The 71,298-nt window shown below is 37.3% G+C and overlaps 2 protein-coding genes across 4 annotated transcripts; one reads left to right on the top strand and one right to left on the bottom strand.

The window, feature by feature from the left end:
• Positions 1-12,021: 12,021 nt before the first annotated feature.
• LOC127803485 (homeobox protein HAT3.1) lies at positions 12,022-63,267 on the top strand. Of its 3 annotated transcripts, XM_052339751.1 has the most exons (9): positions 12,022-12,510; positions 30,920-31,898; positions 32,121-32,766; positions 56,590-56,755; positions 56,901-57,024; positions 57,124-57,236; positions 57,320-57,898; positions 59,583-59,888; positions 62,225-63,267. In XM_052339751.1, the coding sequence occupies exons 2-9, from the start codon at positions 31,112-31,114 to the stop codon at positions 62,696-62,698; spliced, it is 3,195 nt and encodes a 1,064-aa protein (XP_052195711.1). In that variant the 5' UTR covers positions 12,022-12,510; positions 30,920-31,111; the 3' UTR covers positions 62,699-63,267. The 3 variants fall into 3 exon arrangements, with proteins under 3 accessions (XP_052195711.1, XP_052195704.1, XP_052195695.1); XM_052339744.1 differs by having other exon boundaries at positions 30,968-32,766; XM_052339735.1 differs by having other exon boundaries at positions 30,920-32,766.
• Positions 63,268-68,270: 5,003 nt separating this feature from the next.
• Positions 68,271-70,595, bottom strand: LOC127791490 (zinc finger protein 4-like). The gene is made up of 2 exons (XM_052321403.1): positions 70,109-70,595; positions 68,271-68,372 (listed from the first exon to the last, which is right to left on the bottom strand). Exons 1-2 carry the CDS (start codon positions 70,593-70,595, stop codon positions 68,347-68,349), a joined length of 513 nt encoding a protein of 170 aa, XP_052177363.1. The 3' UTR covers positions 68,271-68,346.
• Positions 70,596-71,298: the final 703 nt, after the last annotated feature.

The raw sequence follows: 71,298 nt of genomic DNA, 5'->3' as shown, positions 1-71,298 counted from the left end.
TCTTGCCGTTGCTTGCCATCGCCTTACAATAAGTCTTTCCTCCTTGTCGTAAACACCATCGCCTTGTAGTAAATCTCTAATTATTTATCTCTATTTGTTTTTACATCTCCCTCAATGTGTTGGGTTAGTTGTATATATTGTAGATACCTCATTTCTCTCTATTTGTTTCTCTCTCTCTGTTTTGCGTCTCCCTATCTGTGTTGGGTTAGTTGTATACACATAGTTTTTCGATTAGTTATATTTTTTCGGCATGTTCACATAGTTTTGTATTGTATATGATGAGAGGCATGGACTGCTTAAGGGTGTGGGTGGGTGAAACTGGGGGGTGGGGAGGGAAGTTGCTGGGTTGCCGTGGAGAGGGGGGAAGTTGGCGGGACGACCGGCGAGAGTGAGAGATAATGGAGACGAATGAGAGAGTGATAGTGAGAAATAGGGGATGATGGGTGGGTGGGTTTGCACGATATGTAACAGAAACGGATATGGGGAAGGGGTGGCTTTGCGCCGGCGAGAGAGATAGATAGGTAATGGCGCAGATGAGAGTGAGAGTGAGAGAGTGGGGACGGTGGGTGGGTGGGTTTGCTTGAGATATGGGGGGACATGCGTGGGTTTGTGCTCGCAGCAGTTTGAGAAAAAGAGAGATATAATGAAATGTGTGCGTGTATGTCTGCGTATGTATATAAATGTATCTATATATGTGTGTATAAAGGAAGTCAAATGGGTGGAGAATGATCCACTTGGATGCAAAATTAAAATAATTATTTTTCAATCACAGCACACGAGTTAGTTGTTTATGTGAAATATCTTTATCACACACAGAAAATAATTTTAAATAACTTTATCACACACATATACAAATATTGTTCACGTGAAGAACTTTCATGAATTTTAATTTTTTTTTAATATACGGAGTTCCTAATTAAAAGAATAATTTAAGAGACTTGACAATTTAACATTTAATATGACAAGAAAGTTTATGTTTTTTTGTTGTGTGTATATCTGTTGAATTTGGTTTTTTGGCATAAATTTATATTTGGACATTTCAAGTGAACTTCATGCCTATCAAATTGAAGTCAGTTAGGAAATTTAACTCAATTATTCTACTTTGATTTTAATTTTATCATTTTAATGCGATTGTTAAAATACATCTATTCTAAACTTTCGGTTAGCCTTAAAATAACATTTCATTGCCATTGAAATCCATGTTAACTTTTAATATTGCTAATTTTTTGCATATTGATATTTAAAATTATATAATCAAATATTTGTAGGTTGAAGTACAACAGTTATGGATAATATAACTATTTTTTGTCAAATAAGTTTTTTTTTTCTTTATATAAATTTAAGTACATTTCTTATAATATAAGGCCTATTTTTTTTTAAAAAAAAACTTATAATATCTAATTTTCTTCTAATAAAATATTTTTTTGCTTATATTTTATAGGTGGATGGAGACTTACACCGAACCATAATATTAACTCTGTTTACTAATTTTTTTATTTATATGTATAAAGTTTGATTTATCACTCTAAAATGTTTGTATGTATAGGTTCGATTTCTTCAAGAAATAAATATTAATGTTGTTATCCGCGATGAGCGTGACCTTAATACTATTCGCATTCGTGAGGTAAGCCTAAAAGTTACTTGCATTTTCTGATCATTTTAAAATTAATTTCTTAATATATTATTGTAATACCCCGAGAGCCCAGAGAAGTTAGTATATATCGAGGATAGTGTAAGAAATGAAACAACACCAGCTGGATACCTTTTGGACTGAATGTTGGCGAAGAACTCCCAAGTTAAGCGTGCTTGACCTGGGATAATCCAGGGATGGGTGACCCCCTAGGGAAGTTCGTGTAGGCCCATCAGGATAAATTGTTCCGGTCTTCCTATCGCTCAAACGGGATGTTACAAATGGTATGAGAGGCGACCCCCGAACTTCTGAGCGCGATGGTGGGGCAAACCTCAGCGAGGAGGCTGAGTCTCGAGGGGGGTGTGTGTAGGCCCCTATGGGGGGTGCGTGTAGGCACCTTAGGCGAATCCCACATCGGCCATGCAAGAGGGGAGAGATCTGGGACCGATTGTAAGGTCGCATGACGAGGACGTCATGTGCTTAAGGGGGGAGAATGTAATACCCCGAGAGCCCAGAGAAGTTAGTATATATCGAGGATAGTGTAAGAAATGAAAAACACCAACTGGATACTTTTTGGGCTTAAAGTTGGCAAAGAACTCCCAAGTTAAGCGTGCTTGACCTGGAGTAATCCAGGGATGGGTGACCCCCTGAGAAGTTCGCGTAGGCCCATCATGATAAGTTGTTTCGGTCCTTCCTATCGCTCGAACGGGATGTTACAATTATACTTATTTGCATTTTCTGATCATTTTAAAAATAATTTCGTAATATACTATACTTATTTTTTATAGGCAAAGACAAGAGAAAAATACAAAGCAATATCAAAGCCTATCCTTTGTGGCAAATGAAAGAAAAATGCACTTTCGTGGTATAATTTTTCAACAATTTTTAAAACTTTATTTTTTTAGATTATATAGATTTCTTTTTTTATATAGATTATATGACCTTAATACTATTTTCTATGTACATTTTTTAAAAGTTATTTTTATTGAATGTGAATGTTTTCTTGAAGTATGTTAAAGTAAGCATTTATACAACATGTCAATGCATTTGTATATAATAAGAACTTTTGAAGGAAAGAAGAAAAAAACAAAGATAAAATTGAATATAACAAAAAGAATATTAGCGTGTAAAAAACATTACATGCTAATATTCACATTTTACCTACCCAATTCTCTAATAGTTACGTTGAATGCCTTTTCAACGTAATGCATAGTGAGTTTGTAGTTTTGTGTGTTTCATGTTTTTTTTTTAAATTATTTTTCCTCCCTTTTTAAATTTCATTAATGCATGCATTGGTTCTTATATATCTAACAACTCAATCGAGTGAAGAGAAAAAGTTAGTTAAAAGGAAGAAAAAATTCACGATGTAAGCGAAACAAGAGGGGATAATCTTCACATTTTATGCACCTACTTATATAATATTCTCATTTTAGGCACATAATGATAATGTGTTATCAAAAGTTGCATTGGCCGAACGTGCATGACGAGAATATGAAAAGAATCAAAAGTTATGTTCTGCATACCAATTGGAATAACGCCTGCGATGAGAAAAGATGGCTTATTCTGACAAGAGAATGAGAAATGCATGTCAAGTGGTATGAGTGTATAAGGATATAAAATGAATTTGTTGTTTTATGTTATTTTTGTAAAATGATTGTAACTTTCTATCATTTTTCTATAACTTTCTACTATTATTTGTATGTGTTTTTAAAATTTATTTATCTCTATTTTGCATTGATACATGTGCAAAATAAAGATAACACTATTAAATGCATAAAACAAATAAAATATAAAACAAAATTAAGAGAAAGGAAAGAAATAAGAAGATAGTTTAAATTTACACAAATGATCAAATATTTTCATTTTAGGCACAAAATGATAATGTAATATCAAAGGCTACGTTGGCCCAACGTGCACGGCAAGAGCGTGAAAAAAATGAAAAGTCATACTTTGAATTTCAATGCTTGCAACGAGAACAAGAGGGATTCGAAGAATGTGTTCAACTAAGACAACTTTCTTTAACACTAATTCGTCGCGATCGCGCTCGTCTGGAATGGGAGACAATAACTGAAGATTCCGAATCGGCACAAAAACGAACAAGGGTTACCTATCATTCTACATGTTCATTTTCTATGCAAGCACATCTTTAGCTCTACAAATGAATCGGTAAACTACTGTGTCTAATCTTGAAATACATACTTTTACTCGTATCATTTTGTTTTACATATTTTTTCTTTTACACAAAATATTCGTGGGTGTACTCCGATAAATTGATTTCTTCAAGAAGATCTATGTACTGATGATGAATTATAAGATATGTCTATGAGTACATCAATTGACGCTAGAGAACACAGAAATTCTTGCCGCCATTATCTTGGCAAGATGAATGTATTATGTCCTTATTGTTCAGCCTTACATTGGATGGATGAAAAATTGACAAAATCATCTATGAAGCGTCATTTATTTGGAACTTATTGTTTGGAAGGAAAGATTAGGCTACCCTTACTTATTACACCCCCTCCACCACTTCAAGCTTTGTATGATGAGAATAATGATCAATCAAAATCATTTCGAAGTTATACTCGAGTATACAATGCAGCCAATGCTTTTACGAGTCTTGGTGCTACATTGGATCCTAGAGTACTCAGTGGAAAGGGCCCTACATCATTCACAATTCATCGGGAATTATGACATCGAACAGGATCACTATAACCACAATCAGGGTAGAATGCGAGTTATGGTCAACTATATATCTATGACCCTGATTCAGCTTTAAAAATTCGTAATCGTAGAAATCCTAACTTGAGAATGGATGTTCTCAAAACTATTCAAGATAGTTTGTTGCAAGTCAATGCATTTGTAGATAAATTTCGTCAGGCTCGTGCCATATTACATCAATTAGACTCGACAGGACACAATCTACCTGCTCATCTTCATTACAATTCAAAAACTGATCGACGTTGGTATAACCTACCAACTGTAGATGAGATTGCAATTGTAATACCGGATGATGGAATAGATGTTAGTGGAATGAGAGATATTATCTTACATTTTCAAGTAAATGATGAGTTGATGCAAATTGATGAATGTCACCCAGCATACCTGCCATTACATTATGTTCTATTATTTTCATATGGTGAGCTTGGATGGGAACCTGAGATGAAATTATGGAACGTTCAGTATGATCGACCTTCAACTGATCAACTTACTCAAATGGATTTTTATAGTTATCGTTTGTTTGAACGACCCACAGAGTATTCAACAATTTTGAGATGTGAAAAATTATTTCAAGAGTTTTTGGTAGATGCTTGGGCTGCAACCGAGCAAAATCGATTGACATACTACAAGCTTAATCAAAGGAAACTTCGGGCTGAGCTTTACCAAGAGTTATCAGATATGGATCCATATTATGTGTGACTTGGTCAAATTGGTCAAATGTTTGTTTTGTCATCTTCATTTATTGGTAGTCCTAGACATATGTTTGAAATCTTTCAAGATTCAATGGCTATCACGCAATACAACCAACACCCAGATATTTTTCTCACCATGACTACAAATCCCAATTGGTCAGAAATTACTTCAGCATTATTACCACATCAAAAGCCTATTGATCGTCCTGATTTACTTGCCCGTGTTTTTGAGTTGAAGAGAAAATGTTTGATGAAGGAGATAGAAATAAATAAAGTGTTTGGACATAAAGTTGCTCATGTTTTACAATTGAATTTAAAAAACGAGGCCTCAAGTAGACAAATTGGTCTATAGAGAATTTCCAGACCCGAAAGATAATCCTATACTTTTTGAAACTATCAAATGTTATATGGTGCATGGACTATGTGGTGCTCGAAATTCGCAAGCACCATGTATGGAAACTGGTAGATGCACTAAGATACACCCTCGAGCTTTCACAACAACAACAACTATGGATCAAGATGGATGCCCTATCTATCGTCATCGCAATAATAGTCAAGTACATACTGTGAAGGGGCAAGAAGTTGATAACAGGGATGTTGTGCCATAAAATGCATATCTTTCTAAATTTTTCAACTGTCATATAAATGTGGAAGTTTGTGCTGGAATGAGATATTTCAAATATATACATAAGTACATTTATAAGTGTTATGATCATACAACGATGGTGTTAGGAATGATAAATGAGATTTAACAATATCTCGATCCAAGGTACATTGTGTTAGTGTTAATGCCCTAATGCTAGATTTAGATGGCATCTGACATTTATATTTACGGAACTAATGATGTAATATTTGCAATATATAATAAAATATATTTTTATATTTAAGGTCATATCTTCATTCATAGCTCTCAAATTATTAATATGAATGAATCCTTAAATTTCCTATTAAAGGTCTTATTTTTAAGTGTTGAGAATATGTGACAATTGACTTTTGTAATAAAGATATCTTAATGGTTATTCGCAGTCCTTAGACTTATCAGATGAGGACTATGATTAATCGAGTACGACTGACACATGAGATACTATCTTTAATTAGTATGAGATACTAATGATAAAGAATGGCGAGTCGCATGCCATAATCCATGAGATGGATAAAGTATACATGTGGGTAAGTGTTAATGGAACGCTTACTAAATGTAACGCACGTGATAGATCATATGGCTCGGAGGATCTATGATCTATCATAGGCTTCGTTCGTGTTACTGGTCCTTAGACCAGAAGCAACACAGTTGTCTTGTATGTCAGTGTCATAAATTTGCCATTGCTAAATATCATTCAGTTATCGGGTAGGAGATGCACTGCATGGTTCTTGTACAGTGGCGTATAGAGATAGGTGATCGCTAATGGAATTCGTTGACCTCTGGCGTGAGGTGAGCATCCTATGCGATCAGTGGTGGTTATGGTTGTATAAATCTCTGGCCAGGGTACACATGATTGAAAAGGTGTTTCTAATATCGGAAGGTGTTTCGATGTGTCATCTCAATCACACCACACTAGATCTTGGCATAACTATCGAGTTAGTGAGTTTGATCAATCAATGACTCTCACTCGATCGGGTTGTTAATCGATGGAAGGATTATAGTACACAGGAATTGAAAACCCAAATAGGTTCTCAAGAAGTATGACTTCATTACTAGTAGGATCGCCCTGACATAATGCTAGTTGTCACTCATGGTCTTTCGAGTTATATCGGGGAAATTGAGAGATCCTTATTGTAGACTAAAGTGTTTGGTTGACGTCAAAAGGTTTGACGTGTCTTGATTGCTACTTAGTGGTGAACCTAGAATGCCACACGCATATCCAAGTGTAGTGGTTAATTAAATGATGAAAGTTATAATATTCATTAAAGGTTAATGATTTTTACCGGGATATTAATAATGAGAGTGGTTCTCATTGGATAATTAATTCTTATATAATATTTTATGTATAATAGTTATACATATATTATATTATATTGAGATAATTAATTTAAATTAAATATATGGAAATTTCCATTATCTATATAATATATATGATGTATTATATAGATATTAAAAGAGAATTTCCATTATGTATGATATATATGATATATTATATAGATATTAAAAGAGAATTTTCATTCTATATAATATATATGATATATTATATGGAAATAGAAAATAGCATTTTTATTATATACATAATATATATGACATATTATATTAAAAAGAAAAATACACTTTCATTATATTTAATATATGTGATATATTATATTGAAAATAATATAGCCATCTCCTCCTATAAGTAGGTGATCGTAGAGAGAAATGAATGTATGAGAAATTATTTAGCCATAAGCTCTTATGTTTCTCATTCTTGTTGGAATTTTCTTAGCCATTGCTTCCATTTTTTTCTTTTGATTCCATTGTTGCTAGTGTAGCAAGTCCAACCTAATAGAAAGTCAATTAGTTTTTTGAATCTATTTATCTTTCATCTCCTACACTTAGTTTGGCTAGCACATAAGTAAAGTTGTATGATTCATTCCCTACTTGGAACATGGACTAACTAGCCCTCTTGTGCTTTCGAGGGACAGTTCGATCTAACCGATTAACTGTTTGAAAGCTGTTGGTGTGCAACTGATGCCATCTTGGAAAAGTTCCAACCTCTACACCGGACTTTAAACCATCGTAAGGTATATTTGGCATAGTTTAATTTTTGTATTGCATATGGTCATGGGAAACCAAGTCTTGCAAGGTGGTCTTGAATTTATTTCCGTTACGTTATTATTTATGTTTTTGAAAAAGTTTTAAAAACAATAAAACCCTTGCATCGATACACCAAGAGTTGGAGTTTCCCTTCACATTGGACCTCCAGGAGCTGCTTGGCGAATATTTGGTCATCATTTACATGCAGAGGTGCCAACAGTTGTACGATTAGCACTCCATTTACCTGGAATACATCGCGTTGTTTTTAACCCATAAAAGCCATTAGAAACGATTCAATTTAGAGCTGGTCAACAAATATCAACTTTTACCGGCATCTTTGATGTACTCATGGATATATCTTCTAAATCATTATCAGTACATTGATCTTCTTAAAGAAATCGATTTATAAGAGTAGACCTACGAATATTTTGTGTAAAAGAAAAATTATGTAAAACAAAACAGTATGAGTAAAAGTATGTATTTCAATATTAGACATGGTAGTTTACCGATTCATTTGTGGAGCTAAAGATGTGCTTGGCATAGAAAACGAACATGTAAAATGACAGGTAACCATTGTTCCTTTTTGTTCCGATTGAGAATCTTCAGTTATTGTTTCTCATTCCAAGCGAGCGCGATCACGACGAATTGGTGTTAAAGAAAGTTGTCTAAGTTGAACACATTCTTCGAATCCTTCTTGTTCTCATTGCAAGCATTGAAATTCAAAGTATGACTTTTCATTTTTTTCACGCTCTCATGATGCACGTTGGGCCAACGCAACTTTTGATATTACATTATCATTTTATGCCTAAAATGAAAATATTTGATCATTTGTGCAAAATTAAACTATCTTCTTATTTCGTTCCTTTCTCTTAATTTTGTTTTATATTTTATTTGTTTTATGCATTTAATAGTGCTATCTTTATTTTGCACATGTATCAATGCAAAATAGAAATAACTAAATTTAAAAAACGCATACAAATAATAGTAGAAAGTTATAGAAAAATGATAGAAAGTTACAATCATTCTACAAAAATAACATAAAACAACAAATTCATTTTATACCCTTATACACTCATACCACTTGACATACATTTCTTATTCTCTTGTCAGAATAAGCCATCTTTTCTCGTCGCAGACGTTATCCCAATTGGTATGTAGAACATGACTTTTGATTCTTTTCATGTTCTCGTCATGCACGTTGGGCCAATGCAACTTTTGATAACACATTATCATTATGTGTCTAAAATGAGAATATTATATAAGTAGGTACATAAAATGTGAAGATTATCCCTTCTCTTGCTTCGCTTACATCATGAATTTTTTCTTTCATTTGACTAACTTTTTATTTTCACTCGATTGAGTTGTTAGTTATATAAGAACCAATGCATGCATTGATGAAATTTAAAATGGGAGAAAAAAATAATTTAAAAACACATGAAGCGCAAAAAACTGCAAATTCACTATGCACTACGTTGAAAAGGCATTCAATGTAACTATTAGATAATTGGGTAGGTAAAATGTGAATATTAGTGTGTAATGTTTTTTACAAGCTAATATTCTTTTTGTTATATTCAATTTTATCTTTGTCTTTTTCTTCTTTCCTTCAAAAGTTCTTATTATATACAAATGCATTAACATGTTGTATAAATGCTTACTAAAACATACTTCAAGAAAACATTTCACATTCAATAAAAAGTAACTTTTAAAAAATGTACATAGAAAATAGTATTAAGGTCATATAATCTATATAAAAAAAGAAATCTATATAATCTAAAAAAATAAAGTTTTAAAAATTATTGAAAAATCATACCACAAAAAGTGCATTTTTCTTTCATTTACGAGAAGGGATAGGCTTTGATATTGCTTTGTATTTTTCCTTTGTCTTTCTCTATAAAAAATATGTATAATATATTAAGAAATTATTTTTAAAATGATCAGAAAATACAAATATGTATAATATATTAAGAAATTATTTTTAAAATGATTAGAAAATGAAAGTAACTTTTAGGCTTACCTCACGAATGCGAATAGTATTAAGGTCACACTCATCGCAAATAATAACATTAATATTTATTTTTTTAAGAAATCGAACCTATACATACAAACATTTTAGAGTGATAAATCAAACTTTATACACAAATAAAAAAATTAGTAAACGGAATTAATATTACGTTTTGGTGTAAGTCTCCATCCACCTATAAAATATAAGTAAAAAAGCATTTTATTAAAAGAAAATTAGATATGATAATTTTTTTTTTAAAAGAGGCCTTGTATTATAAGAAATGTACTTAAATTTATATGAAGAAAAAAAACTTAGTTGACCAAAAATAGTGATATTATCCATAACTACTGTACTTCAACCTACAAATATTTGATTATATAATTTTAAATACCAAGATGCAAAAAATTAGCAATATTAAAAGTTAACATGAATTTCAATGGCAATGAAATGCTATTTTAAGGCTAACCGAATGTTTAGAATAGATGTATTTTAACAATCACATTAAAATGATAAAATTAAAATCAAAGTAGAATAATTGAGTTAAATTTCCTAATTGACTTCAATTTTATAAGCATGAAGTTCACTTAAAAAGTCCAAACATAAATTTATACAAAAAAAACAAATTCAACAGATATACACACAACAAAAAAACCTAAACTTTCTTGTCATATTAAATGTTAAATTGTCAAGTCTCTTAAATTATTCTTTTAATTAGGAATTCCGTATATTCAAAAAAAAATTAAAATTCATGAAAGTTTTTCACGCGAACAATATTTGTGTATGTGTGTGATAAAGTTATTTAATGTGTGTGATAAAGATATTTCACATAAACAACTAACTCGTGTGCTGTGATTAAAAAATAATTATTTTAATTTTGCATCCAAGTGGATCATTCTCAACCCACTTGCCTTTCTGCATACACACACATATAGATACATCTATATACACACGTACACAGACACGCACATATTTAACTCTTTATTTATTTTTCTCAAATTGTCGCGAGCACAAACCCACCCTTGTCCCCCCACCCCTCGAGCAAACCCACCCACTCTCCACGTTCTCTCACTCTCCCCTACGCCATTACATTTCCATCTTTCTCGCCCGTGCAAACCAACTTCTTCCCCACCCATCGATTTTGCCCACCCACACCTTTAAGCAGTCCATGCCTCTCATCATATGCAATACAAAACTATGTGAACATGCTGAAAAAATATAACTAACCGGAAAACTATGTGTATACAACTAACCCAACACAGGGATGGAGATGCAGAAACATAGAGAAATAAATGAGGTATCTACAATATATACAACTAACCCAACATAGGGAGTGAGATGTAAAAACAAGAGAGAGAAACAGAGTGAGATAAATGATGAGATATTTACTGCAAGGCGATGGCGTTTACTACAAGGAGGAGGGACTTACTGCAAGGCAATGGTGATGGCAAGCGACGGCAAGAGGAAGACGCTAGGGAGAAAGAGAGAGAGCTGAGACTGTGAAAGAGACAAAAATCGGCAGAGGGATGAGGTGTTTGGTTTGCGCGGATATATATTCTTAGTCATTGATTTTTCACTTAAAGTTGATCTTAGCCTTTTAGTTGACATCTATCAAGACATTTTTGAAAACAGTTGTGTCTTATTATATAGATATCATATATTATATTTACATTTAATTAGATTTAGATATATAAAAATATAAAAAAATTAATTGAATTAACTATAAAATTTCTTATCAAATACGTACATATTAATTGCTTTAACAAATATACGGTACCATTAAGTTGATAAAAAAGTTCATATAAAAATAGAGATAAAGTTGCGAAACTCTAGACTTTTTTTCGTTATTTGTAATGTTTCTCATATTCGTTAGTTTTCAAGTCTATATTAGTCTCTGTTAATCTTGTTTATAATATTATCTCATCTTTTTTTTTTATCTTTTATTTGATTTTTATTGGTTAGGATTATATTTAAAGTTTTTTTATTAAATATATTTTTCTAATTATAATCAAAAGAGAATTATTAAGTTTAACTAACTTATTAAAAAGAATATAATATATCAAACTAATTTATTATAATTATTAAATTTATTATATAATTAAAATTTTAAATAAATTATAATTTAAATTATTTATTAATTATCATAATTTTATCATTTATCATAATATTAAATTATTTTATTTGTATTAATTAAATAATTATAAATTATTTATTTTGATTTTACAACGCCCCCAGCACCGCCCCCGCCCCCCCCCCCCCACCCAAAATTCTCATTTCCGATTTCCCTCTTTGCGAAAAGTTGAAAACCCTAAACTCCCCCCCCCCCTCTCTGAACTCCCGCCGTCTGCCCCTCCGCCTTCGTATTGGGCAGTCGTCGCAGCCTCGAGATCTGCCGCCGGTCGCAGCGCCGCATCTAGATCTGCTTCGGCCTCCGCCTCCGCCTTCGGCCGTCGTCAGCCCCTCCGCCTTCGGTCGTCGTCGGCCCCTCCGCCCCATCGCCTCCGCCTCCGTCTTCGGTGGTCGTCACCACCTCGAGATCTTCCCCCGGTCGTCATCGCCGCCTCCAGATCGGCCTCCGGTCGTCGTCCGCCCCTCCGCCTCCATCTTCGGTCGTCGTCGTCGCCGCCGCCTCCAGATCAGCCTCCGGTCGTCGCCTCCTCCAGTTCAGCCTACGGTCGTCGCCTAGGAGTTTTTTGCACCGAATCTGAATACACACTTCACCGAGTCTGAATATTGTTCACACAGACTGGTAAGTTTTTTTTTTCCGACTCTTTTCTTTTCTTGATTCGTATATTTTGTATATATATATTTATTTTGATTCTAATTTTTGTATTTATATAAAAATGTATTTCTCAAAACTCCAAATGCAACCCCAACAGTGTTTTTCAAATCTCTGAACATTGTTTTTTTTTTTCAATGTAATGCTAAAAGATTTTTGGGAATTAATATTTTAAATATACATATGTTAGTTTTATACAAAATTGTGTTAGGACTGCTAGTTATGTGACTATACTGTTCACACAGACTGCTAGTTATGTATAATTTGTCTCTTAATCTAATTTCTATTCCAGCATTGAATAAAGTTATTTTAATGCTTATTTTAGTCCAAATATAAGAAAAGTTATTTAAATTTGAGTTTTATTTTATTATTAGTTTAAACTTGAGCTCATAAACGAGCTTTTGTTGAGTCGAGCTTGGCTCACGAACGGATCTAAACGAACAAGCCGAGCTCGAGCTTGGCTCGCGAACATATCTAAATGAATTTTAAGTGAGCCAAGCTTGAGCTTGGCTCGCGAACGGATCTAAACGAATTTTAACTGAGCCGAGGTGGAGCTTGGGTCGCGAGCAGATCTAAACGAATTTTAAGCGAGTCGAGCTCTAGCTCGAGCTCATGAGGAATAAAATGAACTTGAGCTCGAACAAGATTTCGAGCTCGAGTCGAGCTTGAGCTCCAGTAAAATAGACCGAGCTAAGCCAAAGTTATGCCAAGCTCGACTCAGCTCGGTTCGATTATAGCCCTATCAGAAATCAGTTTGGTCAAACCTTTTTGTATGAGTCGATATATTTGGAGGAAGAATAATATAAGAGCTTTTGGGAATCTAAATAGTTCAATTCTTTGATCAAATTGATTTTGACATGGCATTTAATGTATACATAAAGGCATGTTAGTTACGTGAAATAGTAAAAAATAAGTGCACCAAATGTCTTTGTAACTTCAAGTATTTTTAATTGAGATGATTAAGTTTTGTGGTTATGATTTATGACATTTATCTTTTCTCCATAACAATTTCTACATTATTACTGCGGACATAATTCTTTTTTCTTGTTTTTCATAGAAAAATAAAAAAATAAAAAATAGATGAATAGGGATAGACTAGCGGTTATGACAGGTGAAAATGAAATTCAAGAAAATTAATTAAGAAATGGACTGCAGGGACGAAATTAACACAATATAAGAGGTTATTTCGACATCCATTTAAAGGAATATCAACACTTACATCTTTTACGATGTAAAGTGTATACCTTGTGTGGATCTAACAATGCTACATTAGGTTATTAAGTGTTTTTATTTGCAATTCTTCTGTCATAAAATTAGCATATATCCAATACTGGAATGCAGTCAGTTAGAAAACACGCCTTTCAGCCCTCATCACTTAAATTGAAACTAATCTTAGTTCTTTTCACAAATTTAGGAATTTAGAATAAAATTAACAGAATTTGTGGGCAAAATCGACTCAGACTCCATTCATAAAAGATTACAGACATAAAGTAAGATTGCTTTCCTAGTCCTTGAGAGTCGGTCCCGAATATAGCAGAATCATTGGGCGAGAGTACAAGAATCTAAGACGCCCAACTACACATCATGATATAACCTATCAAGTTGCACGAGCAACCAAGTGAATTAGGAAAAAAAAAAAGGGCCTAATCAGATACATAAAACAATGCAAAATCGATTTAGTAATGTACCTTTTAGGGTTCTGCCCCTCGGATCGTGAAGAATGGTGGTTAGGGTTTTCTGATGAGCAACTCGCCGGGAGACCTATTGAGAGAAGCTTCTTGCTATTTCAGTCGAAAACAACGCCCGACTTTTGTGTTCCCAATGCGTTTGCCCACCACGAAAACCAAAAAGGGAATGGCGTCGCTGAGGGACGCATTTGGTCTAAGAATAGTAGATTTGGTGGGCCGGGCCAATTGGAGCTTGAAATGGGCCGGGGCAACTGGAGCCTACTTTTGGCCCCTTTTGAGGCATGTAATTCCTTTAGCTCGTTCTTATTTAAAAAAAAAAAAAGTTTTTGTAGGAATTATTTTGGGAAACAATATTTGTTGACCGTTTGCGTGTATTATCTAAAGCTATTTTTGGGGGATATGTTTGATTACATATTAGGTGCATGGGTCTCATTCATTGGATGGCTATAATTGTGACACACCAACAAATCATTGTTAATTTGGCCAATTCTTATTTTATTTTATTTTTATACTTATTTTTTTGGTTGATTAAGTTCAATATTGTTCACACCAACAAATCATTCCTCCAAAAACTTTTTTTTTTTTTAAATAAGAACGAGCTAAAGGAATTACATGCCTCAAAAGGGGCCAAAAGCAGGCTCCTGTTGGCCCGGCCCACCAGATCTTTTATTCTTAGACCAATTGTGTCCCTCAGCAGCTCCATTCCCTTCTTGGCGTTGGTGGTGGGCAAACGCCTTGGGAACACAAAAGTCGGGCATTGTTTTCGACCGAAATAGCAAGAAACTTCTCTCAATAGGTCTCCCGGCGAGTTGCTCATCAGAAAACCCTAACCACCATTCTTCACGATCCGAGAGGCGGAACCCGCGTTACTAAATCGATTTGGCATTGTTTTATGCGTCTGATTAGGCCCTTTTTTTTTTCCAATTCGCTTGGTTGCTCGAGCAACTTGATAGGTTATATCATGATGTGTAGTTGGGCGTCTTAGATTCTTGTACTCTTGCCCAACGATTCTGCTATATTTGGGACCGGCTCTCAAGGACTAGGAAAGCAAGCTTACTTTATGTCTGTAATCTTTTATGAATGGAGTCTGAGTCGATTTTGCCCTCAAATTTTGTTAATTTTCTTCTAAATTCCTAAATTTGTGAAAAGAATTAAGATTAGCTTCAATTTAAGTGATGAGAGCTGAAAGTCGTGTTTTCTAACTGACTGCATTCCAGTATTGGATATATGCTAATTTTATGGCAGAAGAATTGCAAATAGAAACACTTAATAACCTAATGCAGCATTGTTAGATCCACACGAGGTATACACTTTACATTGTAAAAGATGTAAGTGTTGATATTTCGTTAAATGGATGTCGGAATAACCTCTCTTGTGTTAATTTCGGTCCTGCAGTCCATTTCTTAGTTAATTTTCTTGAATTTCATTTTCACTTGTTGTGACCGCTAGTCTATCCCTATTCATCTATTTTTAATTTTTTTTATTTTTCTATGAAAAATAGGAAAATAGATTTATGTCCGTAGTAATAATGTAGAAATTGTTAGGGAGAAAAGATAAATGTCATAAGTCATAACCACAAAATTTAATCATCTCAAATAAAAATACTTGAAGTTACAAAGACATTGGGTGCACTTATTTTTTACTATTTCAGGTAACTAACATGTTTTTTTGTATATATTAAATGCCATGTCAAAATCAATTTGATCAAAGAATTGAACTCTTTAGATTCCCAAAAGCTCTTATATTATTCTTCCTCCAAATATATCGCCTCATACAAAAAGGTTTGACCAAACTGATTTCTGACAATTAGTTGGCTAGCTTTGCCCCCCTGAGACACAAAATTCTATTAGTCTTTTGGCATGACCTATTGAGTGCCATAATTTTGCAAAAACTAGTGTCACATTCCAGGGGTATTTTTGGTTTTCTGTTTGTCACATGGCCTGGGGTAGCTAGGTAATTATGTTCCCATATTTTTTTAGGATTTTTTTCCTTTTGTCTTTTTCTCTTTTGTCCTATAGCTAAGGTAGTTACAATGCCTTGTCTTATAGTTAAGGAGGTTGCAGCTGTGAGCTTATATATTAAAGCCACAACCTACATTGGATGGTAAGAATGAGAATGAATTGAATATTGCTGTTTCTCTCCTAATATTTCTGTCTGTCTCTCTCTCTCAGTTATCTTCTCTCCCTTATCCTCATCTTCTTGCTGTTGTTTCTCTCCTCCAATTTCTTCTCTTAATCTTCCCAAGTCCCTTTTCATACCCTAGCTCAACCCTAAGGGTGTGACAATTGGTATTAGAGCTGTTCAATCATCGGCTGGATTTTTGCAAATCCATAGTAGTTAGGTTTAGATTTCTGAAGACCAATTCCGACTGTGATTTACAGTGGCAGTTCATGGTAGCTGCTAGAAATGACTTCAAATTAGAATTGCTGTGTGCTATAGTTTTGATCGAAAGGTGATGTTTTTCGACCCTCCCCAACTATTAATTCCCGACGGTACTAGACATACTCAACCGTTGCTTCCCGACCCTTCTTGACGGTTATTTTCTGATCGGTCCTCGGCTGTGAGTCAAGCGATCTGCAGGTGAGTCACTCTTGAGAAAAATGGGTTCCAATCAAAAAAGGAATCATGGAATAATGCACCGCGACAAGAAAAGAAATCAAGGAAGCACGCAATCAACTCGTAGACCTCAAACACAAGTTGGATGTGGATGACTTATTGACTCTGTTTTCAGAAGTTTCAAGTTAGTATTCAACTGAATGTTTTTCCAAAGAACATTCTAAGTTCTTAAAAAAGAAAAGTTTTGGAAGGCAGTTTGTTTGTTTGGGATTTTTCTACTGCAGCTGAGGAAAGACTTGAATTTGAGTAGACAATCCAAGATGACAAAGAAGGAATGGTAGCTACTGAAGATGTTATTGAGGCTCCACTGGGAAAGGAATGTGTTGAAATGAATTCAGTTATAGTTGTCAATAAACCAGAAGAAGAGCTAATATATCAAGATGTGCCTATTGAGAGGGTACTTGGGAAAAAAAAGAGGAATTATTCGATGAATTGACAGAGGAAGCAAAGGCCATTGCAGTAGCCCAGGTGCATAGTCCAATCTTTGATCCCGAGTAATATGACAGTCTTGTTGTCATTTTAGCTGGAGCAGACTAGTTTCTGGTGTTGGTCCTAACAACGAAAGAGCAAGAGATTAGGAATGTAAAAGAAACGAGGAAAAAGCCTAGAAGGAGAAAGAAAGAAAGAAAGAAGAATAAAACAGATAGACGAAGCTGTGATCGGATGAATAACAATGGTTCAATGGTAATAAGTTTCTTGGGGACAAGAAACATTTCAAGGGGGGGAAATTTATCACATTCCAAAAGTAGTATTTGTAATTTTTGTTTTTTGTTTTTTAATTTCTATTTTTGTTTTTTAACACAAACTCGCCACACACACTCAATCGCACATCGGAATGAAACTTCACCAATTTGGGTTGGAGCTTCTGATCAAAGTGGGCATCTATCAACAACGTATAAGCAGCTAGAACGCTGGCTCTAATACCAATTGTCACACCCTTAGAGATGAGCTAGGGCATGAAGGGAAAATCTAGAATATCAAGAGAATAATTTGGGGGAGAGATCAGTTGGGAGGGAGAGAATAACAACAAGGAGTATGAGAGAGACAGAGAGAACATAAGGGAGAAATTAGAGTGTTGAGTTGTAATTATTGTGTGTGTATATTTCTCCTAGGTTAGCCTTACGCTTATGTCATGACCCATGCATTTGTATATATATAGGTGTAGAACCTATTAGTTAATACGAAAATATACATAATATATTTTTCTCTCTCTAGCTTCACATAGAGAACATTCGTCAATTCATTCCTGCCTTCTTCCTACAACTGAGGGTTAATATATAGCCTCTTAATCTACAACCACCTAAGCTACAAGATAATAATGGAAAAGATAAAATGTAACCACCTAAGCTACAAGACAACAAAGGGAAAAAAACAAAAGAGAAAATGTCCTAACAGAATATAGGAACATAATTACCTAGCTACCCTTGGCCATGTGACAAACAGAAAACCAAAAATACCCCTGGAATGTGACAATTGGTATTAGAGCCATCTTTCTGGCTGCCTGTACGTTGCTGATAGATGCCTATTTTGATTGGAAGTTTCGACCCATATCGGTGAAGTTTCCTTTCAATGTGCGGTTGTGTGTGTGGTCTGTGTTGCCTGCTTTGATCGGAAGTCAATTTCGACTGGGGTGCCATAGAGAGCTGTCCACCCTGATCGGAAGAATACTTCGACCCGTTTTGGAAAGATGATTCTGAGCAAGACAACCAGGAGGCAACGATGGTAGAAGGGATGAGGATGAAGCAGCTTGCTTGATTTCTAAGCGAGAGAGAAGCCCTCGGGTTAGATGCTTGAATTTGGGAGGCGAAGCAGGGTGGAAAGAGCTCCAGTTTCTTGGCTTGTGGCTTGTTCCTCCAGTGAAAGTTCTGGCAAGACTGGCAGTGCGTGCATGAGGCCATCGGAGCCTTAATTGCAAAGGAAGAATGTTGCATTTTTAGTGGGATGTCTTGCTTGTGAAGCCATGGGAAGCAGTGAGGCAATTGGAGCCTCAATGGCAGCATAAGAAGGCTGCATTTTTAGTTGGAAACAACACAAACCATGAGTAGTTTGGCCAGAAGAATTAGGCATGGTGTTAGAATGTTGTCTTGAGAAATCCAGAATATAGGCAGTAAGAATGCATCAAAATTAGAGGGTATAAATAGGTGGGTCCCTACTTGTAATATTAGTTATTAGTGGAGGGGTAAAACTGGTAATATCTAGTTGTTGAAAAGCTAAGTATTGCCGCCCTAAATATTCTATAAATAGAGAAGGAGGGCTAGGCATTAGGCATATAATTTTCAGTTATTTCTCGAGAAAGCTTTGAGAGAGGGAAACGGTGACTATTGTCCAGAAAGATTGAAGTTTGATAAAATAAGATTAAAGGCGGAAGATAGCCACAATAGTTTCAAAGAAACGGTGACTATTGTCCAGGCTTTGATACCATGCCAAAAAAGGTGAAAAATAATTCTTTAATCTTATTCAAGTCAATGGGATACATGCTATTAAATAATAAATCTTCTTGTTCAGTTAGAAAGTTCCTAAAAACTAAACAATGAAGTTTTTAAATCTAAGTTTGGAAACTATACAATTTAGGATACAAATCAAAAGATGGAAAGATACAATAATATTCATAAGATACATTTCTAATCTAGAGAAAGGAATCAATCAATAGAATAGGAAACTTGGGATTGACGTTGATAGTCAATCCCAATCTTGCACAGATTGTTGACAAGTTCCCCCCCCCCCCCCTCCCTTTGTACATCTAAAACCTCCCTTTCCTTCTCCATTTCTGCTTCTGTCTGGTATGTTTTCCCCCTTCAATTCTATTCTTTCTTCTTCAATTTCCTATTCAAACCCTAGGGTTTGTGACAAGTGGTATCAGAGCCAACTGTTCTTGGTTGTGGATCCAATTAATTTCAACAAGTGATTTCGAGACAATTATGACGACAAAATCCAAAAGCAGACCTAGATTTCAACGGGTTCAACGGGGCGATTCTTGGGGCCAATTGTCAAGTAGTAGGGAGGTTCTTGGTGCAATTGAATTCCAGTGCTTCTTGGGAGTCCATTGCGTTTAATACCCAGATAAATTTTGACGAGATTGGGTCAGAATTGAAGGCGAAGCTTGCCAACAAAGCTAATTCTACAGATGATGGCTTGGAATTGAAGTCATAGCAGAGTGAGTGTCTATTTGAACTAAATCAAGTGTCATTGCATGTGACCAAGGCGAGAAGGAAGGCACTGCTTGGAAGTTGAAGGCGAAGTGGAAGTAGGCTGGGTGATCGTATAACACCCACGAAAATTCCGACGAAGCTGGGGTCGGAAGTTGAAGGTGAAGGATTAAGGATCTGTCTTGATTGAAGTTCAAGACTGTTGCGTCTTGGCTGGGAAGTTCGGCCATTTCTGAAGCAAAGTCCGACAATTGGTGATTTTCAATTACTGCTATTCCAATTGAGATTCTCAACTTGGACTTGAAAAGATTGCGGTGGTGATCAAAGGCGGATTTCGGCGAAAGTCAAACAAGGGAATTTTTGTGATTCTAGAAATTGGACAGTGATTGGGTGATTTCGACAATCTTGAAGGCGCGATTTTGAAGCAAGGACGGAGTGCTGTTTGGAGGTGAATTGGCAAGGATTTGAATTGAGAAGATGGATACAGGAATTGCAAATACTTGGGATAATGTTGACAGCAAATTGAAAGGTTTATCAAGTAAGTTTGATGAATATTTGATTAAGTCTCCCAAGAAGAATCATGTTGGAGACGAGAGTTACAACGAGGAGTTCAACAAGCTGAAACACAAGGACTTAGTTATGGAGTATTTGGTCAAGTTTGAGAAACTAAAAGCATGGCGCTTCATTCCCATCCAATCTTGAATGAGTCTTATTTTGTATCAAAATTCACTAATGGTCTTAATGATACGCTAAGGCTTATAGTGAATATATTTTGTCTTATTATGGTGGAACAAGCAGCAGAGAAGGCGAGGCTGCAAGAATTGGCATTGTAAGCCATTTGCAGAAATCATGGGCTGCCACTTAAAAGTTTTCTTAAGAGCAACCAGCAGAATAAAGGTAATTCTATGGCTATTCCCAGTTTTCAACAAGAAGTTGATGAATTTTCTGCAATGGATCAAGAAATTCAAAAAGTAAACGATAATCCTAATAAGGAGATCTCTATGGAAGATGAGGAGGTAAAAGATGTTGTAAATTTGAGAAGGGATATGATCACAACAACTGTGGATGCGGAAGACTAAGTCTGTTTCTCTTGAAAAAAGGGGTACTCCTCTAATAACTGATGACAATACAACGCTATTTTTTGAGGATCTATAAAATAGAGCCAAAGAGGAGGAGGAAAAAGCAGTTAAAGATGATATTGTTGAATTTTTCTTAGCTGCTGAAGATGCAGAGGAGTTGGTGTTGATTTTAGCAAGAGGAAAAGAAATGAGGTACTTCAAGAGAGCTTGAAATACCTACTGAACAACGAGATGTTGTTTCCTCTCTCATTCATCAGATAAAGCTAAGAAGGAGAAAGAAAAAGTGGCCAAGGCAAGTAGGAGAAAAGAACAAGAAAAGACGAAGAAGAATTCAAATTGTAAAGGCTGGAATTGAATGAAGAACACGGTCAACAACTGTCAATTCTTGGGGATAAAAATTGTTTAAAGGGGTGGGGATTGTCACGACCCTAAGGGTAAATCAGTAAAGGGGCCGATAATAGTAGCCGTTAGTTGTTATCTAGCTAGGGGTTAGGAGATTAGTGTAATTTGAATAGAATAGGATGAAGATGAAAATCAGATAGAGAGAGAAAGAGAACGAATCAGGAGACTATTTGAAAATAAATGCCTCGACCAATACTATTAACAATAGGAGAATCACTTATTTATACAGCTGGAACATCTTTCTAATAATTGTATAAACATAGCAAAACTAACATGTACAAGTAGCAGCTATTATTAAATGAAGACAACAAACTAATCAATAACTCAAGACTTCAGCGAGCTTTAATTCCTTCAACATTTCCCCTCAATGTAGACTTCCTGATAGGTGTAGAACTCAACTGCTTAGCCTCTTTTGAACTTGATTCTGCTGGTATAGAAGCATGAACATGAGACCACTGAAGTCCAAGTTTATTGCATAGAAAAGAAAATCTATCTCTCGGCAACCCTTTTGTGAAGATGTCTGCTATTTGATGCATAGTAGGAACATAGCTAATCTCAATATCTCTATTTTCCACCTTTTCTCGAACAAAATGAACATCTATCTCGATATGCTGTGTACGAGAGTGAAATACTGGATTTTCTGCTATGCTCTTGGTTGCTAGATTATCACGCCACAAGATTGGAATATGTGACAAGGAATACCCCAACTCAGTGAAGAGTGATCTTAACCACATAATTTTTGTTACACCTTGTGCCATAGCTCAATACTCAACTTCACCTACTGAGTGAGCAACAACATATTGCTTCCTTGAGCTCCATACCAACAAGTTGGAACCAAGAAACACACAAATACCACTTGTAGACTTCTTTGTTACCTTACAGCTAGCATGGTTTGCATCGGTGTAAATTGTCAAGGCTAAATTATATATATTAGGTGTAAACAACAGCCCCAAGCCAATAGTGCCTTTCAAATACCAAAGTAATCGTTTGCAGGCTGTCTAATGTTGTATTTTAGGAGTAGAAAGAAATTGATTTAGCTTATTCACCACAAATGAAATGTCTGGCCGGGTATTGAAGTGAAACTATGATGGTTCTATATAGAGATGGGTTTGAAAAATCATCACCTTCATCAATAAAGGAAATCCCCAAGTTTACTGGTGTATCACACGGCTTGCAATCCTGCATATCAGCCTTATGCTACAAATCAATTGCATACTTAGATTGAGTAAGATAAATTCCAGTCTTGTCCCGAAATGCTTCAAACCCTAAGAAGTAATTAATTGAACCTAAGGTTTTGAGTGCAAAATATGTGTCCAGATCATGTATACTAGTCTTAAGAGCTGAAGAATCAGAATCGGTAGGGGCGTTCAAAAAAACTGGTAAACCGTGGAAATCGACCGAACCGAACCGCACTGTGCGGTTTTTTGAGGGGGGTGGTTCGACACGATTTGAGAAATCCTTAAACCGTGCGGTTTGAAGTTTGAGGATTTCTCAGTTTGGTTTAAACCGAACCACCAGAGTATAATGTAATAATAATAAAAAAAAAAAAAAATTATTTTGAAAGAATAAATTATTTATATAACCTGTTTGTAACAACAACAACAACAACAACATATCCAGCCTTTATCTCACTATGTGGGGTCGGCTACATGAATTCTAGACTTCCATGTATTTCTGTCTTTTGTCATATCCTCATTTAGATCCATATATTTCATATAACCTGTTTGTAATAACAATATATTTTCAAAATTATGAAACAATTTATATATTCATGATGTTTATATATAAACAATCTGTTTATATACGAACATATTGTTTAAACAAACAATCTGTTTAAACAGATTGCAATGTTTATATACAAACATATTTGTTTAAACAAACAATCTGTTTAAACAGATTGCCATCTATTTAAACAGATTGTTTATATTCAATCTTTTATTTATTTTGGTTCATAGGCTAAATGGTTGATGAAACAATTTATGAAATTGTGGAAATTGCACTATGAAAATAGGTGGATTAATATTTTGGATGTTTTGGGTGAACTGCAGAAATCGCACTGAATCGCACTACATTTTGCGGTGTGGTTTGGTGCGGTTTCTACGCACCAAACCAGACCGTGCGTGATCTGGTTTGACAGAAAAACTGCACAAGCGGTTTGGCATACTAAAAATGTCAAAAACCGACCAAACCGAATCGTGCACCCCCCTAAGAATCGGTGATTAGAATATTGTCCACATACACCAAAAGAAACAACACAGCCTTAGGAGTTCGTTTAATAAACAAGGATGCATCTGAAACCGATCGAATAAAACCCCAACTTTGTAAAGCTTGGCGTAGCTTGGTGTACCAAGCTCTTGGAGTTTACTTTAGCCCATTTAAGTTTGCAAACATAAGATGGAAACTAAGAATCAATAAAACCTTCCGGTTGTGCCATATATACATTTTCAGTTAAATCTCCTTTCAAGAAGGCATTGTTAATATCAACTTGCTATATATCCCAGCCAAATTTTATAGCTAACGAAAAGAGTTGTCGGAGCCTTGACAATAGGGCTAAAAGTCTCTCCATAATCTATACTGGGTGTTTGTAAGAAACCCTTAGCCACCAAACGAGCCTTATGTTTGAGAATAGCCCCATCAAATTTGTACTTGACATGAAACGCCTATTTACACCCAATAAGATTCATATACGAGGAGAAGGGAACCAAATCCCAAGTATGATTAGATTGCAATGCAGAAAATTCCGCCTGCATAATCTCAACCCAATGAGGATCTAAGAGAGCATCATGGATTGAACTAGGTTCTAGGGTAGTTGACAATGCATAAGGGGAAGTAGCCAAAGGCAGTTTAACTTGTGATCGAGTAAGCATAGGATGAATTGATGGTGCGGGTGGCAATTTATACTTAGGTACACAAGATAATGGAGAAGGTGGAGAAGATGAAGAAGAATGATGAGACACTGTTGGATTCTCCAAAGGCATTGGAGAAGTGTTGACTGAGCTATCACTACTAGTGTGTGATAAGGAAGAAACAGACTGTGGTACTCGAGGAACACTTGAAGAAACGGAGGGAAGATAATGAAAAACTTTAGTTGAAGAGGGTTTAGGAGAGTTAGCCACAGAGATTGGATGACCAGAGGATTGAAACAAATTAGGATAGGGATATTCATTGGGGTTAAATTGAACATGTCTTGAAACATACACTCTTCCCGAAGGATGTAAGTATTTATACCCAGCTTGATCATGGCTATACCCAATAAAACAGACTTAGCAGAATGAAAATCAAACTTATGTCGGTTATAAGGTCTAAGATAGGGAAAACAAGTGCATCCAAAAGGTTGAAGAGCAAAATAGTTAGGTTGTTTATGGTAGAGCAGCTCAAATGGGCTTGAGAAATTTAGAACAGATGAAGGTAGAATATTAATGAGATAAATAGTTGTGTGGAAAGCTGCAACCCAAAAGGATAATGGCATTCGAGCATGAGCTAGCAAGGTTAATCCCATTTCAATAATATGCTGCTGTTTTCTCTCAGCTACACCATTTTGTGGGTGTGTATAAAGACATGAAAAACGAGGCTCAATGCCACAAGTATGAAGATAGGGTAAAAACGAGGCTCAATGCCACAAGTATGAAGATAGGGTAAAAGGGCCTTAAACTCACCCCCATTATCAGTTTGTAAGGCTTTCAACTTTGAGTTATACTGTAATTCAACCAGCTTGTGAAAGGTTACAAAGGTTTAGAGGGCATTAGATTTCAGTTTTAAAGGATAAAACCATGAGTAGCGTGTGTAAGCATCAACAAAGACAATATAGTTGCAATAACCCTCAACAGAAGTAACAGGTGTTGGACCCCAAACATCTGAATAAACCAATTCAAGAGGGTTTTTAGTTGTAATTGGACAACTGGAAAATTACAGTTGATGGAATTTTCCAATCTTACAGGAATCACAAAAGGAAAAAGCAGACTTTGGACAAGAAACTTGAATTTTATTCAACACATGTTTTAGTACATGATAAGTAGGGTGCCCTAATTTGGCATGCCACTGCTATCCTATGCAATCTGCTTGAGCCAAATTTACAGTTAAAAACAGATATGGAGTCATCAGATTCTGTTGACATTTATTGAAAGCAAAGGGAACAATGTCTGAGGTTTGGAAACAACGCTCAGCAACAAGTGCTGAGGTCTCAAAAGAATTGTTGGTCGCAGAATCAAAAGCTGACACCAATTGATACAGACCATCTCTAAGGGTTCCTCGGAGTAACACCAGTTCGGCCTTAATCAAACAAGAAGTAGAGTTAAATTTAACAACTACATTGTTATCTCTTGTAAGTTGTGAAACACCGAGAAGACTTTTCTTCATACGAGGAACATGTAAAACATTAGGCAACCAAAGAACAGATTTAGGACAAGACTGTGTATGTAAATGACCAACACAAATATGAGAAATATGTAAGGCCTTACCATCACCGACAGTGACCTTATCAGTGCCTTGATAAGGAGATGATAGAGATAAGTTGTTGAGACTAGTGGTAATATGATTTAACGCACCAGAATCAACGAACCAAGGAGAATCAGCATGAGAGGAAAATTGAGAATAGGTATCCGTTGATTGAGACAGATAATCATAAGGAGAGGTAGAACCTAGATCAGCCATAAACACTTCATTAGACTCACTAGGATTGGCTAAATATGCATGTGATTCTGTTGGAACCTGAAAACCACCTCCTCAGCCAAACTGACCATAACCTTGAATTTGACTAGAACCTTGCCGAAAATTTCTGTCAAAGCAATGGTAACATTTGTCCACAGAGTGACCAGGTTTGCCACATAACTGACAATAGATTCTCCTGCCACCTGATCGGCCTCTACCTTGACCACCTCTATTCACATAGCCTCCTCCACGAGACATATTTCCTTCTCTAGTTCCTCTGTTGTTATTAATTGAATCACTACCAGATCTAGAACCCATAGGTTGCAATATTGGCATTGATAGCAGAATCAAAACTCACAAACGAGGAATCAACTGATTTTTTAGTGGCTAAGCGTTGTTCATGCATAAGAAGAAGATATTGCACCTTTTCTAGATTGATCTCGTCTATCTGATAAGTGATCAAGCTTACTACTGTGTCATATTCATGATCTAGACCGTTCAAAATAGACAACAGTAAATCCTTGTCACCTAGGGGTTGACCAATCACAGCTAATGCATGTGCAATGGTCTTAATACGTAGAATATAGTCATTAACCAACAAAGATTTTTTCTTAACTGACCTCAATTGCTGTTTTAATTGAAACAACTTTGCAACAGTCTGCTGTGAGTACAAAGTTTTTAGTAAAGACCATACCTCTTTTGAAGTTTCACAATGTATAACCTGAGTGAGAACTTCCTTATCCATTGTCGAGAATAACCAGCCAAGTAGTAGTTGGTCAGAACGAATCCATGTCATGTATGCATGATTCAAAAATATCAGATTTGAACCTTCCGCATCATAATTTTGATTCGGAATATACTTTGAAGGAGTCTAAGATTCATTTATGAACAAAAGAAGATCGAAGGCTCGAATGATAGCTAGAACTTGTGCTTTCCAGAACAAGTAGTTATCAGTGTTGAGTTTAATAGGAACGAAACTTAAAGATTTTGCAACAGATGGAAAATCAATTTCCGAATCGGAGGAACAATTTGATCGAGGTAGGGATGAGGCACTAGAATTGCGAGCAGCAGCCATAGACGTTTGTCGTGGCTCTGATACCATGTAATTTGAATAGAATAGGATGAAGATGAAAATCAGACAGAGAGAGAAAGAGAACGAATCAGGAGACTGTCTGAAAATAAATGCCTCGATCAATACTATTAACAATAGGAGAATCACCTATCTATACGGCTGGAACATCTTTCTAGCAACTGTATAAACATAGCAAAACTAACAAGTACAAGTAGCAGCTATTATTAAATGAAGACAACAAACTAATCAGTAACTCAAGACTTCAGCGAGCTTTAATTCCTTCAACAATTAGGGAGTTAGTTAACAGTACTGCCTTGCTGTTATGTTAGTTGGGGGTGTTGTTATATTGTATGAGATGTAGTTCTGAATTGGATGTGTGTGATCTATCCTCCTTTCTCAATGCAATAGGCCAATATAGATCATCATCCATAGACTTATCATTGGAACTACCTTCTCTTACCCCTAGATTCGAGTCAGGTTCTTGATCAATCCCGAGAGATGTTTGTTGCTTAATCTCTTCTTGAATAGGTTTCCTCCTGGAGTAGACCTAAAGTTCAGTGGTTGTTGCTGGTTGTTTAGTGGAAGGTTGTGAAGGATGAACATCATCACGGATTGGGCCCATTGTAGATAGTTTTGCCCGTTCAACTTGTGGCCGGTGATGGTAAAGATGTTGTTATATGCAGCTCCCATGTTGGTGGATGTACCAGGGATGATCTCCAAAGATAGGTTGGTTTTCTTGGCCATGCTATGGTTTACGAGCGTGTCTGGTTTAGTTTAGGGATGGGTCTAATGCCGTGCAGAAATATTTGGGAAGAAGCAATTTCTTCATCATTTTGATAGGTATAAATATACAGAGTACAACCTTGACTTAAGAAACCTACAGCTAATTAGGAAACCTAAAATGGGAAGATACATCTATGCTAATGAGGAAACCCACATCTAAACAGAGAGAGATTTATTCTCTGCTAAAAAATTAGGAAACACATTAACTTTACAGAATTTACCGTGTAAGGAAACTTAGCAAATAGGAAACATATTAATTTAGCAAACTAACAGGGCTAATTAATCAATCACTCGTAATCTCCACGTAATTGATCTCTTTTGTAAACCCATTATTTGCATAATGAATTTTTGCTCCTCAATTCACTTGTGGATGTAGGCACATTGGCAAATCATATTAAATTTGTGTTTCTTTTTTTGTTTTTTATCTTGTGGGAGTGTGATAGAATTTAGTATCTGTGTTTGATTTTCTAAACAAATAGTATCAGAATTGATTACCTCAACAAAAGGTTGGAAAATTATTTTGAAGTAAAAATGTAATTATTTGTCAAAATATTTAGATTTTAATTTTGGTCTAAAAAAAGTGTATCAAAATTTTCTTTATATTTTGATTTAGAACATTTTTATATTATATTTAATTTTATTTTAATATAAATAAGAAGTCAAAATTTGTATTAAAAAATATTTCATGTCATTAGCAAATATATATATTTCATGTCAAAACAAAATTAATATTTTAATTTTTCTGACAATTTAACTTTGAATATTTTATATATATATATATTTTCTGTAAGTAAATATTTTATATATATATTTTTTCTGTAAGTAAATATTTTGATATTTGTACCTTTCTAGGAAATTTTATACTAATTAATTGAGCATTATATTGTTGTATGAATTATGTGTGATTTTATTTATTATTAGGAAATTATCCTATTTTGGTAAAAGAAAAAATTAAAAGTTATTAATGGTATACTTATTACTTCTGTTGTTGGAGAAGAAAGGGAGACACACCCATGATGCGGCTTGCTCTTGCCTTGCTTGGTTAGAAATGAAAAGAGGTAAAGAAAAGAAGAAAGGATAAAAAGGTCATTATTCTTCATCTATCAAATGATTCAGAAGGTCTTATCGGACTGTTAATAAAAATTGTTTATCAAAGTTAGATGCAATTGGAGTTTAAATTTTTTTTTTTTTTCTTGAGACTAAGAAATGGAAACAAGCAGCTGCTTCTCTGGAAAAATTATGCCTTTAAAGCTTGCTAGATTTTTTAAAATCCTACAGAGACAGAAGACAGCAAGTAATCCTCTGGTGGTGTGCAGATCATCATTTAATTCAACAATTCCATCATCCTGAATGATATTAGGAGCTCATGCTAACCATGTCATGCTAATATGATGTTTGGTCAAAGAATCAGCTCAGATTTGGAGTCCACAAACATCGATACCAACATGGCAGGAATATCAAAATCAAGGATGAAGATAGCATTGCAAAGCCAAAAGATATATCTGACGAATAATAATATCTTAGGCATAAGTTTCCATGGCAACACCAAAATATATTAGAATAAATGGGAAGAATTTTGCAAAATTTTTTAATCCCAAGTTTTGAGCTAATTAAAGGCTGTGTCATCTATGCCAATTCCCATCAGATATGGTGGCACAAGCAAGAGAATGAATCAACCATTGTAGTTACCGTTTTAAACAAAAAGAGAAAAGCATGTTGAAGCTTTTGCACAAAGCCTTGGCTATAATTGCAAAGATAATGGACTTCCATATTTAAACATTTCAAACCTTTGAAGTTTATGTTCTCTCTTTTTTTTTTGGAACTATGGAAAAAAAAGACATAGCCCATAAAAGAGCAAGAAAATATAAATTTAAAGTGACAATATGTTGGTAATTGACATGATCACTAGCTGGGTCAATACGCTGGGTCAATATGGTATTGATGACAAATCAACTTTTTTAGCATAATTCACTCTTATGTTTTTGACAATTTAAATGGGCTTTTAACTTTTTTTTTTTTTACTGTATAGGTTAGGGCTATATTGGTAGTTCTGAGAATTTGTTGGATATGTGCCTTTATAGCCCATCAGTTGTCGTGTTGGTCAACTTATATAGAGTTTTTAGTCAGACATCAGATGTCTACATTTTCTTATAAGTCAACATCTTGCTGCAATGAGTTATACCTGTATGACATTATCTAATGCCTCTTCAATAATGGTATACATGTTTCAAATTTTATTAGGTTGTGAAGATCTTGGTTCTGATCCAATTGCACAATCAAATTCTAATCTAGCTATATGATTGTGGGAAATTGGCTCAATTCCAACAAACTTTTGCCTTTGACTGGTTTTCCTTTTTAATTTTCTTGACTTGGACTCTTCAAGCACCCGAACCAGAATCTGTTTTAGGCATTTTCCTGGCCCTAAAACTACTATTTCACAACCGGATTCCTTAACATTGTTGACTACTCTATGATGGTGTCTAAAAGGAGCACGTGGCTGGTTTGGCTGCTCTTCCAAGTGCCTAAGAAGCTATCCTTTCCTTATATCTTAAGCTGGTGAAAGTTTCTTGGAAGAATACGAAACTAAGAATTTTGATGAATGGGAAGTTTCCTGTTTTTTTTTTTGGGGGGGGTGGGGGGTGAGATAAATCTAACCTTAGTTAAGGATGATACTTAAAGGTCACCACCATAAACTTTCTATGTGCGAGAAACATGATTGATTGGCGATTCTGATGGTATGTGCTTGTAAAACATGAACTTTCTAAAATTCCTGTTGCACCAATAAGACACAAAGGAGGATAAGTAAACTGATGAGCACTAATATTAGCTTTTGAACTCATTAAATGAGAAACTCAACCAGATTGTAATTTATATGGTCGCTACTTTCTGAAATGCAACTACCACTGGTGTGTGTGTGACAATGTGCAATGCTGGTTGACTTTACAGATTCTGATGTTGAGTGCTGATCTATAGATTGCCTCTCAACTTTGTCAGATCTAGTCTGTCTTTGGAGTTTGGCTGGTTGATTTCTGGGTGAACATTTCCCAGAATTTGATATTGAATTGTACCTTTGTTTTATTGTGGCATCCTGAATGATAGAGACTGGTGAAATTTGGCATTATAAGCTTTCTCACAAATATGGATGTACCTTCAGCCCAAGAAAAAAGTGAAACTGGACAAGGATCAAATCCCAGGAAAACAGCATCCATACAAGAACTTTTGTTTGATTCCAAAAATCTATCTAGTCAGCCAACTGAAGAAAAAGTGGGAATCGGCACTGAAAACATAAACAAGGACTTAGCAGGACCCAGGACTGCTAATTGTGATTGCACTGGTATTGAACAAATTATCCCACTTCAAGAAGACTCGACCAAAAATTCAAATTGTGAACAATTTGGACAACTAGAAGTTGTTGTCCCGTGCTCTAATCCTGATCAGTTAAGTTTACTATCAGAAGCTGCAGATGGAAAAGAAATTAGTGCTAGACAAGTTATGGAAGAACTGAATGATGAGCTTGGTTATGAAAACCTTAGTGATACAATTGTAGGAAAAAACATACATGGCATTGCAAATATTCATGGTGGACCAGCTGAAGCTGAGATAGTAGAACCCAGCCATTTTGTCCTTGAACAACATAGTCCACCTTTGGCAGATGTGAACAGAAATTCTATGGGGGAGCAATTGACACCACATCCGGAAGATGATAGGAAGTCTGGTCTGGAAGAAGTGGCATCACTGCCTGAAGATGAGACAGCAAGTATTGCTTGTGAACAATTGGAAGCATTACCAGATAATGAGCCCAAGAATGTTGATGAACAGTTGGAACAATTACCAGATAATGAGTCCAATAATGTTGAGGAGCAATTGGGACTCTTACCAGATAGCGAGTCCAAGAAGGTTGATGAACAATTGGAACCATTACCAGGTAATGATGAGTCCAAGAATGTTGACGAACAATTGGAACCCTTAGCACATAACGAGTCCAAGAATGCTGATGAACAATTGGAACTGTTACCAGATAATGAGTCAAAGAGTGTTGACAAGCAATTGGCATCGTTACCAGATAATGGTGAGTCCAAAAATGTTGACAAACAATTGGAACCATTACCAGATAATGAGTTTGGCGAACAATTGGAACCTTTACCAGGTGATGAGTCCAAGAATGTTGATGAACAAATGGAACAATTTCAAGGTGATGAGTCCAAGAATGTTGATAAACATATGGGGCAGGTGCCAGAACATGAGTCCAAGAGTGTTCACAAACAATTGGAACTGTTACCAGATAATGAGTCCAAGAATGTTGATGAGCAGTTGGAACCGTTACCTGATAATGAGTCCAAGAATGTTGACAATCAATTGGAATCATTGCCAGATAACAAGTCCGAGAGTGTTGATGCAAGTGCTAGTCATGAACCATTATCAGGTCAATTAGAACTGCAGCCAGAAGATGCAGCAAGAAATCCTAGAAATCCAGGTGGCAAGTATAGAAGATCTTCTGCAAAATTAACAGAAGGAAAAAGTGCACATAAATCTTCTGTAGACACTACCAGAGTCTTACGTTCAAGGTTACGTGAGAAAACTAAAGCTCTTGAACCAAGTGATAATTTGACAGAGCATGCTGATGGTGCTGATGGAGAAAAGCAGAGGAAGAACAGCAAAAAGAGACAGATGAAGAAGATTTCAGTTAATGAATTCTCAAGAATTAGAACACACCTGAGATACTTATTGCACCGAATGAGCTATGAGCAAAACTTGATTGATGCCTACTCCGGTGAAGGTTGGAAAGGACAAAGGTTTGTCTATTGCTGATTCAGAACCTTGGCGTTTTTGCTTTTTTTTTTTTTTTTTTTTTTCTGGCTATGATGTTTGTCTGTTGCTGATTTGGACCCTTGATTTTTTTTTGCTTTTTTTTTCCTGCCCTGCTAGTAATTTAGTGGCAATGTTGCAGTGTCTGCTTCATCCTTGTATCATTTTGATGGTTGCTTTGACTGACTTCTGGGAAAATGGAATCTAAAGTTCAAGCTATTAGGGATGCAATGGTAGCTTTAAGATAGAAGCTCACCATCTTCTATCATTGGTGGTGCAGCTGAGCTTATGCTTCTTGTTTTATCTTCTATATTTTTTGCTACTATACATGGAAAGATCATAAGACTAGAGGTTCACAATGGGTTTAGTTTTAGTTTTCTTTATACAGTAGTTAAGCTTCTTGTTTTTGTTTCCATCGTCCATCATTTGTATTGTTATTTGCATTATGTAGTTATGTGTAATCAGTTCCTAATCATATCTCTGGTCTGCAGTGTTGCCCTTTATTTTTTTGCCGTATAGAATTGAACTGTCATTTTTTTGTTGTCCCGCCGGGGGGGGGGGGGGGGGGGGGGGCGGCACTGCCACTTAGCAGTACACAGCCATCTACCCACTGCACTTATGTTGATGCCGAGTTCTCTGAAGTTAGGTTTAACCTCGCCAAGTGGCTATGGAGGCTTGAACCTTGGCATTGAGTGAATGTGACTTTTTACGAACTGAACTAACACTTGGTTGTGAATTGTCACAATGTTGCATCAATGTTAATAATCTTATCTAATTTATTGGGCAAGATGCTTTTAAATATTTCTGTGTTAGATCGCCTGTGCATCATAGGATTATGCATAGCCATATATTGTTCTGTGATGATTGTCGGAAATCTTGGACATCTGTTACAAACAACTTGGACATTCTTCTGTTTTTATACCACCTATCAAAACTATAAAGAAAAAAAATTGTTTTTGTGTGAATGTTGTAACTTAGACAAAGGAAATGAGAACTCTCTTGTTAGTGTATTCAAAGTAGGTGACCAAATGCTTGTTGAAATGAATGATTGTTTTTTTGATAGCTATCTTAAATTACTGTCAATGAGAGGATTACACTGCTTCCCAGTTTTGATGTTAGGTTGTGTTTACTGAAATGTTCATGGATTATGTGGACAAAGTTGAAATGGATATTCTACAATACTAATATTGTTGTTGCAAATTTTGAAATTAGAACACAGATGGAACAAGATACTTCAGTAATAGATGTATGCTTTATATATATTATATTTGTGGAGACATTGTATATGCATACCTTTGGTTATATACAAAGTTAAAGGCTTCTTGCAACTGCATAAGTTTGATTAATGGCCTAAGTATTGCAGTATCAGTTACATGATAAGATCCGACTAACATATATTCTGAATTTATTATGTTTGTCTAGTTTTATTCTGGTTAATATTTTCATCTTTATAGTCAATGCTTTTGCAAGGATGGGAAAGTGTTCATCGGATGCTTGAATTTTGGTGGTGATACATGTAATGTTGAACTCTTTGTTTTTTTAACCTTCTTGGTAAGAAGGATGGACACTTAGGGTTTTTTGCTTTATATTTGAGAGTGGAGCAATTTGAAGAGGGCAAAGCAACATTCCTATATGCTGTTGGAATTATTGCCAATAACTTTTAATAATTTCTTTTATCTAAGTGCTGGTGCCTACCACATTTCCAACATGGAGTTGGGCCCTCTATTGTATGCGGTGGTGTTAGTTGTGTTATTGTCTGTATACCTGTTGTTATTTGCCATGAACCTCGTAATCCTTGTGATTTAAATAACCCTAGATGATTTGTGTATGAGGGCATGCCTCTGTAGCAATTGAAAGGTTTTTCCTTTGTGATTGGAAGATCATGGGTTGAGTTGTGGAAATAGCCTCTTCATAGAACAAGGGTAAGGTTGCATACAAATACGACTCTCCCTAACCCATGCAAAAGGAGCCTTGTTGACTGGGGATGCCTGTTCTATATATCAGCTTGATTGATTTAGTGGCAAAGTGATGTTTGGGGTCCTTGTCATGTTCCCTCTATTTTAGGTTTTCGGTACTTTGTCAATTTTATCGACGATTACTATTGCTATATTTGGGTGTTCTTACTGAAAAATCGTTTAGAGTTATTTACTATCTTTAAGAACTTATGTGCTTAAATTCAAACTCAATTTAATGTTTCTATTTGTGCCTTTGGCAATGACAATGCTAGAGAATATTTCTTAGCTCCTTTTACTACTTTCATGGCTTCCAAGGGTATTTTACATCAATCATCCCGTGCTTATACACCTCAGCAGAATGGAGTTGCTGAGCGCAAAAATGGCCATTTGATTGAAACTGTTCACTCTTTTATTACATAGTCATGCTCCTTCCTATTTTTGGCCTGATGTTCTCACTGCATGTTATCTCATTAACCGGATGCCTTCCTCTGCCTTGTAGCATGAGGTCTCTCACTCCATCCTTTTCCTTGCACAGAGTCTTTATCTCATTCCATTTCGTGTTTTTGGGTGCAATTGTTTTATTCATGACATGACCCCTGGTTGTCCCAAACTTTTAGCCACGGCTATCTAGTGCATTTTCCTTGGTTACTCACGTTAGAAGGTTGTCTCGAGAAATTCAGAATATTTGCAGTAAGGATGCATCGGTTTTAGGGGGTATAGATAGGCGGTTTTCAGCTTTGTAAATAGATTTAAGTTGGAGGGCAAAACCGAAAATGTCTATACCGGTTATAACAGTCCTAGATATTAACGCCCTATTCTTTTATAAATAGGATAGAGGTCTGGTATAGGCGGGACATCCATTCTCACAAGAAAGTCAAGAGAGAAAAGGTTGTTTGTGTTAGAATAGTCTTTGTAATCGTGAAGGCTTGTAATCATGAGGGTTGTACTGGTCATTCTGATAATCAAAGGAGGTTGCTCTCGGGAGGTTTTAGAGATTGGATGTAGAGCCAATTCAATTGGCTTGAACCAGGATAAATCTGTTGTCTCATGTGGTTTGCGTTTTTCTTTCTTGTTCAATTTTTTGTCTTCAAATTTTTGTTCTTTATTATCTGTTTGTGTTGTGGTTTGTTGGCCGGTGAGTTGAGTGATTGAGAGTGTGTTGGGCGGTGTTTGATTGGTTTCTTGGGTATGTTTAAAGGCTACCAGTGCTCCCAATTTATAACAAATTGGTATCAGAGCCGGGCTTATCATCAAGAACAATCAAGAACTTAGAATTTCATCACATATCCGCAGGAATGACTTGTATAGCCTCTGTCGCACGGTATGATGTTAAGAAATTTGATAGCCAAAATGATTTTGGCCTATGGAAGATGAAGATGGGAGCTCTTTTGGGAAATCTTGGACTAGAAAAAGCCTTAGAGGCTAAAAAGCCTATGCCTGAAACCCTAACTGAAGTCTAGAAAAAGGAAATCAGGGATAGGAGGAAAGAAACTGACAAAAGAGCCTTTAACACCTTTATTCTAAGCCTAGGAGACAAAGTCTTGCGAGAGGTGGTAAAGATGATAACCACATAGGAGCTTTGAAATTGGTTAGTTGCACTCTACATGACTAAAACCCTTACTAACTGGTTGTATTTGAAAACACAATTTTTCTCTTTCAAGATTAGTGAAGGTCAAAGGTTGCAAGACTATATGGACAGTTTTAATTAACTGTGTTTGGACCTTGAGAATATAAATATTAGGTATGAAGATGAGCATAAGGGTTTGGTCTTATTGTACTCTCTTCCTAAGTCTTATGAGACATTTGTAGATATCTTGAAACATGAAAGAGATAAGCTAACCCTAGATGATGTGATAGGAGCTTTGAATTCCAAGGATTTACAACACAAGGTAGAGTCCCAAAAATTTGCCATAGAAGCTTTGGCAGTGAACACTAGAACAGAAAAAGGAGACCCTAGGTTCAAAGGTAGGTCTCGGTCTAAATCTAGGAGTGGCAAAAAAAGTGGTTAAATGCTTTCATTGCCATGAAGAAGGACATATGAAGAAGAATTGCCCAAATTGGAAGAAAGAATCCCAAGAAAAAACCAACCCCGAATGTTCAAACACTATGTGTGGTTTTGGCTATGAGAGTGCAGATGCTCTATAGTATTTTCTAGGTATGCAGGAAAAGTAGCATAGGTCCATAGTTTTGAAAGGCGAGAGGCGCAAAGGGTCCTGGAGCCTGAGGTGCACGAGGCGAGGCGCGCCTTTGCGAAGCGAGGCGCACCTTTTAGAAAAAAAACTCAAAATCTTGTAAAGTCATAAACAACTATCAAATTATCAATAATAACACATGCATATCATTCATTATTCATTATCTTCAAATTCTAAACTAACAACATCAAAGTTGATTTATTCATCATGCAAATTCTAAACTAGAAACATCATCAAAGTTCAAACTCAAACAAGTACCAATCATAATGCAAAGTTATAAACAAATGCATAAACACTACAAGTCCACAATCAATATAAAGAAGTTTTAATTAATCATCATCAAGGAGATCATCAACGTCAATATCTTTATCATCCCCTTCAATCACCCCTTCATCTTCTTCTTCATCTCCCAATTCTTCTCCCTCTTCCAAGTCTTCATCATCCTCGATCTCTGCCTCACTTTCCTCATCCTCTTCAATCTTCTGATTGTGATCGAGTTTGTTTAATTCTAAATCGATAACTAAGCTCTCCAACTCCTCCAGCCGCAACGACATTACTCCATGTCAACCCATCCCCAATGTCATCTGGAAAAACAGTTTCATCATCTTTATCATTCTCCTCATCAAGCTTTCCAGTCAACCATTCATTGCTTTCATCAATGTGGGTCAATATGATAGGGTTAATGGTATCACGCATTTGATACTGACGTTTCAATGTTCTATTGTATTTCACAAACACCAAGTCGTTTAAACAAAGTTGATCAAGCCTGTTTCTCCGTTTAGTATGAAGCTGCAACAATTTATGCAAAAACATACTAAGAATAAGCTATATGAAACAAATGAACTACTAATAAAAATTGTATGTGTTATATACAATGCACTTACATTTTCAAACACACTCCAATTACGTTCACACCCAGATGAACTACAAGTCAAGGTAAGAATTTTAATTGCAAAATTTTGCAACTTGGGTGTTGACATTCCATATGAAGCCCACCATTTAGCTGTTCAATAAAATTCATGGGTTAATTATTATCTATTATTTAGAATGATTATATATATAATATAATATATATATGTATGTGTACCTGGTGATTTCTCAGCTCTCTTTCTAATAGCCATATAGTTTCCAAAGAACCCATCTGCCTTGTTATACATCTAAAGCTCAGCATCAATTTGGTCTTGAACCTTTACATTTGGATTTAACTTTCTAATGCATTCATATAAGCCAGTCATGATCTCTGGATCTATATGTTTAGCCTTGTAGAGATATTTTGGGTTTAAGTACCAACCAGCAACGTGCAATGGGCGATGAAGCTGAACATCCCATCGATTATCAATGATATGAAAAATGGGTGCATCCCCATTAAAAGAGTTAGCAATCGCTTCTTTGGCTCTATCCATGGCCTCGTGTATGTATCCCATAGCCGGCTTCTTCTCACCATCCACTAACTGCAGTACACGCACCAATGGACTAGCCACCTTTAAAGCATATACAACATTGTTCCAAAATGAAGACATCAAAATCACTTCTACAACCTTTTTAGCCCCTTCTTCTTTTACCCACTTGCTTGTCATCCACTCCTCGAAGGTAAACATCCTTCTAAGGTTGCTTTTCAGACTATGCATCCTGCCCAAAGTGATAAAGACAGTTGGAAACTGTGTTTTTGCAGGCCTCAACAATTCTTTATTGTCAGTAAACCTTCTAAGCATGTTTACTAGACCCGAACAAGTATAGATGTAGCTATTCACCATAACAACTCTCTCAAATGTTTTCTTCATATTAGGCAACTTGAAAATATCTTCCAACATTAAATCCAAGCAGTGCGTTGCACATGGTGTCCTAAAACAACATAGGATATTTTGTCTCCAAAAATCTTCCTGTTATTATTTAGAGTGAAATTAACAAGATATTAGTAAATAATAAATATCTAATGAATATTCAAATTGTTCTATTTATAAACATAATACAAATTACAAAAATGAATTTCATACCTGCTAAAACATTGTTTGAAGCACTATCGGTGACCACTTGCACCACATTTCTTACTCTAATCTTTTCCACACATTTACTTAATAATTGAAACATTTTTTCCCAGTCTTTGAATAGCTAAAACCATCAACAGACTCCAAAAACATACTTCTTTTAGGAGAATTGACTAAAAAGTTAATTAATGTCCTTTCCCTCGTCTTTCCAGCCATTTGACAAAATGGAACATTCATATTTGGCCCATGCCTCTTCATGAACTTTTATCATTGCACGAGTGGCTTCCACCTCTTGTTTGAGAATGAGAACCTTGACTTCATGGTAATTAGACGGCTTCACACCCGGACCATACTGACCAACTGCTTCTATAAAGACTTTAAAACTATCACATGTCACTACATTGAATGGAATGCCTGCATCATACATCCATCGTGCAAAGCTTCTACAAACTCGAGCTCTTAACTCTTTTTTTGCAAAATCATTCTCACCCAACCTTGTTTGCTTTTCTTTGCCCTTGCTTTTCAACACATTAACTTCTGGGTCTTTAAGAAAAACATCAAGTGGATCCTTTTGTGTTGTCCTTTTAACACTACCAACACTACCAGTATTGCTTCCACTTTCGGTAGATACATTGAGTTTTTTTCTACTTTGAGGCGACGGCTCATCATCATCATCATCATACCCTTCATCAAATTGAAAATCATTATTTAACGGTGCCATATTTTGCTCAACCTTGTTATTCTTCTTCTTTTGCATGTACTCTCCAATCTTTTCTTTTACTGATGGAGGACATTTTGGATAAGTTTTAGTATTCCTAAAACCACCCACAAGATGTTTCTCCCGGAATATACCACCTTTTGTTACTTTACGACAAAATTTACATGTGGTGGTATTTCTATCATTAGGATCAGCTTCAAAATAATTCCATGCCGGATCAGTTTTGGAAGTTGTCGACGACATTGATTGGACTGCTGCAACACAGTTCCAACTTCCACAAAATACTCTAATCACCAAGAAAACAACAACCGTATAAATTATAAAGAGAGAGCAGCAACTGGCAAGAGAAATTAAGCAAGAATGCAAGAAATAATCAAATAAAAAACAAGTAAAGAACTCACAAGAGCAGCGGGCTGCTTAACAGCTTAACCGAGATTGGCAGCTACTTTTAGTGGGCAGCGGGCTGCTTAACAACTTGAAGAGGAGAAGAGAGGAGAGGAAGAGAGGAGAAGAGCGTGTGTAGAGGAGAATAGAGGAAGAGGGCGCAGTTGGAGAGGAGAGGAAGAGAGGAGGCGGGCGTGGCTGGATAGGAAAGGAAGAGGAAGATCGGGCCGAGCTGGAGAGGAGAGGAAGAAGAAGATTAAGCCGAGCTGGAGAGGAAGATAGGATGCGGGCGTGGTTGGAGAGGAGAGGAAGAGGAAGATCGGGCGAGCTGGAGAGGAGAGAAAGAGAGGAGGTGGGCGCGACTGGAGAGGAGAGGAAGAGAGGAGGCGGGCGCGGCTGGGGCTGGAGAGGAGAGGGAGAGGAAAAGGAAGATCGAGCGAGTTGGAGAGGATGCGGGCGCGATTGGAGTCGGGAGGAGTAAGGAGTGAATTGGGGTACCCAAGTTTTAATTAAAACCTAGGTTTCATAAGCGCGTCTCACGCCCTGACGCTTCACTGTGCAAGGCAAGGGTCTCACTGAAATCGCCTCGCCTCGGCCCAGGTGAGGCGCCAAATTGGTGCCTTGCACCTAGACGTGCCTTTAACAACTATGCATAGGTCCTAAGTTTATGGTGTACTTCTCATGGGAAATAGGTTTTTACCCATAGAGACATGGTGGAGGGGGAAATGGTTTGTCTAGGCAACAAATTAAGGTCAAGGGAATTGGAAATGGTAGAGAATAGGATGCATGGTGGAGTTGTTCCAAATTTTTAGAAGATGTAAATTTATCCCTGTTTTTTAAAAAGAAAGCCTAATGTCCTTAGGAAGAATTAGATAGTAAAGGATCTCTCTTATAAAGGAGAATTGGATTCCTAAGAAGTTGCATAAGAATCTCTTAAAGAGATGGATGTAACCCTCGAGAATGGAGATTATGTGGTGCATGCTTGCATTTATATGTGGATAAGCTTCAACCACTAAAGGATAGCCTATGATGAGGTTAGATTGTGTCATTTGTTGAGGATAGCTCACATGGTGAACAAGGACTAAGAATAGGTGTTGACATGAAAGGAAAGGAAAGAAGAAAAGGCCGCAACCTGTTTTTGGAATGTTTTATTTAAGGAATGATTTATTTAAGATTTTATCTTGATTAGATTAGTTTCTTAAACAGATTAGGAATCTTTCCTATTTCCATTGTATCATAATCTTTCCTAAATGTGTTGTAATCATTCCTATTGTAAACTTTCTATAGCTGTAATTTCCAACCCTATAACTAGGGCTGCACATAATGAATATTGATGCTTTCTGTTCAAAATCTTCATGGTATCAGAGCCACTTTTGATTGCCCTATGATTTCCTTCCTTCATTGCTTTCTGTATTTTAGTCCATTCCCTAGCCTTCATTGCCGATTCCTTGCTCTTATTCGTTGATTGTTTTTGGCCGATTGTTGCCATACTTTCAGTCGCTCAAGTCTTGAAATTCCTTCTTGTCTTTGCCTTCATTGTTAGACATTTTTCTTTCTAATCATGTCGAAAATATCAGAAATAATGCCAGTTTCAACCAAGACATCCGGTGAGAATAATGGAGTTAGATGCTCCAATAGGAGGTTTTCTTCCAGCGATTTACTAGGGATGCATCAATCATATAGGCTGGACGACGCAACTAGTTACAGTGGGCACAACTGGTTCGAACATTCCTGAAGGGGAAGGGACAGATTCGCCACTTGACAGAGCCTAGTCCACAAAAATCTGATCCAGGGTTTAATGCTTGGGATATAGAGGATTCCATGATCATGTCATGGCTATGGAACGCTATGCAACTAGAGGTTAGTAAAAATTACATGTTCTTGTCCTCTGCTAAAGATATATGGGAAACGATTAGGCATACCTACTCTAAGGTTCAAGATGCGTCGGTTATTTACGAGATTAAGGTGAAGTTACATTGTACTAAGCAAGGGGTCTCAACAATCAATGAATATTACAACAAAATGAATGGTTTTTGGCTGGAACTTGACGACTACCAGAACATTAAAATGGAATGTGGGAAAGATACAACCACTCTTCATTCAATTTTTGAAAGGGATAGAGTTGTAGAGTTATTGATAGGACTTAATAATGAGTATGATCAAGTTCGAGTGCAGCTTCTTGGAAGGGAAAAAACTTTCATCCCTTAATGAAGTGTTTTCAGTTGTTCGGAGTGAAGAAAACAGGAGGACAACAATGCTGGGTGATATGACTTCTGGAGGATTAGCAATGTTTACAAACAAAGGAGTAGGGTCCAGATTTAAGCCACTGCAAGGAAGAGGCGATGTGTAGGGTAGGCTGCAAGGAAAGGAAGGTATGTGGACTGATGGACAAAACAAAACGCATAGAACAGAAGGATTATGGTGTTCCCATTGCAAGAGGCCGAGGCATACTCGAGAGACATGTTTTAAATTGCATGGGAAGGAGGTTGTGTTGCAGAAACTAGGGGGCTTCAAGAATATGACCTCTTGAAATCAGGCCTATTTTTCAAATAGGCAAGAAGAGCCGGTGGAAAAAACCGAGGCAGCACCTGAGTTGGAGCAAAATCAGCTGAAAGCTGATGAAATCAGCAAGCTTGCTGATGAAGTTAGCAAACTCAAGATGTTCTTGAAAATTCTTGAGGATGGATCATGCTCTATTGCCCAGCAAGGTAATCAGCCAGGTAATAGTTTCCATTTGAGTTCTTTAAAAGCCTCTAAAACCAATAGGAATGATATGTGGATTCTAGATTCAGGAGTTACAAACCATATGTCCTCTAATCCAAATGTTTTTGATACCTATTAGCCTCTTGTGACACCTAAACAGATTGTTATTACTAATGGGACTTCTATTCCTATCAAAAGTCAGGGACAAGTCACTCTTAGTCCTAAACTTTCTGTTCAAAGAGTCTTGCATGTTCCTAATTTATCCACTAACTTGATTTTAGTTCATCAATTCACTAAGGATCTAAATTGTCGAATTATTTTCTCTCCTTATTCTTGTGAGTTTCAGGAAATGGCTACAGGGAGGATGATTGGAACTGCTAAGGAGAAACATGGGCTGTATGTTTTGAGAAAGGAGACCTTGCAGCCCCATCACGTTTAGTCCAGATTTCAGCCTAAATCAGCCTGCACTTCTTAGTCTTCTAGTAGTGACATTTGGCTTCATCACTATCGCTTCGGGCATCCACCTTTTCCCTTACTCAAAGCTATATTTCTTGTTTTATTTGAACATGTGGATCCTAGTGTTTTTCATTGTAATGTATGTGAACTTTCCAAACATCATCGTGTTTCCTATCCTATTAGTAATAAAAGATCCTCACCTCATTTCGTTCTCATTCATTCGGATGTTTGGGGTCCATCTAGGATTCTCAATTGTTCTGGGGCTAGATGGTTTGTTACCTTCATAGATGATTGTACTGGAATGACTTGAGTTTCCTTCTTAAGGATAAGGCTACTGTCAGCACTATGTTATTGCACTTTTATTCAATGATTCTAACTCAATTTGGTGTTCATATTCAGAAATTTCGAACTGATAATGCAAGGAATTATTTTAATCAACACTTGCATAAGTTCTTTCAAGACAAAAGGGGTTATTCATGAGTCTTCTTGCATCAACACTCCACAACAAAATGGAGTGGCTGAGCGGAAGACGAGACACCTCCTTAATGTCACTAGAACTCTTCTTCATCATCATAATGTTCCAAAAACTTTCTAGGGTGAGGTTGTCTTGACCGCAACCTATCTAATCAATCGGGTGCCATCTAGGGTTCTTGGGAACAACAGTCATTTTCAATGCCTTTCTACATTTTTTCCCTCTCTTAACCTACATACCCCTCTTCCTTTTAGGGTCTTTGGTTGTGTAGCCTTTGTTCATGTTCCACCTCATACTCGAGACAAGCTGGATCCTAGGGCACTTAGGTGTCTTTTCTTTGGTTATTCTCCTACACAAAAAGGCTATAAGTGCTATCATCCCCCTATTCGGAAATTTCTTGTTTCAAAAGATGTGACTTTTGTTGAGTCACAACCCTATTTCGATCATTATCCCTTAGTCTTAAAGGGGAGAATCATACGATTAAAGACCACGTGTCCAATCTCCTTCCTAGTCTGGACCTTGGTCCACATTCTTCAACATCAATAGACCCTAAACATTCTATCCTTAATCCTGTCCTGCATACTAGTTCTGTCCCCTTATCTTCGAGTGATCACTCTCTCACTGTCCCAAATGAGTACCCAAGCCCTAGGCAAACTCATCAACCTGGATTATCAACATCTCCAGTAAGGTTCAAGGGCTCTCCTTTTGTGTATCACAGGAAACAACAGTTCATGCCTCAATTCTCAACATGAAACAACATCTGATCCCCAGCCAGATTCTATGAAGGTTTGTTCCCTTGATCCTGTTCATTTCTTTGCTACTGATTTGGATATTCCTATTGCCATTAGAAAAGGTGTTAGAAGATGCACTTAACATCCTCTAGCCAACTATCTCTCCTATCACAGGTTGTCCTCGAGACATATAAGTTTTTTGACCACTCTAGATACCATTGTTATTCCTAATTCGGTGGAAGAGGCTTTAAAGGATAAAAAATGGGAACTAGCCATGCAGGAGGAGATGCGGGCATTAAAGGAAAATAACACATGGGATTTGGTACCTAAGCCAAAGGGAGTGGGCTGTAGGTGGGTGTTCAACCTAAAGTACAATGCAGACGGCTCATTGGAGGTATAAGGCTCGATTGGTGGTCGAAGACTACACCTAGACATATGGAATTGATTACTTGGAGACTTTTGCTCCAGTGGCCAAGATGACCACGGTAAGAATTCTCTTGTCCTTAGCCAGCTCACTATGGATGGCAATTACACCAACTAGATGTGAAGAATGCATTTCTTCATGGTGATTTAGAAGAAGAGGTCTTCATGGAGCAGCCACCAGGATTTAAGGAAGGAAAAAGAGATGAGGTGTGTAGACTTAAAAAGGCACTATATGGCCTCAAGCAGTCACCAAAAGCTTGGTTTGCCAGGTTCTCTAAAGGTATGAAGTGTATGGGGTATCACCAGAGGATCGGAGACCATACTCTCTTCTTCAAGCACTCGGGAAAGGGAAAAATGACTGCATTGTTGGTTTATGTGGATGACATCATTGTGACAAGAAATGATATTTTGAGATAAAAAACCTGGGATTACTTAAATATTTTTTGGAAGTAGAGGTAGTCTACTCCAAAGAAGGTATATTTCTATCCCAACGTAAGTATGTATTGGATTTTTTGAAGGAGACAGGTTTATTGGGAAGCAAAGGAGTATGTACTCCAGTAGAGCCTAATGTGAAATTAGGAGAAGACACCGACAACCCACCAGTGGATAAAGGTAGATATAAGAGATTAGTAGGGCGTTTGATTTACTTATCACACACTAGGCCAGATATAGCCTATGCAATGAGTTTAGTAAGTCAATTTATGTATTACTCGACAGAGAGTCATATGTAGGCTGTAAGGAGAATATTGTGCTACTTGAAAACAACCCTAGGTAAAGGAATCTTATTTAAAGTAGGAGGTACTTTGGATATACAGGGGTATACAGATACAGACTATGCTTGATCTGTAAGTGATAAGAGATCTACTACAGGGTATTGCATGTTTTTAGGAGGGAACTTGGTCTCTTGGCGAAGTAAGAAGCAGAGCATAGTGGTAAGGTCAAGTGCTGAAGCCGAGTTTAGGGCTATCGCACTTAGCCTATGTGAGTTACTATGGATGAGGATTGTGCTAGAAGATTTGAAGATTGATGTCAAGGAAACCAATCAAGTTATTTTGTGACAACCAATCAGTCATAAGCATTGCACATAATCCTGTATAGCATGGCAGGACCAAACACATTGAGATTGATCGACATTTTATAAAGGAAAAGCTTGAAAAAGGTATCATTCAAATTCCCTATGTTTCTTCTGAACAACAAGTAGCAGATTGTTTGACAAAAGGATTGCCAACTAGAAGATTTGAAGATCTAATATGCAAGCTGGGAATGATAGATATTCATTCACCAGCTTGAGGAAGAGTGTTAGCATGAAAAGAAAGGAAAGAAGAAGAGGTTGCAGCCTGTTTTTGGAATGCTTTATTTAAGGAATGATTTATTTAAGATTTTATCTTGATTAGATTAGTTTATTAAACAGATTAAGAATCTTCCTAATCCCATTGTATCATAATATTTCCTAAATGTGTTGTAATCCTTCCTATTGTAAACTTTCTATAGCTGTAATTTCCAACCCTATAACTAGGGCTGCACATAATGAATATTGATGCTTTCTGTTTGAAATCTTCAATAGGTATCTAAGGCTAGGGATATTAGGGGGAGGTAAAAGTTTACAGGTATAAGGGAATAGGAACCATGTAGTTTGGTAAGGTTACCAAATGTAGAAGTCTCCAAAACAAACCTTGTATATGTCAAAAGCCCATTAGAGATCAGTTTATAGGATCTAGGGGGACCTATCTAGGCCTTGTCTCATGGTAGAGCTAGGTGAAGTGAATCTAGTGGAGATGGTGTGTCCCTAAGGAATTCCCAAGTGTATATATAAGCTTGCTGAAATTAAAAATAAGCTTCCTGAAAATTGCTTCTGGTGTGAAGGGTTAGGTGTTGTGAAGTTGTAAAATAGGTATGCCTAGAATTTCTAAAGCTAGGGTTCTTACCTATGTGGGAAAACTGTACTAATAGGACATAAAATTAGTTGATGCTAAGGGCAAGGGATGAAATCTGGGATGCTGGAAAATAAAACAGCATGTATAATCCTTTGGGAATGTCCTAAACTAACCTATAAACCAGGGTATAGCAATAGGGAAATCTGGAAAATGTTTGAGTCTTATTCATTGTGTAAGCTTTGGTTGGATTGTGAGAGGGAGGAAGCTAGTGCTTAAGATAACTTTGGCTCTTGCAGTGAGGGTCATTGTGAACAGTGAAGGGAAATCGTGTGTGCAAGTGTTATCTTGTATGGTGTAGCCATTGTTGATCAAAGTCCAGACTAAGCAAGGAAAGGGAAATAGAATCATCAAGCTGATAATGAGCAAGGGAGTAGAAGGTTGAGAGTGTTGCCTAGGATGAGGAATAGATAGAACCACAGGAAATTACTAGTGAGGTATGGAATGTTGGGTTGTAAAGAATGCTTAGGCATTGGTTTTGAGTGCTAAGGAATAGGCTGAAAATTGGAACATCTTGCATAAGAAGAGATGATGCACTCGTCCAAATGAATGGCATGGAGCCATGTGTCATGGGACCATTATGTAAATAAAGAGCATTCTCTAGTAGAAGGGCAAGGGGTATAGTTGTAATAAGTAATAGATGGGCAGTTATAGCACATGGCTGTTTTAATTCAAATGTAACCCAAATAGTGGCGCCAAGGTTGGAAGTATATAACCAACCTTCGCCACTAGGAGAGGTATGTTTTTGGCAATACAATTGAATCGCTCTTTCCCTCCAAACTTCTCTAATTCTCCCTCTCTTTCTCTCGTCCTCGCCCTCTTATTCTTATTCTTTCTGTTCTTCTATCTTACCAATTCCCACGCAATTCAATCAAAATTGCGAGAGAATTCGCCTTATCAGAACTACATCTTGACAATTTGGTATTAGAGCACCATCTTGGGCGATCAAGTAAGGAATGGCTGACGGAACCAAAATGAAGCAGATGGAGTCGCAGCTTCATAAGGTTTTGACAACAATTGGTGAGATCCAGAGTAGAATGGAATCGTTGGAGAAATCAGTGGATCGACGAATTGATGGCGCGGTGAATGTGTGGTGCAAAGAGAGTAGATCGCAGGCGGCCAGATTGGAAGAACAAATGAGAGAGCAAGGATAGGCCCTTAGAGATCAGATGCAACAGTTTGTTCTGATGCTCACTCGACAAACTTAGGTTTGTATTTCACCTGAGTTTCTTTCGAGAGATAGATCGGAGCCAATCCTGCATGGACCAAGCGGTATTGGATGATCGGAGGGATCGACGGAATTGGAGGTGGAACCACAGGCGATGGAGGAGAATTTAGAAGTTCGGTGGCAAGGCCAGGGATCTGGATCACACCAGAATGGTCCTCATTTGCCTAAGATGGAGATGCCACTGTTTGATGGTCATAATCCGAGGTGGTGGACGAGGTGCTGTGTGAGGGTGTTCAGTTTGCACAATATGACCGAAGCTCAGAGAGTTATGTTGGCGGCAGCCTACCTGAATGATGAAGGAGATGCTTGGTTTCAAGGTTGGAGTGGAGTAAGGGAAATCTGTTCGTGGGAAGAATTTGTGGAAGGATTGTGCGAACGGTTTGGAGAGAAGGGAATGTTGGATGTGGTTGAAGAATTCAACAAATTAAGGCAAGGCGGATTAGTGCATGCCTATCAACAGAGATTTGAAGAGTTGAAGGCTTTGATGTTGCTCTCCAATCCCACCTTAACTGAGGGATACTTCGTATCAAGTTTCATAAGTGGCTTGAACGAAGAGGTCCATCCTACAGTCAAAATGTTTCAACCCAAGACTATTCAGCAAGCTGTGGAGTGTGCTAAACTTAAAGAGTTGACGGTGGAGGCTTTGGTTAAGAAACAGAGGGGTATAAATAGGGGATGGCAAGCGGCACCCCCGCAAGCAAGTAACAGAGGATGGGGAAGGAATGGAGGAACCGTGGGATTTAGAAGCAAGGGATTACCAGCCTTAGCCGCACCTCCCCAACCGATACAAGGAAATTTGATAGAACAGAGACGATTGGTAGGCCTCTGTTTCAGGTGTGGAGACAAGTACACACCTAGGCACTAATGTAAAAGGCAGCTGTTGCTTCTAGAAGGGGCAAAAGAAGTGGGAGAAGAAGAGGATGGGGACGTTGTGGAAGATGAAGGGGAAGATGGGAAGGTGGAGATATCCCTACATGCCTTAAGGGGAGTGGTGACTAACAAAATCATTAAGGTGGAAGGGAAGGCGAGAGATAACTGTTTGATGATTTTGATTGACAGTGGAAGCACTCATAGCTTCCTGGACAAAAGGTTAGTGAGGAGATTGAAATGCAACCTCACGGGGACACAGCCCTTGGCGGTGACAGTAGCTAATGGCTAGAAAGTTCTTTGCTAATTTGCTTGCGTGGGGTTTTGTTGGCAGATGCAGGGTGAAGACTTTGAGGCTGATCTGCGCCTACTTAAGTTGGGCGGATGTGACATGGTCTTAGGGGTTGATTGGATGAGGGAAGTCAACCCCATTTGTTTTGACTTTAACAAGATGGAGGTAACATTTGAGAAAGGGGTAAGAGGATGACCCTAACTGGCAGTACAGAAGCAGGGACTTGTAAAATGATTTCAGGTAAAAAGTTACACAAATTACTCAAGAGCAAGTGGACGCAAGTAACCCATCTCTTTTCAGTACAGGCTATAGAAGGGAAAGAATATACAGCAGACGGAGTTATGCTACATTCAGTGGAAACCACAACAGCTCCTTGGGAGGTAACTCAACTTGACTCTCTTAATCTACTCTTAGATGAATTTGAGGACTTGTTTGAGGAGCCCAAGTCTCTACCACCCCCACGACCCATAGACCACACTATCAATCTCAAAACCAACGTAGAACCAGTCAATATTTGTTCATATAGATATCCCCCAAAACAGAAGGCTGAAATTGAATGCATGATCAAAGACATGCTCGGTACTTCTGTTATACAACCAAGCACCAACCCTTATGCCTCTCCTTTGTTATTGGTAAAAAAGAAAGATGGCAGTTGGCGATTTTGCATCGATTACCGCCAACTCAACTCTCTCACCATCAAAAATAAATTCCCAATATCTATCATCGAAGACCTATTAGATGAACTGCATGGAACCAAGGTTTTCTCTAAACTTGACCTTTGATCCGGGTACCACCAAATTAGAATGCACCCCAATGATATCTACAAAATTGCATTTAGATCTCACCAAGGGCATTATGAATACTTGGTAATGCCCTTCGGTTTGACTAACGCTCCAGCCACCTTCCAAGCATTTATGAATCAAGTATTTGAGCCTTACTTACGCCAATTTATTCTAGTTTTCTTTGACGACATTCTAGTATACAACTCCACTTTTGCCACACACCTAGAGCACTTAAGAGCTACTCTACAAGTCCTCCAATTCGATAAGTTGTATATTAAGAAGTCTAAATATGCGTTTGCACAATCACATGTGGAGTATCTCGGCCATATCATTTCTGGGGCAGGTGTCAGTACAGATTCGCAAAAGATAGCCGCCATGACTGCTCGGCCTAGGCCCCTTAATGTGAAAGCTCTTCGTGGATTCTTGGGTCTCACTGGCTACTACCGTCGATTTGTCACGGACTATGGCACCCTCAGTAGACCACTAATTGAGCTGCTGAAGAAAGAAGGATTCCATTGGAATGAGAAGGCGGAGGAGGCATTTGAACGTTTGAAAGTTGCTATGAGTAAGGTACCGACTCTGAGCCTACCTGATTTTAACTAACCCTTTGTATTAGAAACTGATGCTAGTGACAACGGAGTGGGGGCAGTCCTGATGCAAGGCGGTGGACCATTAGTCTTCATTAACCAGGCCTTAGCCCCTAAACATTTAGGCCTCAATGTGTATGATAAAAAGCTCCTAGTAGTGCTAATAGCTGTATAGAAGTGGTGACACTACCTAGAAGGAAGGCTATTCATCATAAAAATCGATCATGAAAGCCTTAAGTTTCTGTTACAACGGAAGCTTCACACTCACCTCCAGAGAAAGGGAATGTCCAAGTTGATGGGACTCTACTATGTGATTCAATATCGGCGAGGTTAGGAGAATAAAGCAGCTGATGCTCTATCTCGGTGTGTGGAGGAAGGAGCTTTAGCGGCCATCACTGCAATTACTCTGGATTGGTCCCGGGAAGTAACGGTCAACTATACACAGGGAGATTGGATTAAGGACTTAATGGAACAAATGGTCCTAAATCTTGACAGCAAACCAGGTTATTCCTTGTGGAATGGGGTGCTAAGATTTTAAGGACAAAATCATAATTGGAGACGATGAAACGCTCAAGCAAAGGATCTTAGAAGCATTACATGACTCTCCTGTACGAAGTCATTCCGGAATACACAACACTTACAGCAAGGTTAGACAACTATTCTTCTGGCTAGGATTAAGGAGAAAAGTAATGGAGTATGTGAAGGGTTGTGACACGTGTAATCGCTGTAAGCATGAAAACATTCACCCCCCAGGCTTATTACAACCCATATTAGTATGGATTTTATCGAAGGGATGCCAAAATCTGAAGGAAATGATTGTGTGTTAGTAGTGGTGGACCGTATGACCAAATATGCCCACTTCTTGGGTTTATCTCACCCCTTTACGGCACAGGAGGTGGCCAGGGTTTTTTTGGATCATGTGGGCAAGTTACATGGGCTGCCTCAGGCAAGTGATAGTTTCAGACAGAGATAAAGTGTTTACCAGCATTATGTGGAAAGAACTAATGAAGTCTCTCGGAACACAGCTGCGCATGTCCTCTTCTTATCATCCGGAAACAAACGATCAAATCGAAAGGACAAACCATTGTCTCGAGACATACTTAATGTGTGTGCGCCTAACAAATCCTACCGGGTGGCACAAATGGCTTTCATTAGCTCAATGGTGGTACAATACTACCTATCACTCCTTACTCAAGATGACCCCGTTTAAAGCTTTATATGGATACCAACCCCCGCTCTTACCCCTGGGTGGAAAATGCAACCATGTAGCTACGGTGGACGACTATTTAGCTCAACGACAACAGATATTACAGACTCTGAGAGAAGAGCTTGCCAATGCCAGGACAAAATGAAACAATATGCGGACAAAAAGAGGAGTGAACTAGTTTTTGCTGTTGGAGACTTAGTATACTTGAAGCTACGACAAGCCCAGCTGAAGACTATGTCCCCCAGATCAATCACTAAGCTGAGCCCCAAATTCTATGGACCCTACGAAGTGCTAGCCAAGGTAGGCCAAGTGGCTTACAGGCTCAAACTGCCCGAGGGGTTTCTCATCCATCTTGTGTTCCGTGTATCACTCCTCAAACCCTCACCCGACACCAATGCCGTTAGTTCCGTCCTACCATCCATAACCCAAACCACTCAACAAGAACCGGAGCCCATCGCTATAGTGGACAGGAGAATAATCTACAAGCATCAAGCCCTTATAACCAAGGTCCTGGTACGCTGGTCCACTCTCCACCCTGAAAACAACACTTGGGAATACCTTCCTGATCTCCTGAAATAGTTTTCGACAAATTACTTGAGGACAAGTAATGCTTATAGCCGGGGGGGGGGGGGAATTGTCACGGGACCATTATGTAAATAAAGAGCATTCTATAGTAGAAGGGCAAGGGGTATAGCTGTAATAAGTAATAGATGGGCAGTTATAGCACATGGCTGTTTTAATTCAAATGTAACCCAAATAGTGGTGTCAAGGCTGGAAGTATATAACCAACCTTCGCCACTAGGAGAGGTATCTTTTTGGCAATACAATTGAATCGTTCTTTCCCTCCAAACTTCTCTAATTCTCCCTCTCTTTCTCTCTCTCTCTCTCGTCCTCGCCCTCTTATTCTTTCTATTCTTCTATCTTACCAATTCCCACTCAATTCAATCAGAGTTGCGAGAGAATTCGCCTTGTCAGAACTACATCCTGACACCATGTAAATTTGGGAGAAATGAAACCTGGACTTATATGGAAGATCCCTTAGGTTAAAGGGGTGGAGTGTTGTAAAGTGTCTATTTGAGAATTAAGGAAGGTGCTGGAAATGAGAAAAGTCTAGGAAAAAGCTAGACAAATGGCCATTGGTTAAAGCAACACATGAAGGCTTAATTTGGATCAAATAGGTATCACGAACAGCTAATTATCCATGTGGAAACTAAGGGAAAAGTGATCTTATAGTGTAGCCAAGGGATAAGAGGCTAGAGGGAAAGGTAAGCAAGGATTGGTTGCTTAGAAGGTCTCTCTAGGCATGATAGTAATTCCTTGGGTAAGATATAAGATTGGAAGAGTCCAAAGGGTTAAAATTGAGTGCATAGGGAAGCTGTGAATATTCTAGTGGTATGCTTAGTATATTGAGAGGTAGCTTCATTGGTATTTTCTCCAAATAGAACTCTCAAGGTGTAGCTGAGTGTTTAGATCAGTGTTTGAGAGTGTGGGAGGAAGGATAAGCTAGGAAATACTAAGGCATAGAGATTGGAATAGGGTTTGAACAGCTTAAGGCAGCCTAGGTTACCCTAATCTTAAGCATATCTTGGTAGATTAGTAGGTAGATAGAGCAATCTTGAAAATTCGAGCAATCTTGTTTGTTTGAAACAAACATGAGAAGGAAGACAGTGGTAAAGCCTAAAAGGCCGGTTTTGGGGAGCTAGGAATAAAGTCTAGCAGTGGAAAGGACAATTCGGGTGAGGTTCATTGTGTTGTGATGCTGTGTAAAAGTTTAAAACCTCTGGGATTAAGAAATAACATTAAGTATGGATTCGGTTTATGGTGGAGTGTACTTAGACACCATGGAGAGACCAATCATATTGATGTTAGGAATATATTCATTAGGAAAACCCTTTGAGGAGGTAGATAATTTTAATGAGAGTTGCAGGTTTAGTTAAGTGCAGCTGGAAATTATCCAAAGGTGTTTCACTACATAAGTTACAACATTGATTTAATGTTCTTAATGTTTGTTGTGTGTTTTGAATGATCAGGTGCAGCAGGAAGAACCTATGAGAGTAGATTAAGGCTTTGATGGATGAAGAATGGAATGGATTTTACACAAGAATATGGTGGAGATTTGTTAGAAGGTTGTCTCGAGAAATCCAGAATATTTGCAGTAAGGATGCATTGGATTTTAGGGGGTATAGATAGGCGGTTTTCAGCTTTATAAATAGATTTAAGTTGGGGGCCCAAATCGAAAATGTCTATACCAGTTATAATAGTCCTAGATATTAACACCCTATTCTTTTATAAATAGGATAGAGGTCTGGTACTGGCGGGGCATCCATTCTCACGAGAAAGTCAAGAGAGAAAAGGTTGTGTTAGAATAGTCTTTGTAATCTTGAAGGTTTGTAATTGTGAGGGTTGTATTGGTCATTCTGATAATCAAAGGAGGCTGTTCTCGGGAGGTTTTAGAGGTTGGATGTAGAGACAATTCAATTGGCTTAAACCAGGATAAGTCTGCTGTCTCATGTGGTTTGTGTATTTCTTTCTTGTTCAGTTTTATGTCTTCAAATTTCTGTCCTTTATTATCTGTTTGTGTTGTGGTTTGTTGGCCAGTGAGTTGAGAGTGATTGAGAGTGTGTTGGGCGGTATTTGATTGGTTTTTTGGGTGTGTTTAAAGGCTGTAAGTGCTCCCAATTTATAACAATTCACGACTTTAGAAAGGTTATCGATGTTACTCTCCTAATCAGTAATGTTATTTCATCTCTGCTGATGTTACCTTCTTTGAGGCATCTATTTTCTCTCTCCTCCCCTGTTGAGAGTCATCCAGTTTCTGAGGTTCTTCTTATTCCTTGCCTTTGTTCTCCCTCATTTGTTACTGCTCTTACCGTCCTTGAACGTCCCCTTCAAGTTTATCATTGCCGTCTACATCCTCTTGCAACTGCTGACAAAGAACTTGCTAATTCACCTCGTGCTCCGAAATCCTCACCTACCTCGAACCAACCAGTTTCTTTTGAGCCAATTGTTGATCCTTTTCTTGAGCCCATTGCCACTCGAAAAGGTATACGCTCTACTCGCAACCCTCACCCAATCTACACTTTCCTTAGCTATCATTGCTTGGCTTCGCGCTATTATGCTTTTGTGTCCATTTTATCTTCTGTTGCTGTCCCTAAGGCACATCTGGTTGATTTAGGGTGGCTCCAGGCCATGGTTGTTGAGATGGATGCTCTACATTCTAGTGGTACTTGGGAATTGGTTTCTCTTCCTCCTAGTAAATCTACTATTGGTTGTTGATGGGTCTATACCGTGAAGGTTGCTCTAGATAGGAAGGTTGATTGCCTTAAGACACGTTCTGGTTGTCAAAGGCTACACTCAGATTTTTGGACTGGATTACAGTGACACTTTTTCTTCGATGGCTAAGATTGCCTCTGTGTGCTTGTTTTTATCCATTGCTGCAATAAATTATTGACCTCTCTATTAGCTGAATATTAAGAATGTTTTTCTTCATGGGAATCTTCAGGAAGAAGTCTATATGGAGCAACCTTCTGGCTTTATTGATCAGGGGGAGTTTGGATTAGTATGCAAACTTCGCCGCTCTCTTTATGGGTTGAAACAATCTCCACGAGCTTGGTTTGGACGGTTTTGTATAGTTTTTTAGGAATTTGGTATGAATCGCAATGAGGTTGACCACTCTATTTTTTATCGCTACTCATTAAATGGTCAATGTATTTATCTAGTGGTTTATGTGGATGATATTGTTATCACTGGAAGTGATCAGAATGATATTCTTCAACTGAAGACACATCTCTTCAACCGTTTTCAGACTAAAGATTTGGATAAGTTCAAATATTTTATTGGCATTGAAGTGGCCCAGTCCAAAAGCAACATAGTTATTTTACAAAGGAAATATGCCTTAGACATTCTTGAGGAGGCTGGTCTGCTTGACTGTAGATCGATTGATACTCTCATGGACCCAAATATCAAGCTCTTATCAGGATAGGGAGAGCTATTATTTGACCCTGGTAGATATGGTTGACTTGTCGGAAAGCTAAACTATCTCACTATCACTCAGCCAAACATCTGTTTTGCGTTGAGTGTAGTTAGTTTCTGCAGTCTCCATGTGATAGTCATTGGGATGCTGCCATTCGCATTCTCAAATATATCAAAAGTGCACCAGGTTAATGATTGTTATATGAAAATAAGGGTCATACCCAGGTGATTGGGTATTCTGATTTTGATTGGGCAGGATCTTCTTTAGATAGACGCTCTACTTTCGGGTACTGTATTCTAATTGATGACAAGTTGGTATTTTGAAAGAGTAAGAAACAGGATGTGGTTACAAAGTCTAGTGCCGAAGCAGAATACTGTGCTATGGCCTTGGCAACATGTGAACTTATATGGTTGAAACAATTGCTTCAAGAATTAAAATATGGTGAGGTGACGCAAATGAAATTAATTTGCGATAATCAAGCCGTCTTGCATATTGCCTCTAATCTTGTTTTTCATGAGAAGACCAAACATAGAAATTGACTGTCATTTCATTAGAGAAAATATTTTATTCGGATGTATTGTCACTAGTTTTGTCAATTCAGTCGATCAACTGGAAGACGTCTTTATTAAGTCTCTTCGGGGTCCTTGTATTGGTTTTATTTGTAACAAACTTGGTGCATATGACCTATATGCTCCAGCGTGAGGGGGAGTGTTGGAATAAATGTAATTAGATGTCATAGTTGTCAATTAGTTTTCAATTAGGTTGTCAATTAGACCTTATTTTTAGGAGTAAATTTTTGTACATTCCTACTATAAAATCTAAATGAAGAGGCTAAACCTCAATCAAGTTCTCTAATTCAACAAATTTAAATTCTTCTGAGTTGCTTCCTACTTATTGTTGCTTATTACTATGGTAATTTTGCAGCCTAGAAAAGATAAAGCCAGAGAAGGAGCTTCAGAGAGCAAAATCTGAAATTTTCCGCTGCAAACTGAAAATTAGAGATCTATTTCAACGTCTTGATTTGTCAATTGCTGAAGGGAGGCTTCCTGCGTCCCTCTTTGATTCTGAAGGACAGATTGACAGTGAGGATGTAGGGGATTCTTTCTCACACAACAAGCCCTTTTTTACTTTGCTATGGCATATTACTTCTGACTTGAAGTTTGCTTTTTGTTATTGATAGCATTTACTTGTAAGTTGAAATGGCCAATTTTTAAGCATCTTTCTTCTTGTGGCAGATCTTCTGTGCGAAATGTGGGTCTAAAGATCTGCCAGCTGATAATGATATCATCCTCTGTGATGGTGCTTGTGAGCGTGGTTTCCATCAATTCTGTTTGGAACCACCATTGCTAAAGGAAGACAGTATGTCCTAGTGGTTCACTGCATAGTACTACCCCAGTTTTTTGTTTTTTTTATTTTTTTTGGTTTTTATCTTCTAATTTTTTTCCTCCTGGCTTGCAGTTCCTCCTGGTGATGAGGGCTGGCTTTGCCCTGGATGTGATTGCAAGGTTGACTGCATTGGTTTGCTTAATGATTCTCAAGGAACTAGTCTTTCAGTTCTTGACACCTGGGAGGTGGATTAAGAACCCTAGTCTTTAATATTGTATATTATTGACTAATGAATGTGCTTAATATTTCTTTTTTCCTCCGTATACAGAAGGTGTTTCCTGAGGCTGCGTCTGCAGCAGCTGGAAATAAGCTGGATGATTTTCTGGGACTTCCGTCAGATGACTCAGAGGATAATGATTATGATCCTGATGGTTCAGAGGTGGATGAGAAAGTTGAGGGAGATGAATTGGGTTCTGATGAATCTGATTTCTATTCTGCTTCCGAAGGTTTTGGGGCTTCCCCAGATAGCAAGCAGAACTTTGGGCTTTCTTCTGATGATTCAGAGGATGATGATTATGATCCTAATGCTCCAGATTTGGACGAGCAGCTGAAGCCAGAGAGTTCAAGTTCTGATTTCACATCTGATTCTGAGGATTTTGGTGTTGCATTTGATAACATATTTCCAGGAAAAAATGAACCAACACTTGCTGAAAGCATGGCTGCATCTGCCCATACCAAGCCCCACAAGGGCTTTGATGGGGAAAGATCTAATGCTAGTGGGAGGAACAAACAGTCTCTAAATGAGGAGCTGTTTTCTCTATTACAGTCGGATCCTGGCCAAGAGGATTCTGCACCTGTATCTGGAAAAAGGAATATAGAAAGGTTGGACTACAAAAAGCTATATGATGTGAGTCTCCTTCCCCAATCACATGACTTCCTCCCTCGTGCCATGTTTAAATTTAGAATTTTAAGTTTATGATAGTCATGCATATATGTATGCATGCCCAAACCTATGCATACATTGAACTAGGCCACTATCTAATATTCATCACATTCACGTAACATGCCTTCCCCACTTGCATGCTCAAATTTATAATTTTGAGTTGAAGGAAGTCATTCATGTGTGTTTATGTATGTATCGAACTGGCCTACCATCTAATCTTTGTTTCTGCTGCCTCTTTTCAGCACGTAACCATCACGGTCATTAGTACTGATGTTCAATTTTAAATATCTCCTGATTAGTTAGTTGGTCACTTCAGTAGTGTGCATCATGAAATGGGTAGTTCTAGGGTGAATGTGTGCTGATTTACATGACTTTGTGTAATTGATACCACTGAAAGTTTTCTATTCTCCTTAAGGCAGGCTTATTGTCTCTCAGAAAGTTATTGCCCTTTTGAACTCCAAGGTAGACCTTACCTGTATTATTATAACTCTAAAGCTCAGTAATCTTTTCTATTAACTGTCATTTATGCATCAAAATAATAACTTTTATGAGAATCATGCCAAACTTCTTTCAATACCATAGTAAACAAAATAAAAAAAGTGTACTTGCAGAAAAATTATACAAAATATAGAGAAAAAATCCAATGAGCACGATGTGACAATCTCATTCTTGAAGCCCATTTTGATTTTTTTTTTTGGGTTTAAATCAAAGGCTTTGGGTTTTGATTCAATCATATCATTCATGATGGAAAACAAATTTTCAGCTTGTATATCATTTATAACAACAGCAACATAATCCCCAGCTGTCCAGCCTTAACTCCATGGTTCTATATCCATTATTCTTGGTCCTATATTAAGAAAAGGGTCTACCTAGCACTAGGCATGGGGCAGCCTTGCTGCCCAAGTGAGCCTAGGGCATATTGAATTAGTTAACATTATGATGTCCTTTCATCAATTCAAGCTGAAATCTGGGATCTTATGACATGGAAAAGTGCAATAGGCCAAATGGTTCTTTTCTTGTCATTGAATGATGTTTCTCCCAACCTTGCTCACATCAGATAAATCAAACAGGTGGACGGCTGCCGTGCTAAATCATTAAATTTAATCCGTATGTGAATTGCTCTTAATAACTTGGGGTATCCTCTTTTCTGTGGGGGAATGAAGAAGGCTGAGTTTTGGGGAGTTGTTCTCATGATTCTGTTTACCCTTCTCTTCATTCATACTGTTATCTTTTTGTTGCTTAATGGTGAACATTGTGGGTGTAGAAAATGAAGCAGCCTGCCGGAACTAAATCTATCTGTAATATCAAAATTGCTTTCTTGTGCCCTTTGCACATAGGCCTTCAAGGTACTTGCATTAGCACCTAGTCACGGCAGGAGATGCTCTGTGTCGTCTTCCCTTTTGTTAAATATTCATGTGTTTCTATAAATTATATTTTTGTAGATATTCTTTTGAAGTGATGTTGGTTTGGTTATGCTTCCATATTATTGCTGTACTACTTGGCATTTACCCTCTGCCTGTTCCTTTTTATTGTTATCCTTGTTATTCTTCTCTTGATCTTCTAGTACACACTTGCATTTTGACTATTATTGCCTACCTTTGTCTTACTTTCTTGTGTTCTTATCTTTTTCGCTTACTTATCTGTAAAGGAGACATTTGGAGATGTTACATGCAATTCAAGTGATGAAGATTGGATGGATGCTGCTGAGCCCCCCAAAAAAAGAAGGAATAACGGTAATGATAAAGTTGTTTTTGCGTCGTCTGGCGAGAAGACTCCAGTCAAACAGGGGACAAATGCTGAGGCTATGAACCTAAGTCAGGAAGATGGTGAACATGCTCTGAAGAGAAGAGCTCATAAGCGGCTTGATGTTGAAGCCACAAATAATTCACCTGGTTCTGATTGTAATAGTACTAAGAAATCGCCTTTTAGAAGACTTGGAGAAGCTACGACACAGGTATGATATGCACATCAACTAATATTATTTTTCTGACTCCTGATAGTAGTCTTGTTACATATTAAGTTTCCTGATGTACTCAAACTACAGAATGAGTTATTCTGCAACTGCTTTCCTGTTCTGCAAATTGTAGTTATAACAAACAAGCAAAATGTACCATGTGACAGGCCAAGGAAACTTGGTAGAAGGGGCGTAGTAGGGGCTGGACATTCACTGGATAGGTTTGGGTTTGCACCAAGTTGCTTTGCTTGAATGTATCAACTATTGCACTAGTTCAAGCCTTGCTAACTCAAGACCTAGTGCAAACTTCCACTTGCAAGCTGGCAACTGCAACAAAAAAATTATTTACTAAAAATATTTATCACATTTTAAGACTGAAATGACTACTTTGGTGATTTGGGTATCTTTGTTTCAAACATACGGTTAAAATTTCAAGCCCGCAAGTTGTTCATAAAAGTTGTTTCTTTATGAACTTGGTACCATTAACATTTTGGTATTACAAAAGGAAAAAAGGTTAAAGGACGTTAATATGTAATACATATGTACTCATGCAAATACATTCAGAATCAGGCAAAGCATGATGGATATTTGGAAAGCATATTCGATTTTGATGATGCATGAAATGAATTTAACCATTTCTCCCCTATGGTCTCTAATCTTAAAATCCTAAAGCTGTTTATCTAAACTTCACAAGTAGAAATTGCAGGAGCTTGACTTAAATATTGTGCTGACTCCACTCATAAATCTTTAAGAGTTGCATTCTTTTGATCTAGCCTTGTCCTACTCTTTGTATTCTTCCCCTGTTGTCACTATAGCATTTCCAACTCCTGAATAGAAATGAAGATGCCTTTTCTCATCTTGTTGTTATCATTATTTCTCAGCTTCAGATGAGATCTTATATCACCCCTTCCTTAGTCTCAAGCTGTATACTACATGGATGAGCATTATCGGTTGGGTTCGATCTCAAAAGACTAGCCTAGTAGGTAGAGTTTCCACCTTACTTATATTCTCAAAATGACTTGGTACACATGATGTGGGTTCAACACCGCACCCCTTACTGAATCCCTAGTGCCCTTTGCCATGTAGGAACTTTAATTTTTGATGTCCTGAACCACAATACTACTTTTGAGTTGGCACTGATACACACTTCATTACGAGATGGGCTTTGACCCAACAAATTAGCCTATAATGTAGAGTTAATACCTTATATCTTCCAGATGCACTCAATATACCTGCAATGCGGAATCAACATGTGTGTGTGTGGGGGGGGGGGGGGGGACCTTCCAAAACTTATTTTTCTTTCACCCCCTATACCTTTCAAGATTTTTTCATTTACCCCACTTTAACTTTCAAGATTTTTTCATTTACCACCCTATACCTTTCAAGATTTTTTTGTTTACCCCCTATATCTTTCAAGATTTTTTCCCTATACCTCCATCTTTTAAGATATTTCATGTACACTATGGTTTTTCATGTGAAATGTTTAATTTATTTATACTTTTTATAAGGGTGACCCATATCTTAATCTAAGGAAAAAAAAATAAATGTAATAGTTTTGTAAAAATAAAGAGGTGCATATATTTTCTATTTTATTCTTATCCTTGAGGAATATATTTGATTAAGCCTGTGCTAATATATATGGATGCATATAATTATATTTATATATTAACCCTTTTGCCCTAGCAATAATATTAGTCATGCTCCGCCCTTGTGTGACAGTGGGCCTTGTGAGTTTGCAATGTCCAACCCTAGGCAAGAGTGATCTCCTAATATTAGATCCAGAAAGGGACAACAAAAACACTAGGTCTCAATCGTACTAGGTGGGGTTACCTCTTTCACTTCAAATTTCTTCCTGTCTAACCCAATATCCACACTCCTCATAAATCCACAAACCATTTTAATTGTGTCTCATCATTTCAATAGGCTCCAGTACTATTTCATTACGGATACCTTAATTTGTAATTCTATCTGTTTTGTTTGGCGTATCTACCATTACATTCTTGTTTCAATTATGTTCATATTTTGCATATGTTAGCATTTACTAACCAACAGGTAAAAACAAGGCGGCATAGAATGCAAAACTAATTAAGCACATAATTCTGAGCCTGCCAAGCTAATGTTCAACACTAGTCAGTGCTGAACATTTTCAATACTGTGCCCAAAATGGAGAAAACAGGAACTTGTAGAATATAAAGGCAATAACTTCGTACTCAAGGCTCTTTATTCTGGTGATGAACCTACATCAATAACATTTGGTCATATTCTGTGTATTTGCTGCATCTTTCTTCTTATCCTTTTAACATTTCAATTGACAAGTATTATGGTATATTTGGCAGGTACTTTTGAAATCGTTCAAGGAAAACCAATACCCAGAGCGAGCTACAAAAGAGAATTTGTCAAAAGAACTAGGAATCACTGTCTCTCAGGTTAGCAAATGGTTTGAAAATGCACGTTGGAGCTTCCGTCACCACCCATCACGGTTGAGATCAAATATGGTGGAAAATGTTGAAAACGAGGTGACTCCACCTCAAACAAATCTGTCAGAGTCTGGATCAAAAATGGCTACAGAAAGCCTCAAGTGTAATGGAGCTGAAAGCAAGGAACTGAACATAGTGAATTCTAGTCAGACCACAAGCACTCAAGTAAGTAGCAGGCAGAGATCTAGAACTCCAAGAGGCTGCAAGAGGAAAAGTCAGTCAGATCATCAAGCATCAGAACAACTTTCGAGTAGTAAAGAGGCAACAAAGCTTAGTGAACCAATCGATAAACCAAAAGCTCAAGCATCACATAAGAGTTCTAGACGTAAGTAGGAAATCTTCTTATTGACTGCTGCTGGGATATGCTTTTTATTGGTTACTGCTTGGAAGAGTGGAACAACTGAGTCGTCCTGGATGGCTCTCGTATATTTATGTTATCCAGATCTGTTGCCCCATTGGGTGAGTGTTACGAGGTTCTGCTGAATCCATTCGTATGGATGCTCGACAATTTGCCAATTCAACCAGCCTCAGATTCAACATTAATTTAGTGCATAGCATGAAGATAAAACCTTCATATTGATATGCTTTTCGTGGGGAAATTTTCCCCAGAAACCTAGAGAGGTAGAGCGACAAGGTACTGTTTTCCAAACCAATTGTACCATATCTAGTTCAGGCTTTTGCCTGCTCCAGTCGAACTATATTCCAACCATCTGTTTTAGGGAAATTATTGGGAAGAAGGCATTACCTTGCATTGTACACTATGTTCTCTGTTCGCCTGGAATGTTGTTAAGAGTGCAAGGGAGTTCCAAATTTTAGTGAAATGAACAAAATTCTGTGTCTGGATTTTAAACAACTGAGTCTTGAGTTATGTTTTTCTCAGGAAGTTGGTTACACACTTCTCATCTCTTGCTGATTCTTTACAAGTTCTCTGCCCCGTAGATCACTACAAGTTGCTATACTTTGACTTCCAGTGCATTTAGTAGCTATTTGTTCCATAGGTACATCATGTTGTTTGTTGTTTTTCTAATTATTTCTGTGAATAGATTATGGTGAATTATTGTCAAAATGGAAGTAGTTTTGTAGTTTTATATAAGCCAAGCCAAATGTGGAAATAGTTGGTTCAGTAAAAACAGGCTTGTCTTTAAAGGTCGGATAAAGGTTTTGCTTTTTTGTTTATATATTTTTGCAATAAAATGAAAATTCGGGTGACAAGAATAAATCGCATTTATCTTCTAAGTAAGTGGAGGTCGCTCACTAACCAAAACATTTGTAAAAATTATCTGTGAGGAGTTATTCAAGATAATATCATCGTATTAGTAGATGATATGAGGGGGGATCACCAGGAAACAATTGTTGGGTACTTTGAACATAGACACGAACTAAAATAGTTTAGAGTTATGTTATTTGTACATTATTTTTGTACATTTTAAGTTACACAAATAGGGTATTATGATTAAAATATCTCTCGTCTTCACAAATCTCTATGCACTTTATGAGGAATTTTTTTGTCAGTACACTTTTGTGTATCTCAAGGTGTGCACAAAGATGTATCAATAATATTTTTTAATAATTTATGTTGTATCAAGTGTTTCGTATTTTCTGTAGTGTCCATTGTCCAAAGCCCAATTTATTTTGGGTCATGCTACGTGAGGCCCGCGTAGGAAGGGCTCGTCAGGATTTTCACTTGGAGCAGAGAGATTATACTTTGGGGCCTGCTAGTCCTAGTTTTGCTACACCACTGCATGTGTCCACGATTGCATTCAATTCAATAGGAGAGGGAGAAATCGGATTAGTGGCTTCCAAGATGGAGTCCAGAATGGAGGAGAGCGAACTTTTAAATCCACCGGGGGACTGTTGCTTTCCGGTTGGCGCCATTGACTCTGCGTCCAGGCTGGGATCCAATCTCTCAGGCGCCTCATTCTCAATTATCTCCACCTCCAACAGTAACGCTTCCTCTCTATACGTGTGCGATTGTGTGTGTGTACACATACATGCACGCGCACGAATTTTGTTGATTTCGTTTTTGCTGTGTAGGTCGATTTGCCTATGCGTCTTGGTCTATGCGATTAACTTATTGTGTGAACGGAAAAATCATTTCCCTGAATCCGGCATTTTTTGATAAGCACTCGGTAAGTTTTTGTTGTACTTGGAAGAGAGAGGATTCTGCTGAGACATGCCGATCATCGAGAAATGATTGTTTTCGCTGCCGATCAGTGAGGCAGCTGGTGCCAGTTGTTGGAAAATTATCTCTATATATGAAGATTGAGCAAGTAAGAAACCAAATGAAAAGAACTATCTATTAAATCGCCATAAAGAAAAGATCTAGGTCGAAATAAGTCAATTGTGCCAATCTCGGTTCTCTTTTTTAATTATTTTTTCTAGAACTATAGAAATTTGCTGCATTTTGCAGGTAATGGCTAATAGGAAATTATGAGTACCGACTCAGAGACTCTTAAACGCCGGTATTACCTGCTTCAAGTAGACATTTTTGTCCCCTAAATGCTCTTGCAACTATTATGAAATTCCTACGCAGGGCACTTTTTTATCTCTGAGTAAATTTCCTTCTGCTAATTATGAAGCTTAATTATGGCCTTGATTCAAACAGGCTATAATTACTTAACAAAGAATATTGCTTCAAATAGGCTTATATAAAATTGATTTGTGAAAGTTTTCTAGAACTCTAGATACCTTAATTGGATTATGATTATACAACATCTTCTGGTGGCAGTGCAACCATCGAGAAATATACAGAGGTGTCCTCTTTACTGTGTGATGAAAATGAGTCATTGTACTTGGCAAAAAAAAAAATGTCAATTGCATCACTATATTATTTTTCTTCTCTTGTTCTCACTTGGTGATTCATGTTCCAATATGCAATGTCATGTACTTATGCGTAACAGAGTTAATGAAATATTGTTAATTATCTTTCTGATTGGTGTCTGTTATATTGTGGTTCTTTAATATTTGATCAACATCCCTGTTATCTGAATGGTCAACTTGGAAGAGGAGAAACCTTTGAAGAAAGTGACTATGGTCTTTATAGGGATGACTGCTCGGAGCAAATTGATGTGGCTGCACTGACATCAAAAGGACATTTTATTCTATTATTTGATGATTGGCAACACAGAAGATAATTGAGCAGGTAGACATGCATGCTTCCCTGTGTACATTTTTGTTTGATGGCCAAACTTATGTTTATACTGTAACAGGTAATAATATTGACTTAGCAAATAATGGTGTTTCACTTATATTTGTGAAAGTGACAAGTAATATTTACTCTCCGAGTTCTATGTAGATAAAGTGGGATACAATCAGCTTCATTCATGGTGTTAGGATGATTAAGGATTGAACATATTTTTACTTTTGTAGAGATTAATGCCACCTACTTGGTTCCTTACCTTGCTTTTCTGGGTAGTTCAGCACTTTGAATTCATTATGTTTAGTATAAATCTCTAAAAGAACAATTTGATCATTCAGTCATTTTCTAGTTAAACTGTGGGATCCAGCTTTCCAATGTAGAAAAATGTCTAGATACTCAAATGAATGGTATTTTAGTAAATCAAAGAGAGCTAATGGTTTTCTTCTCAGAGCTTAGAGTTGATGGAGTGCTTATGGGATTAAGGGACACATATTGATTGAGCTTTTCCAAATGGTACAAACCCATTCTTCTTCCAGAAAAATGTTGGAGAGAAGCGACATTTCAAGCCCTGCCTGCATTAGGTGACAATCTGTCCCTCATATGGGGTATCCATATGCATAGGTCTTATTTCTGTTGATGTATAATGATCATGTCTATCTCGTGGTCCTCTCAGTTTTGCCTGTCAAATTTTGTTTGATTTCGTGGAGTTGGAAGATATAATTGTGTGTTTCCTTATTTAAGCTTTTACCATCTGGGTTTGTATTTATGATTCGGTTGGGATTCTGACTGATTAAAGGGACAGCTTTCTTCATTATTTATTTATTTTATGAAGGAAGAACAGCATTTTTATTATGTTTGCCCTCAAAAGGTTTCTAATTCTGCCATCCACTTCCCCTTAATCTTTGCAATTTGTCTGACAAATCCACTGGAGGTGGTATTATGTTAGTTTGAAAATAATTCTTATGGTCCTTTCAGTTTCTAATATTGCTGTAAACTCATATCCGTTGCTTGCCTTCTTAGCTTGAACCTGTAGTCATTTCAAGTGTTGAGCATAATGTGGCTTGCTGCTTTCAAGTTTTCAATTATACGATTCCTTTCTTTTCCTCTTTGTTACCAACTCATCTGCTAATTGATGGGAAACAGAGCATATTTATTTTCTTCATCTTTCAAGTTCTAACGTTTATAATTGCATTGACTGGTATCATTAAATGATACAGAAAGGATATCCTCGTAATCTGTTATGAGCATCTCATCATCATACACAAGGGCCAAAAGCCTGAAATTCCTGGTAATCTGTAATCCTGTAATTATTTCTTCAGATTATTATAGAACAGAACTATACTGAATCAGACCCGAGATGCAAACATTTCCCTTTCCATTTACTTAGGAATTGTAATTTATGGACATTTCTATGCTGCTCCAATAAACACTGCAGCCAGAATGTCTGATACACATTTGTTTGGCTGTTGCGAGGATATAGGGTGGAAACCAGAAGCTAATTGCTGTGAGCCTTAGAGATTAGCAAACAAGGAAGAGGAATGTGATTAGGACCAAGAGTGTTGATACGGCAGCAAGACCTGAACCAAACATGAAGCTACCCATTTTGTGAGGTTCATTTTCATAAACAGCCTTGCCATAAATTTGCCCTTACAAGGAGCTATTTCTACAATTCAAACATACAACCTTTTATTCACAAAGGAACAACCTCGTTACCACTAAACCTCACCCTCTCAAATGAAACAAGACATGCCTTTTAATTTAATAGTGAAGATATTAGTCAGATGTCAATTTCATGTTATCGAAATGATAAAATAACCAACAAATCATTAATAAACGCATTGTTCTATCAATCCAGGAACTAAATGTCATTGGGTTGCATCCAAAAAAATCCAGAAATATACATGGAGCTACATTTTAGAATTGTAGCTAGAAATGCGGATCTCTAGAGCATATAAGATGCATACGTCATCCTACACGGTTTATCTGTCCTTCCTAGGATTTGGGTACTTATAAAAAAAGAGGAACGTGATTAGAGTTTGATGGGAAAGAGAAGGACCGCCGAGCAGGACCATTGGCAATGTAGAAGCTTGGGTCTCGAAGGAATTGTTAATTTGGAGAAATATCATGTAGAAGTTAAATCTGATAATGAACATATTAGAAAGTTAAATGTGCCACAGATTAAATTATCAAACTGGTGCAAGTTTTTGAGCCTTAGGCCCTTCATATTTTTTATGGGACTCAATCCTCCAAAACTCACCGCTGAACTTCACACTCTTGAGCGAACTTCAAGCTTGCAATAGTTCAGTTCAACTAGTAACATTCTACTGAAAAATGTAAAAAATGTGAATGAGGTGGTTTCTATTTCTAACTGATTTGCAATTTCAAAAGCTTAAAAGTTTTTTAGAGCATGAAGTCCATATATTGTCAAAGATATTAGTGCCACAATAACAAATTGTTGTTGCAAGAATAAAGTTTATTACACCGTACACCAGGTTTAAATTGACCTGGCCCCAGTAAGATTGTACTACATGCTCAAAAGATTTTCTTACAGTTGGGAAGAGTAAAGTGCAGTTACAGAACTAAGTGGAGTCACTGGAGTGGACACAGTGGATAAGCTTTTTAGAGTTCTGTATGACATGTTTGATAATAGGAAAATTTACTATTCCCATAATGTTTTATGGCACACATTTGGAAAGCTGGGCCATCTCCACTGAGTAAATAGTCTAGGGATCTTCATTCTGGACATTTTCAGAACATGGTACTGTTCTCTTCCAATAAACCATATAGCAGTCCCGGAAAATCTTTTCATTTATCGACATTGTTCTCTTACAGAATAGCCATGTCAAAAAGATAGTGGTTCATAATCAACTGCAACAAATAAGATCGAATTTTGTGGGAGAATGAACTTTACCAACAGAAGAAAAAGATAGAAATTCGTGGGAGATGATTGAGGAAGGAACTGCAGCGCATAAAAAACTAACTAATTTTGTATACATCTGCGTCCATGTTTCAAGTAAATGGTTAACTTTCAGTGTAAGAGATATTGAATAGTGAATTTATGCATTTTATAACATGGCATTTTTAACTGAAAACTTTTTCCTTTCCTCTCCAAAAACAGGTAACATCAAATGCCTCAACATGTTAGCTAAGTGATCTACATTAGCCTATCATGATGCAATGTTTTAAAATATGTTTCTATTTTCATTCTATTCAATGTACTAGAACAATCTACATCTCAGGTACATACATATTCAGCCTACATGATTCACAAAACCCTGAGCTATTTCATGGCCTATGATCCAATGAAAAATGAGTTAACCATACCAAGCTGATTGGTGGGATGAGTGAGTTCTGGTCTTTCTTGACTTTGAGGAAGAAATCTACATTTATGAACACAGGCTTTGGTTACTTAATGCTATGCCTCTATATGTAGTTATCAAAAACCCAAAATGGTTACTATATTCTGTTTAGTGTTTAGTTATTTTGCCTTTACTGGGTTATTAGGAAGGAAGCCATGTCTAGGCTGTGCGGAGGCACCTCTGGTGTCCCATGGCCAGAAACAATATTTGGTCAATCATTTATGGTAATGATAGTCATTAAGCAAGGAGTGGGAGTGTAAGTCTCATAGACAGACGAGTTTTGCAACTGGCTTATTTGCAAGTCAGAAAGTCAGAATCCTTAATATAATCTCTGTAACATTGTCTCATGAAAAAAATAATTAGATTTTAAGTTTGCCATCTTCCTCTGCTGCCACCCGCCCCACCACCCCTACCCAAGAAAAAGGGGGAAAATAAGTTTTTCCTAACGAAAACATAATCTTCTAGGCTGACAAGTTGTAACAATTGGGTTCTTTGAAAGCTAGAGAACTTTACATTTATCTCTATGGCATTGCAAGAGGAGATGCATTTTAGCATTTTATTTACAAGCTCCCTCCTAAAGTCATAGTGTTCTGCACTTCTTGGCAGAACTACTCTGGCATATTCAAGAACGGTTGCCCCATTTATGAGTCATTTGCAGCCAATTTCTGAAGCTTTTAACAATTTAGAGAGTAAGATATCTTTATCGGGATTCTTCCGCAGCCTCCTGCTGCTGCTAAACATCCACACGATTCCCATTTTCTCCTTTAGCAATATGTGGTCTCTTCGAGTTAGTAGATGAGGCTACCCATCTCTTAAACTTTTGCCTTCTCATTCAAAGTATCACCACTCTAACGCTAGGCAAAATTTTGATGAGTTCAACAGGAACAGAAATTGAATGCCTTAGCAAGGATAAGGTACCCTTACGAATTTGCTCAAGGCTATAATGCGTACAATGCACCATAATTTAATTTAAGCACGTGTAGAGTGAAAATAACGGAATATGAGAATACATTAATTTGCAGGAGGAGCACTAAATTCTTTGTTGCTGCTTTGAGTTTATTTGGGAGATCCACCTTCAAGGATCTTGAAACTTCAAAGGTGTGCTCGCATGTAACTGTAAGTTAGTTGGAGTTGTTGATGTAAAGCTTGAATTCAAAACTTCTGCAACAGGGAGAAATGAAGCAGCATCGCGGAGTGAGGCTGCTGGATGGACCAATTAGAGCCGGAGATTTAAGTCAAGCTTACCGGGTTCTGATGTCTCTTCCTGTGGCTGTGGATCTAAACGGAAGCTTCCTGGCCACATCAAATCCGTTGCTTCCTCCATGGCATGCGGCATCAGCCATGGCATCCATAGGCCTTTATTAGCATCACTAAATCTTCCCACAAGTCCATCTCTGCTTGGTTTATGGACGAGTGAGTGAGGCCGGACTCCAAGTGATCGTACCATGGGAGTGTTAACCGGCCAACCCATCATCGCCATCATCGTCTGGGACTGATATCTTCTAGCTGCGCCTCTTTCCCTTTTGTGGGCATTCTGGTGACCTCCTAATGCTTGTGAACTGAAGAATTTCCTCATGCAGAAATTGCATGAAAAGACCTTGCCAGAAACAGGTTTTGATTGTGAATTGGGTTCTCCTAGTGTTGTTTCCAGATTCCTTCCCAAGCTCAAATTCAACCACTCACCCCGGTTAACGTCTAGGGATCCTGGCTCACTGTTATCACTGGTTGTCATTCTGCTGCAGTATTCCTTCTTTCTGGAGAAACTATCAAAAACTAGAATATATAGGATCTTGCAAGAAGACGAGTTGCTAATTGATAGAAGGACTTCTAGATCAAAGAGGAAATGGTAAATGAAGAGGGGTACCTGTACGACTTGTCTAAAATTTTATCTCAGTTCAAGTCACTGTCCCCACCTAGTGGTGATGCTTGGCCTTGCAGGACAATGCTGTCGTCATTTTTTACTGTTCCCATGTCAATCTTAGGATTCTCCACCTTCCCATCTCTCTCTCTCGTGCACCAACTTTACCTGGTTCTCCTTGGAAGCAGCTAAGGGTAAAAGGTTGACATCCAAGAATTAATCTATTAATGATCTAACCATAATCGTAAGCTTTATCTGAACTGCTTGCCATGATATGTACTTAATCATGAAATGAAATAATCACTCAACTTTAGTTCTGTGACAGGTAATGATAAAGTTGAGACTTTGGAATTAGCTGATAACTGGTTCTTTCTGAGCCTTTAATCGAGGACCTAGCTTGGAACAGCTGATTCTGGTTCTTGCGTCTAGGACCAATGGCAGAATGGGACCTCTTTATGCAAACTCTTGAGCAGACAGCCGTAACTGATTTCTCAGGTATGTCATCGCCTTGAATTAATTTCTAAGCATCAGTGAATTCTCCTATTTCCCAAAACACAGGGTTTTTACATATTTTTGA

Source organism: Diospyros lotus, chromosome 1 (assembly GCF_014633365.1).
Source record: "Diospyros lotus cultivar Yz01 chromosome 1, ASM1463336v1, whole genome shotgun sequence".
NCBI lineage: Eukaryota > Viridiplantae > Streptophyta > Magnoliopsida > Ericales > Ebenaceae > Diospyros > Diospyros lotus.
The sequence above is the reverse complement of the archived record's forward strand: the minus strand, read 5'-3'. Positions and strand labels throughout refer to the sequence as shown.

Excerpts from the sequence above, each read along its gene's own strand:
- LOC127791490 (XM_052321403.1), bottom strand. The coding sequence starts at position 70,595 with ATGACAACCAGTGATAACAGTGAGCCAGGATCCCTAGACGTTAACCGG. Across the intron at positions 68,373-70,108 it reads GGAAGAGACATCAGAACCCG|TTGATTATGAACCACTATCT; the intron begins GTAAGCTTGACT and ends TATTTGTTGCAG.
- LOC127803485 (XM_052339744.1), top strand. The coding sequence starts at position 31,112 with ATGGATGTACCTTCAGCCCAAGAAAAAAGTGAAACTGGACAAGGATCA. Across the intron at positions 32,767-56,589 it reads GAAGGTTGGAAAGGACAAAG|CCTAGAAAAGATAAAGCCAG; the intron begins GTTTGTCTATTG and ends GTAATTTTGCAG. Across the intron at positions 57,025-57,123 it reads ACCATTGCTAAAGGAAGACA|TTCCTCCTGGTGATGAGGGC; the intron begins GTATGTCCTAGT and ends CCTGGCTTGCAG.